Raw genomic sequence first — 72,089 nt, forward strand, 5'->3', positions numbered from 1 at the left:
GCACCGTCTTATTGACGATGAAACACAGATATTGCATCGGAATTAAATTCAAAAGGCACAATGCCGACTTAAGTACAAGAGGACAGACACTCTAACTTTCTAAGATTTGATCCTCTCCTGTGAGTCCAGTTTAAGATTCCGATGCTTCACTTCAGGTTTACTGTATACCTTGGATCATCTTATTGACGATGAAACACAGAAATTGCATCCGAATTTAATACAAAATGCACAATGCCGACTTAAGTACAAGAGGACTGACACTCTAACTTTCTATGATTTGACCTCTCCTGCCAGTCCCGTTTTAGATTCCGATGCTTCACTTCAGGTTTACTGTATCCCTTGGACCTTCTTATTGACGATCAAACAAAGAAATTGCATCCGAATTTAATACAAAAGGCACAAGGCCGACTTAAGTACATGAGGACTGACACTCTCAATTTCTATGATTTGAACCTCTCCTGTGAGTCCAGTTTTAGATTCCGATGTTTCACTTCAGGTTTACTGTATACCTTGGACTTCTTATTGACGATGAGACACAGAAATTGCATCCGAATTTAATACAAAAGGCACAATGCCGACTTAAGTACAAGAGGACTGACACACTAACTGTCTATGTTTTGAACCTCTCCTGTGAGTCCAGTTTTAGATTCCGATGCTTCACTTCAGGTTTACTGTATCCCTTGGACCTTCTCATTGACGATGAAACACAGAGTTTGCATCCGAATTTAATACAAAAGACACAATGACGACGTAAGTACAAGAGGACTGACACTCTAACTTTCTATGCCTTGAACTCCTCCTGTGAGTCCAGTTTTAGATTCCGATGCTTCACTTCAGGTTTACTGTATCCCTTGGACCTTCTTATTGACGATGAAACACAGAAATTGCATCCGAACTTAATACGAAAGGCATAATGCCGACTTAAGTACAAGAGGACTGACACTCTCACTTTCTATGATTTGAACCTCTCCTGTAATCCAGTATTAGATTCCGATGCTTCACTTTAGGTTTAGTGTATACCTTGGACCTTCTTATCGACGATGAAACACAGAAATTGCATCCGAATATAATGCAAAAGGCAAATAGCCGACTTAAGTAAAAGCGGACTGACACTCTCACTTTCTGTGGTTTGAACCTCTCCTGTGAGTCCAGTTTTAGATTCCGATGCTTCACTTCAGGTTTACTGTATACCTTGCACCTTCTTATTGACGATGAAACACAGAAATTGCATCGGAATTAAATTCAAAAGACTTAATGCCGACTTAAGTACAAGAGGAGTGACACTCTAACTTTCTAAGATTTGAACCTCTACTGGGAGTCCAGTTTTAGATTCCGATGCTTCACTTCAGGTTTACTGTATACCTTGGACCTTCTTATTGACGATGAAACACAGAAATTGCATCCGAATTTAATACAAAATTCACAATGACTACTTAAGTACAAGAGGACTGACACTGTAACTTTCTATGGTTTGAACCTCTCCTGTGAGTCCAGTTTTAGATTCCGATGCTTCACTACAGGTTTACTGTATCTTTTGGACCCTCTTATTGACGATGAAACACAGAAATTGCATCCGAATTTAATACAAATGGCACAATGCCGACTTAAGAACTAGAGGACTGGCACTCTCACTTTCTATGATTTGAACCTCTCCTGTGAGTCCAGTTTTGGATTCCGATAATTCATTTCAGGGTTACTGTATAACTTGCACCGTCTTATTGACGATGAAACACAGATATTGCATCGGAATTAAATTCAAAAGGCACAATGCCGACTTAAGTACAAGAGGACTGATACTCTAACTTTCTATGATTTGAACCTCTCCTGTGAGTCCAGATTTAGATTCCGATGCTTCACTTCAGGTTTACTGTATCCCTTGGACCTTCTTATTGACGATGAAACACAGAAATTGCATCGGAATAATATTCAAAAGCCACAATGCCGACTTAAGTACAAGAGGACTGACACTCTAACTTTCTATGATTTGAACCTCTGCTGTGAGTCCAGTTTTAGATTCCGATGATTCACTTCAAGTTTACTGTATCCCTTTGACCTTCTTATTGACAATGAAACACAGAAATTGCATCCGAATATAATACAAAAGGCTCAATGACGACTTAAGTTCAAGAGGACTGACACTCAAACTTTCTGTGCTTCTACCTCTCCTGTGAGTCCAGTTTTAGATTCCGATGCTTCTCTTCAGGTTTACTGTATCCCTTGGACCTTCTTATTGACGATGAAACACAAAAATAGCATCCGAAATTAATACAAAAGGCACAATGCCGACTTCAGTACAAGAGGACTGACACTCTCACTTTCTATGATTTGAACCTCTCCTGTGAGTCCAGTTTTAGATTCCGATGCTTCACTTCAGGTTTACTGTATCCCTTGGACCTTCTTATTGACGATGAAACACAGATATAGTATCCGAATTTAATACAAAATGCACAATGCCGACTTAAGTAAAAGAAGACTGACACTCTCATTTTCTATGATTTGAGCCCGTCCTGTGAGTCCAGTTTTAGATTCCGACGCGTCATTTCAGGTTTACTGTATACCTTGCACGTTCTTATTGACGATGAAACACAGAAATTGCATCGGAATGTAATACATAAGGGACAATGCCGACATAAGTACAAGAGGACTGACACTCTCACTTTCTATGATGTTTACCTCTCCTGTGAGTCCAGTTTTAGATTCCGATGATTCACTTCAGGTTTAATGTATCCCTTGGACCTTCTTATTGACGATGAAATACAGAAATTGCATCCAAATTTAATACAAAAGGCACAATGCCGATTTAAGTAAAAGAGGATTGACACTCTCTCTTTCTATGATTTGAACCTCTCCTGTGAGACCAGTTTTATATTCCGATGCTTCACTTCTGGTTTACTGTATACCTTGCTCCTTCTTATTGACGATGAAACACAGAAATTGTATCCGAATTTAATACAAAAGGCACAATGCCGACTAAAGTACAAGAGGACTGACAATCTCCCTTTCTATGATTTGAACCTCTCCTGTGAGTCAAGTTTTAGATTCCGATGGTTCAGTTCAGGTTTACTGTATACCTTGCACCTTCTTATTGAAGATGAAACACAGAAATAGCATCCGAATTTAATAGAAAAGGCACAATGGAGACTTAAGTAAAAGCGGACTGACACTCTCTCTTTCTATGATTTGAACCTCTCCTGTGAGTCCAGTTTTAGATTCCGATGCTTCACTTCAGATTTACTGTATCCCTTGGACCATCTTACTGACGATGAAACACAGAAATTGTATCCGAATTTAATACAAAAGGCACAATGCCGACTTAAGTACAAGAGGACTGACACTCTCGTTTTCTATGATTTGAACCTGTCCTTTGAGTCCAGTTTTAAATTCCGATGCTTCACTTCAGGTTTACTGTATACCTTGCACCATCTCATTGACGATTAAACACAGAAATTGCTTCGGAATTTAATACAAGAGTCACAATGTTAATTTAAGTAAGAGCGGACTGACACTCTCACTTTCTATGATTTGAACCTCTCCTGTGAGTCCAGTTTTAGATTCCGATGCTTCGCTTCAGGTTTACTGTATCCCTTGGACTCTCTTATTGACGATGAAACACAGAGTTTGCATCCGAATTTAATACAAAAGGCACAATGCCGACTAAAGTACAATAGGACTGACACTCATTCTCTGTTTTGAACCTCTCCTGTGAGTCCAGTTACAGATTCCGATGCTTCTATTCAGGTTTACTGTATCCCTTGGTCCTCCTTATTGACGATGAAACACAGAAATTGCATCCGAATATAATACAAAAGGGACAATGCCGACTTAAGTAAAAGAGGACTCACACTCTCACTTTCTGTGATTTGAACCTCTCCTGTGAGTCCAGTTTTAGATTCCGATGCTTCACTTCAGGTTTACTGTATCCCTTTGACCTTCTTATTGACGATGAAACACAGAAATTGCATCCGAATTTGATACAAAAGGCACACTGCCGACTTAAGTAAAAGAGGATTGACACTCTACCTTTCTATGATTTGAACCTCTCTTGTGAGTCCAGTTTTGGATTCCGATGCTTCACTTCAGGTTAACTGTATACCTTGCACCTTCTTATTGACGATGAAACACAGAAATTGCATCGGAATTAAATTCAAAAGGCACAATGCCGACTTAAGTACAAGAGGGCTGACACTCTAACTCTCTATGATTTGAACCTCTGCTGTGAGTTCAGTTTTAGGTTCCGATGCTTCACTTCAGGTTTACAGTATACCTTGCACCTTCTTATTGACGATGAAACACAGAAATAGCATCCGAATTTAATACAAAAGGCACAATGCCGACTTAAGTACAAGAGGACTGACACTCTCACTTTCTATGATTTGAACCTCTCCTGTGAGTCCAGTTTTAGATTCCGATGCTTCACTTCAGGTTTACTGTATCCCTTGGACCTTCTAATTGCCGATGAAACACAGAAATTGCATCCGAATTTTATACAAACGGCACAATGCCAACTTAAGTACAAGAGGACTGACACTCTCACTCTCTATGATTTGAACATCTCCTGTGAGTCCAGTTTTAGTCTCCGATGCTTCACTTCAGGTTTACTGTATACCTTGCACCTTCTTATTGACGATGAAACACAGAAATTGCATCCGAATTTAATACAAAAGGCACAATGCCGACTTAAGTAGAAGAGGACTGACAATCTTCCTTTCTATGATTTGAACCTCTCCTGCGAGTCCATTTTTAGATTCCGATGCTTCACTTCAGGTTTACTGTATCCCTTGGACCTTCTTATTGACGATGAAAGACCGAAATTGCATCCGAACTTAATACGAAAGGCACAATGCCGACTTAAGTACAAGAGGACTGACACTCTCACTTTCTATGATTTGAACCTCTCCTGTAAGTCCAGTTTTAGATTTCGATGCTTCACTTCAGGTTAAGTGTATACCGTGGACATTTTTATTGACGATGAAACACAGAAATTGCATTCGAATTTAATACAAAAGGCACAATGCCGACTTAAGTAAAAGCGGACTGACACCTTCACTTTCTGTGATTTGAACCTCTCCTGTGAGTCCAGTTTTAGATTCCGATGCTTCACTTCAGGTTTACTGTATACCTTGCACCTTGTTATTGACGATGAAACACAGAAAAATCATCGGAATTAAATTCAAAAGGCACAATGCCGACTTAAGTGCAAGAGGAGTGACACTCTAACTTTCTAAGATTTGAACCTCCACTGGGAGTCCAGTTTCAGATTCCGATGCTCACTTCAGGTTTACTGTATACCTTGGACCTTCTTATTGACGATGTAACACAGAAATTGCATCCGAATTTAATACAAAAGGCACAATGCCGACTTAAGAACAAGGGGACTGACACTCTAACTTTCTATGATTTGAACCTCTCCTGCGAGTCCATTTTTAGATTCCGATGCTTCACTTCAGGTTTATTGTATCCCTTGGGCCTTCTTATTGACGATGAAAGACAGAAATTGCATTCGAACTTAATACGAAAGGCACAATGCCGACTTAAGTACAAGAGGACTGACACTCTCACTTTCTATGATTTGAACCTCTCCTGTAAGTCCAGTTTTAAATTCCGATGCTTCACTTCAGGTTTACTGTATACCTTGCACCATCTTATTGACGATTAAACACAGAAATTGCATCGGAATTTAATACAAAAGTCACAATGTTAACTTAAGTAAAAGCAGACTGACACTCTCACTTTCTATGATTTGAACCTCTCCTGTGAGTCCAGTTTTAGATTCCGATGCTTCCCTTCAGGTTTACTGTATCCCTTGGACCTTCTTATTGACGATGAAACACAGAGTTTGCATCCGAATTTAATACAAAAGGCACAATGCCGACTAAAGTACAATAGGACTGACACTCATTCTCTGTTATGAACCTCTCCTGTGAGTCCAGTTTTAGATTCCGATGCTTCACTTCAGGTTTACTGTATCCCTTTGACCTTCTTATTGACCATGAAACACAGAAATTGCATCCGAATTTAATACAAAAGGCACAATGCCGAGTTAAGTAAAAGAGGATTGACACTCTATCTTTCTATGATTTGAACCTCTCTTGTGAGTCCAGTTTTGGATTCCGATGCTTCACTTCAGGTTAACTGTATACCTTGCACCTTCTTATTGACGATGAAACACAGAAATTACATCGGAATTAAATTCAAAAGGCACAATGCCGACTTAAGTACAAGAGGACTGACACTCTAACTCTCTATGATTTGAACCTCTGCTATGATTTCAGTTTTAGATTCCGATGCTTCACTTCAGGTTTACTGTATCCCTTGGACCTTCTAATTGACGATGAATCACAGAAATTGCATCCGAATTTAATACAAAAGGCACAATGCCGAGTTAAGTAAAAGAGGATTGACACTCTATCTTTCTATGATTTGAACCTCTCTTGTGAGTCCAGTTTTGGATTCCGATGCTTCACTTCAGGTTTACTGTATACCTTGCACCATCTTATTGACGATTAAACACAGAAATTGCATCGGAATTTAATACAAATGTCACAATGTTAACTTAAGTAAAAGCGGACTGACACTCACACTTTCTATGATTTGAACCTCTCCAGTGAGTCCAGTTTTAGATTCAGATGCTTCACTTCAGGTTTACAGTATACCTTGCACCTTCTTATTGACGATGAAACACAGAAATAGCATCCGAATTTATACAAAAAGCACAATGCCGACTTAAGTACAAGAGAACTGACACTCTCACTTTCTATGATTTGAACATCTCCTGTGAGTCCAGTTTTAGATTCCGATGCTTCACTTCAGGTTTACTGTATCCCTTGGACCTTCTAATTGACGATGAAACACAGAAATTGCATCCGAATTTAATACAAACGGCACAATGCCAACTTAAGTACAAGAGAACTGACACTCTCACTTTCTATGATTTGAATCTCTCCTGTGAGTCCAGTTTTAGTTTCCGGTGCTTCACTTCAGGTTAACTGTATACGTTGCACCTTCTTATTGACGATGAAACACAGAAATTGCATCCGAATTTAATACAAAAGGCACAATGCCGACTTAAGTAGAAGAGGACTGACAATCTTCCTTTCTATGATTTGAACCTCTCCTGCGAGTCCATTTTTAGATTCCGATGCTTCACTTCAGGTTTACTGTATACCATGCACCGTCTTATTGACGATAAAACTCAGATATTGCATCGGAATTAAATTCAAAAGGCACATTGCCGACTTAAGTACAAGAGGACTGACACACTAACTGTCTATGTTTTGAACCTCTCCTGTGAGTCCAGTTTTAGATTCCGATGCTTCACTTCAGGTTTACTGTATCCCTTGGACCTTCTTGTTGACGATGAAACACAGAGTTTGCATCCGAATTTAATACAAATGGCACAATGCCGACTTAAGAACTAGAGGACTAACACTCTCACTTTCTATGATTTGAACCTCTCCTGTGAGTCCAGTTTTGGATTCCAATGCTTCACTTCAGGTTTACTGTATTCCATGCACCGTCTTATTGACGATAAAACTCAGATATTGCATCTTAATTAAATTCAAAAGGCACAATGCCGACTTAAGTACAAGAGGACTGACACACTAACTGTCTATGTTTTGAACCTCTCCTGTGAGTCCAGTTTTAGATTCCGATGCTTCACTTCAGGTTTACTGTATCCCTTGGACCTTCTTATTGACGATGAAACACAGAGTTTGCATCCGAATTTAATACAAAAGGCACAATGACGGCTTAAGTACAAGAGGACTGACACTCTAACTTTCTATGTTTTTGAACCTCTCCTGTGAGTCCAGTTTTAGATTCCGATGCTTCACTTCAGGTTTACTGTATCCCTTGGACCTTCTTATTGACGATGAAACACATAAATTGCATCCGAACTTAATACAAAAGGCACAATGCCGACTTAAGTACAAGAGGACTGACACTCTCACTTCCTATGATTTGAACCTCTCCTGCGAGTCTTGTTTTAGATTCCGATGCTTCACTTCAGGTTTACTGTATCCCTTGGACCTTCTTATTGACGATGAAACACAGAAAAATCATCGGAATTAAATTCAAAAGGCACAATGCCGACTTAAGTGCAAGAGGAGTGACACTCTAACTTTCTAAGTTTTGAACCTCCACTGGGAGTCCAGTTTCAGATTCCGATGCTCACTTCAGGTTTACTGTATACCTTGGACCTTCTTATTGACGATGTAACACAGAAATTGCATCCGAATTTAATACAAAAGGCACAATGCCGACTTAAGAACAAGGGGACTGACACTCTAACTTTCTATGATTTGAACCTCTCCTGCGAGTCCATTTTTAGATTCCGATGCTTCACTTCAGGTTAAGTGTATACCGTGGACATTTTTATTGACGATGAAACACAGAAATTGCATTCGAATTTAATACAAAAGGCACAATGCCGACTTAAGTAAAAGCGGACTGACACCTTCACTTTCTGTGATTTGAACCTCTCCTGTGAGTCCAGTTTTAGATTCCGATGCTTCACTTCAGGTTTACTGTATACCTTGCACCTTGTTATTGACGATGAAACACAGAAAAATCATCGGAATTAAATTCAAAAGGCACAATGCCGACTTAAGTGCAAGAGGAGTGACACTCTAACTTTCTAAGATTTGAACCTCCACTGGGAGTCCAGTTTCAGATTCCGATGCTCACTTCAGGTTTACTGTATACCTTGGACCTTCTTATTGACGATGTAACACAGAAATTGCATCCGAATTTAATACAAAAGGCACAATGCCGACTTAAGAACAAGGGGACTGACACTCTAACTTTCTATGATTTGAACCTCTCCTGCGAGTCCATTTTTAGATTCCGATGCTTCACTTCAGGTTTATTGTATCCCTTGGGCCTTCTTATTGACGATGAAAGACAGAAATTGCATTCGAACTTAATACGAAAGGCACAATGCCGACTTAAGTACAAGAGGACTGACACTCTCACTTTCTATGATTTGAACCTCTCCTGTAAGTCCAGTTTTAAATTCCGATGCTTCACTTCAGGTTTACTGTATACCTTGCACCATCTTATTGACGATTAAACACAGAAATTGCATCGGAATTTAATACAAAAGTCACAATGTTAACTTAAGTAAAAGCAGACTGACACTCTCACTTTCTATGATTTGAACCTCTCCTGTGAGTCCAGTTTTAGATTCCGATGCTTCCCTTCAGGTTTACTGTATCCCTTGGACCTTCTTATTGACGATGAAACACAGAGTTTGCATCCGAATTTAATACAAAAGGCACAATGCCGACTAAAGTACAATAGGACTGACACTCATTCTCTGTTATGAACCTCTCCTGTGAGTCCAGTTTTAGATTCCGATGCTTCACTTCAGGTTTACTGTATCCCTTTGACCTTCTTATTGACCATGAAACACAGAAATTGCATCCGAATTTAATACAAAAGGCACAATGCCGAGTTAAGTAAAAGAGGATTGACACTCTATCTTTCTATGATTAGAACCTCTCTTGTGAGTCCAGTTTTGGATTCCGATGCTTCACTTCAGGTTAACTGTATACCTTGCACCTTCTTATTGACGATGAAACACAGAAATTGCATCGGAATTAAATTCAAAAGGCACAATGCCGACTTAAGTACAAGAGGACTGACACTCTAACTCTCTATGATTTGAACCTCTGCTATGAGTTCAGTTTTAGATTCCGATGCTTCACTTCAGGTTTACTGTATCCCTTGGACCTTCTAATTGACGATGAATCACAGAAATTGCATCCGAATTTAATACAAAAGGCACAATGCCGAGTTAAGTAAAAGAGGATTGACACTCTATCTTTCTATGATTTGAACCTCTCTTGTGAGTCCAGTTTTGGATTCCGATGCTTCACTTCAGGTTTACTGTATACCTTGCACCATCTTATTGACGATTAAACACAGAAATTGCATCGGAATTTAATACAAATGTCACAATGTTAACTTAAGTAAAAGCGGACTGACACTCACACTTTCTATGATTTGAACCTCTCCAGTGAGTCCAGTTTTAGATTCAGATGCTTCACTTCAGGTTTACAGTATACCTTGCACCTTCTTATTGACGATGAAACACAGAAATAGCATCCGAATTTATACAAAAAGCACAATGCCGACTTAAGTACAAGAGAACTGACACTCTCACTTTCTATGATTTGAACATCTCCTGTGAGTCCAGTTTTAGATTCCGATGCTTCACTTCAGGTTTACTGTATCCCTTGGACCTTCTAATTGACGATGAAACACAGAAATTGCATCCGAATTTAATACAAACGGCACAATGCCAACTTAAGTACAAGAGAACTGACACTCTCACTTTCTATGATTTGAATCTCTCCTGTGAGTCCAGTTTTAGTTTCCGATGCTTCACTTCAGGTTAACTGTATACGTTGCACCTTCTTATTGACGATGAAACACAGAAATTGCATCCGAATTTAATACAAAAGGCACAATGCCGACTTAAGTAGAAGAGGACTGACAATCTTCCTTTCTATGATTTGAACCTCTCCTGCGAGTCCATTTTTAGATTCCGATGCTTCACTTCAGGTTTACTGTATACCATGCACCGTCTTATTGACGATAAAACTCAGATATTGCATCGGAATTAAATTCAAAAGGCACATTGCCGACTTAAGTACAAGAGGACTGACACACTAACTGTCTATGTTTTGAACCTCTCCTGTGAGTCCAGTTTTAGATTCCGATGCTTCACTTCAGGTTTACTGTATCCCTTGGACCTTCTTGTTGACGATGAAACACAGAGTTTGCATCCGAATTTAATACAAATGGCACAATGCCGACTTAAGAACTAGAGGACTAACACTCTCACTTTCTATGATTTGAACCTCTCCTGTGAGTCCAGTTTTGGATTCCAATGCTTCACTTCAGGTTTACTGTATTCCATGCACCGTCTTATTGACGATAAAACTCAGATATTGCATCTTAATTAAATTCAAAAGGCACAATGCCGACTTAAGTACAAGAGGACTGACACACTAACTGTCTATGTTTTGAACCTCTCCTGTGAGTCCAGTTTTAGATTCCGATGCTTCACTTCAGGTTTACTGTATCCCTTGGACCTTCTTATTGACGATGAAACACAGAGTTTGCATCCGAATTTAATACAAAAGGCACAATGACGACTTAAGTACAAGAGGACTGACACTCTAACTTTCTATGTTTTTGAACCTCTCCTGTGAGTCCAGTTTTAGATTCCGATGCTTCACTTCAGGTTTACTGTATCCCTTGGACCTTCTTATTGACGATGAAACACATAAATTGCATCCGAACTTAATACAAAAGGCACAATGCCGACTTAAGTACAAGAGGACTGACACTCTCACTTTCTATGATTTGAACCTCTCCTGTGAGTCTTGTTTTAGATTCCGATGCTTCACTTCAGGTTTACTGTATCCCTTGGACCTTCTTATTGACGATGAAACACAGGAATTGCTTTCGAGTTTAATACAAAAGCCACAATGCCGACTTAAGTAAAAGAAGACAGACAGTCTCATTTTCTATGATTTGAACCTGTCCTGTGAGTCCAGTTTTAGATTCCGACGGGTCACTTCAGGTTTACTGTATACCTTGCACCTTCTTATTGACGATGAACCACAGAAATTGCATCGGAATTTAATACAAAAGGCACAATGCCGACATAAGTACAAGAGGACTGCCACTCTCACTTTCCATGATGTGAACGTCTCCTGTGGGTTCAGTTTTAGATTCCGATGCTTCACTTCATGTTTAATGTATCCCTTGGACCTTCTTATTAACGATGAAATACAGAAATTGCATCAGAATTTAATACGAAAGGCACAATGCCGACTTAAGTAAAAGAGGATTGACACACTCTCTTTCTATGATTTGAACCCCTCCTGTGAGTCCAGTTTTAGATTCCGATGCTTCACTTCAGGTTTACTGTATACCTTGCACCTTCTAATTGACGATGAAACACAGAAATTGCATCGGAATTAAATTCAAAATTCACAATGCCGACTTAAGTACAAGAGGACTGACACTCTAACTCTCTATGATTTGAAACTCTCCTGTGAGTTCAGTTTTAGATTCCGATGCTTCACTTCAGGTTTACTGTATACCTTACACCTTCATATTGACGATGAAACACAGAAATTGCATCGGGATTAAATTGAAAAGGCACAATGCCGACTTAAGAACAAGAGGATTGACACTCTAACTATCTGTGATTTGAACCTCTCCTGTGAGTCCAGATTTAGATTCCGATGCCTCACTTCAGGTTTACTGTATCTCTTGGACCTTCTAAATGACGATGGAACACAGAAATTGCATACGAATTTAATACAAAAGGCGCAATGCCGACCTAAGAACAAGAGGACAGACACTCTAACTTTCTATGCTGTGAACCTCTCCTGTGAGTCCAGTTTTAGATTCCCATGCTTCACTTCAGGTTTACTGTATCCCTTGGACCTTCTTATTGACGATGAAACAGAAAAATTGCATCCGAATTTAATACAAAAGGCATAATGCCGACTTAAGTACAAGAGGACTGACACTCTCACCTTCTATGATTTGAACCTCTCCTGTGAGTCCAGTTTTAGATTCCGATGCTTCACTTCAGGTATACTGTATCCCTTGGACCTTCTTATTGACGATGAAACACAGAATTTGCTTCCGAATTTAATACAAAAGGCACAATGCCGACTTAAGTAAAAGAAGACTGACACTCTCATTTTCTATGATTTGAACCTGTCCTGTGAGTCCAGTTGCAGGTTCCGACGGGTCACTTCAGGTTTACTGTATACCTTGCACCTTCTTATTGACGATGAACCACAGAAATTGCATCGGAATTTAATACAAAAGGCACAATGCCGACATAAGTACAAGAGGACTGACACTCTCACCTTCTATGATGTGAACCTCTCCTGTGAGTCCAGTTTTTGATTCCTATGCTTCACTTCAGGTTTAATGTATCCCTTGGACCTTCTTATTAACTATGAAATACAGAAATTTCATCCGAATTTAATACGAAAGGCACAATGCCGACTTAAGCAAAAGAGGATTGACACTCTCTCTTTCTATGATTTGAACCTCTCCTGTGAGTCCAGTTTTAGATTCCGATGCTTCACTTCAGGTTTACTGTATCCCTTGCACCTTCTTATTGACGATGAAACACAGAGTTTGCATCCGAGTTTAATACAAAAGGCACAATGCCGACTAAAGTACAAGAGGACTGGCACTCATTCTCTGATTTGAACCTCTCCTGTGTGTCCAGTTTCAGATTCCGATGCTTCACTTTAGGTTTACTGTATCCCTTGGACCTTCCTATTGACGATGAAACACAGAAATTGCATCGGGATTGAATTCAAAAGGCACAATGCCGACTTAAGTACAAGAGGAGTGACACTCTAACTTTCTAAGGTTTGAACGTTAACTGGGAGTCCAGTTTTAGATTCCGAAGCTTCACTTAAGGTTTACTGTATACCTTGGACCTTCTTATTGACGATGAAACACAGAAATTGCATCCGAATTTAATACAAGAGGCACAATGCCGACTTAAGTAAAAGAGGACTGACACTCTAACTTTCTATGGTTTGAACCTCTCCTGTGAGTCCAGTTTTGGATTCCGATGCTTTACTACAGGTTTACTGTATCCCTTGGACCTTATTATTGACCATGAAACACAGAAATTGCATCCGAATTTAATACAAATGGCACAATGCCGACTTAAGAACTAGAGGACTGACACTCTCACTTTCTATGATTTGAACCTCTCCTGTGAGTCCAGTTTTGGATTCCGATGCTTCACTACAGGTTTACTGTATACCTTGCACCGTCTTATTGACGATGAAACACAGATATTGCATCGGAATTAAATTCAAAAGGCACAATGCCGACTTAAGTACAAGAGGACTGACACCCTAACGTTCTATGATTTGAACCTCTCCTGTAGTGTCCAGTTTTAGATTCCGATGCTTCACGTCCGGTTTACTGTATCCCTTGGACCTTCTTGTTGACGATGAAACACAGAAATTGCATCGGAATTGAATTCAAAAGGCACAATGCCGACTTAAGTACAAGAGGACTGACACACTAACTGTCTATGTTTTGAACCTCTCCTGTGAGTCCAGTTTTAGATTCCGATGCTTCACTTCAGGTTTACTGTATCCCTTGGACCTTCTGATTGACGATGAAACACAGAGTTTGCATCCGAATTTAATACAAAAGGCACAATGACGACTTAAGTACAAGAGGACTGACACTCTAACTTTCTATGTTTTTGAACCTCTCCTGTGAGTCCAGTTTTAGATTCCGATGCTTCACTTCAGGTTTACTGTATCCCTTGGACCTTCTTATTGACGATGAAACACATAAATTGCATCCGAACTTAATACAAAAGGCACAATGCCGACTTAAGTACAAGAGGACTGACACTCTCACTTTCTATGATTTGAACCTCTCCTGTGAGTCTTGTTTTAGATTCCGATGCTTCACTTCAGGTTTACTGTATCCCTTGGACCTTCTTATTGACGATGAAACACAGGAATTGCTTTCGAGTTTAATACAAAAGCCACAATGCCGACTTAAGTAAAAGAAGACAGACAGTCTCATTTTCTATGATTTGAACCTGTCCTGTGAGTCCAGTTTTAGATTCCGACGGGTCACTTCAGGTTTACTGTATACCTTGCACCTTCTTATTGACGATAAACCACAGAAATTGCATCGGAATTTAATACAAAAGGCACAATGCCGACATAAGTACAAGAGGACTGCCACTCTCACTTTCCATGATGTGAACGTCTCCTGTGGGTTCAGTTTTAGATTCCGATGCTTCACTTCATGTTTAATGTATCCCTTGGACCTTCTTATTAACGATGAAATACAGAAATTGCATCAGAATTTAATACGAAAGGCACAATGCCGACTTAAGTAAAAGAGGATTGACACTCTCTCTTTCTATGATTTGAACCCCTCCTGTGAGTCCAGTTTTAGATTCCGATGCTTCACTTCAGGTTTACTGTATACCTTACACCTTCATATTGACGATGAAACACAGAAATTGCTTCCGAATTTAATACAAAAGGCACAATGCCGACTTAAGTAAAAGAGGACTGACACTCTCTCTTTCTATGATTTGAACCTCTCCTGTGAGTCCAGTTTCAGATTTCGATGCTTCACTTCAGGTTTACTGTATCCCTTGCACCATCTTACTGACGATGAAACACAGATTGTATCCGCATTTAATACAAATGGCACAATGCCGACTTAAGTACAAGAGGACTGACACTCTCGTTTTCTATGATTTGAACCTCTCCTGTGAGTCCAGTTTTAAATTCCGATGCTTCACTTCAGGTTTACTGTATCCCTTGGACCTTCTTATTGACGATGAAACACAGAGTTTGCATCCGAATTTAATACAAAAGGCATATGCCGACTAAAGTACAAGAGGACTGACACTCATTCTCTGATTTGAAACTCTCCTGTGTGTCTAGTTTCAGATTCCGATGCTTCACTTTAGGTTTACTGTATCCCTTGGACCTTCTTATTGACGATGAAACACAGAAATTGCATCGGGATTAAAATCAAAAGGCACAATGACGACTGAAGTACAAGAGGAGTGACACTATAATTTTCTAAGATTTGAACCTCTACTGGGAGTCCAGTTTTAGATTCCGAAGCTTCACTTCAGGTTTACTGTATACCTTGGACCTTCGTATTGACGATGAAGCACAGAAATTGCATCCGAATTTAATACAAAAGGCACAATGCCGACTTAAGTACAAGAGGACTGACACTCTAACTTTCTATGGTTTGAACCTCTCCTGTGAGTCCAGTTTTGGATTCCGATGCTTCACTACAGGTTTACTGTATCCGTTGGACCTTCTTATTGAACATGATACACAGAAATTGCATCCGAATTTAATACAAATGGCACAATGCCGACTTAAGAACTAGAGGACCGACACACTCACTTCCTATGATTTGAGCCTCTCCTGTGAGTCCAGTTTTGGATTCCGATGCATCACTTCAGGTTTACTGTATACCTTGCACCGTCTTATTGACGATGAAACACAGATATTGCATCGGAATTAAATTCAAAAGGCACAATGCCGACTTAAGTACAAGAGGACTGACACTCTAACGTTCTATGATTTGAACCTCTCCTGTGAGTCCAGTTTTAGATTCCGATGCTTCACTTCAGGTTTACTGTATCCCTTGGACCTTCTTATTGACAATGAAACACAGAAACTGCATCCGAATTTAATACAAAAGGCACAATGTCGACTTAAGTAAAAGAGGACTGACACTCTAACTTTCTGTGATTTGAACCTCTCCTGTGAGTCCAGTTTTAGATTCCGATGTTTCACTTCAGGTTTACTGTATACCTTGGACTTCTTATTGACGATGAGACACAGAAATTGCATCCGAATTTAATACAAAAGGCACAATGCCGACTTAAGTACAAGAGGACTGACACACTAACTGTCTATGTTTTGAACCTCTCCTGTGAGTCCAGTTTTAGATTCCGATGCTTCACTTCAGGTTTACTGTATCCCTTGGACCTTCTCATTGACGATGAAACACAGAGTTTGCATCCGAATTTAATACAAAAGACACAATGAGACGTAAGTACAAGAGGACTGACACTCTAACTTTCTATGCTTTGAACTCCTCCTGTGAGTCCAGTTTTAGATTCCGATGCTTCACTTCAGGTTTACTGTATCCCTTGGACCTTCTTATTGACGATGAAACACAGAAATTGCATCCGAACTTAATACGAGATGCATAATGCCGACTTAAGTACAAGAGGACTGACACTCTCACTTTCTATGATTTGAACCTCTCCTGTAATCCAGTATTAGATTCCGATGCTTCACTTCAGGTTTAGTGTATACCTTGGACCTTCTTATTGACGATGAAACACAGAAATTGCATCCGAATATAATGCAAAACGCAAATAGCCGACTTAAGTAAAAGCGGACTGACACTCTCACTTTCTGTGGTTTGAACCTCTCCTGTGAGTCCAGTTTTAGATTCCGATGCTTCACTTCAGGTTTACTGTATACCTTGCACCTTCTTATTGACGATGAAACACAGAAATTGCATCGGAATTAAATTCAAAAGACTTAATGCCGATTTAAGTACAAGAGGAGTGACACTCTAACTTTCTAAGATTTGAACCTCTACTGGGAGTCCAGTTTTAGATTCCGATGGTTCACTTCAGGTTTACTGTATACCTTGGACCTTCTTATTGACGATGAAACACAGAAATTGCATCCGAATTTAATACAAAAAGCACAATGACGACTTAAGTACAAGAGGACTGACACTGTAACTTTCTATGGTTTGAACCTCTCCTGTGAGTCCAGTTTTAGATTCCGATGCTTCACTACAGGTTTACTGTATCTTTTGGACCTTCTTATTGACGATGAAACACAGAAATTGCATCCGAATTTAATACAAATGGCACAATGCCGACTTAAGAACTAGAGGACTGGCACTCTCACTTTCTATGATTTGAACCTCTCCTGTGAGTCCAGTTTTGGATTCCGATAATTCATTTCAGGGTTACTGTATAACTTGCACCGTCTTATTGACGATGAAACACAGATATTGCATCGGAATTAAATTCAAAAGGCACAATGCCGACTTAAGTACAAGAGGACTGATACTCTAACTTTCTATGATTTGAACCTCTCCTGTGAGTCCAGATTTAGATTCTGATACTTCACTTCAGGTTTACTGTATCCCTTGGACCTTCTTATTGACGATGAAACACAGAAATTGCATTGGAATTAAATTCAAAAGCCACAATGCCGACTTAAGTACAAGAGGACTGACACTCTAACTTTCTATGATTTGAACCTCTGCTGTGAGTCCAGTTTTAGATTCCGATGATTCACTTCAAGTTTACTGTATCCCTTTGACCTTCTTATTGACAATGAAACACAGAAATTGCATCCGAATATAATACAAAAGGCTCAATGACGACATAATTTCAAGAGGACTGACACTCTAACTTTCTGTGCTTTCAACCTCTCCTGTGAGTCCAGTTTTAGATTCCGATGCTTCTCTTCAGGTTTACTGTATCCCTTGGACCTTCTTATTGACGATGAAACACAAAAATAGCATCCGAATTTAATACAAAAGGCACAATGCCGACTTCAGTACAAGAGGACTGACACTCTCACTTTCTATGATTTGAACCTCTCCTGTGAGTCCAGTTTTAGATTCCGATGCTTCACTTCAGGTTTACTGTATCCCTTGGACCTTCTTATTGACGATGAAACACAGATATAGTATCCGAATTTAATACAAAATGCACAATGCCGACTTAAGTAAAAGAAGACTGACACTCTCTTTTTCTATGATTTGAGCCCGTCCTGAGAGTCCAGTTTTAGATTCCGACGCGTCATTTCAGGTTTACTGTATACCTTGCACGTTCTTATTGACGATGAAACACAGATATTGCATCGGAATGTAATACATAAGGGACAATGCCGACATAAGTACAAGAGGACTGACACTCTCACTTTCTATGATGTTTACCTCTCCTGTGAGTCCAGTTTTAGATTCCGATGATTCACTTCAGGTTTAATGTATCCCTTGGACCTTCTTATTGACGATGAAATTCAGAAATTGCATCCAAATTTAATACAAAAGGCACAATGCCGATTTAAGTAAAAGAGGATTGACACTCTCTCTTTCTATGATTTGAACCTCTCCTGTGAGACCAGTTTTATATTCCGATGCTTCACTTCTGGTTTACTGTATACCTTGCACCTTCTTATTGACGATGAAACACAGATATTGTATCCGAATTTAATACAAAAGGCACAATGCCGACTAAAGTACAAGAGGACTGACAATCTCCCTTTCTATGATTTGAACCTCTCCTGTGAGTCAAGTTTTAGATTCCGATGGTTCAGTTCAGGTTTACTGTATACCTTGCACCTTCTTATTGAAGATGAAACACAGAAATTGCATCGGAATTAAATTCAAAAGGCACAATGCCGACTTAAGTACAAGAGGACTTACACACTATCTATGATTTGAACCTCACCTGTGAGTCCAGATTTAGATTCCGATGCATCACTTCAGGTTTACTGTATCCCTTGGACCGTCTAATTGACGATGAAACACAGAAATTGCGTCCAAATTTAATACAGAAGGCACAATGACAACTTAAGTACAAGAGGACTGACACTCTCACTTTCTATAATTTGAACCTCTCCTGTGAGCCCAGTTTTAGATTCCGATGCTTCACTTCAGGTTTACTGTATACCTTGCACCTTCTAACTGACGATGAAATACCGAAATTGCATCCGAATTTCATACAAAAGGCACAATGCCGACTTAAGTACAAGAGGACTGACATTATCCCTTTCAACGATTTAAACCTCTCCTGTGAGTTCAGTTTTAGATTCCGATGCATCACTTCAGGTTCACTGTGTCCCTTGGACCTTCTTATTGACGATGAAGCACAGAAATTACAACCGAATTTAATACAAAAGGCACAATGCCGTTTTAAGTACAAGAGGACTGACACTCTAACCCTCTATGATTTGAACCTCTCCTGTGAGTCCAGTTACAGATTCCGATGCTTCTATTCAGGTTTACTGTATCCCTTGGACCTTCTTATTGACGATGAAACACAGAAATTGCATCCGAATATAATACGAAAGGGACAATGCCGACTTAAGTAAAAGAGGACTCACACTCTCACTTTCTGTGATTTGAACCTCTCCTGTGAGTCCAGTTTTAGATTCCGATGCTTCACTTCAGGTTTACTGTATCCCTTTGACCTTCTTATTGACGATGAAACACAGAAATTGCATCCGAATTTAATACAAAAGGCACAATGCCGACTTAAGTAAAAGAGGATTGACACTCTATCTTTCTATGATTTGAACCTCTCTTGTGAGTCCAGTTTTGGATTCCGATGCTTCACTTCAGGTTAACTGTATACCTTGCACCTTCTTATTGACGATGAAACACAGAAATTGCATCGGAATTAAATTCAAAAGGCACAATGCCGACTTAAGTACAAGAGGACTGACACTCTAACTCTCTATGATTTGAACCTCTGCTGTGAGTTCAGTTTTAGGTTCCGATGCTTCACTTCAGGTTTACAGTATACCTTGCACCTTCTTATTGACGATGAAACACAGAAATAGCATCCGAATTTAATACAAAAGGCACAATGCCGACTTAAGTACAAGAGGACTGACACTCTCACTTTCTATGATTTGAACCTCTGTTGTGAGTCCAGTTTTAGATTCCGATGCTTCACTTCAGGTTTACTGTATCCCTTGGACCTTCTAATTGCCGATGAAACACAGAAATTGCATCCGAAGTTTATACAAACGGCACAATGCCAACTTAAGTACAAGAGGACTGACACTCTCACTTTCTATGATTTGAACCTCTCCTGTGAGTCCAGTTTTAGTTTCCGATGCTTCACTTCAGGTTTACTGTATACCTTGGACCTTCTTATTGACGATGAAACACAGAAATTGCATCCGAGTTTAATACAAAAGGCACAATGCCGACTTAAGAACAAGGGGACTGACACTCTAACTTTCTATGGTTTGAACCTCTCCTGCGAGTCCATTTTTAGATTCCGATGCTTCACTTCAGGTTTATTGTATCCCTTGGACCTTCTTATTGACGATGAAAGACAGAAATTGCATCCGAACTTAATACGAAAGGCACAATGCCGACTTAAGTACAAGAGGACTGACACTCTCACTTTCTATGATTTGAACCTCTCCTGTAAGTCCAGTTTGAAATTCCGATGCTTCACTTCAGGTTTACTGTATACCTTGCACCATCTTATTGACGATTAAACACAGAAATTGCATCGGAATTTAATACAAAAGTCACAATGTTAACTTAAGTAAAAGCAGACTGACACTCTCACTTTCTATGATTTGAACCTCTCCTGTGAGTCCAGTTTTAGATTCCGATGCTTCACTTCAGGTTTACTGTATCCCTTGGACCTTCTTATTGACGATGAAACACAGAGTTTGCATCCGAATTTAATACAAAAGGCACAATGCCGACTAAAGTACAATAGGACTGACACTCATTCTCTGTTATGAACCTCTCCTGTGAGTCCAGTTACAGATTCCGATGCTTCTATTCAGGTTTACTGTATCCCTTGGTCCTTCTTATTGACGATGAAACACAGAAATTGCATCCGAATATAATACAAAAGGGACAATGCCGACTTAAGTAAAAGAGGACTCACACTCTCACTTTCTGTGATTTGAACCTCTCCTGTGAGTCCAGTTTTAGATTCCGATGCTTCACTTCAGGTTTACTGTATCCCTTTGACCTTCTTATTGACGATGAAACACAGAAATTGCATCCGAATTTAATACAAAAGGCACAATGCCGAGTTAAGTAAAAGAGGATTGACACTCTATCTTTCTATGATTTGAACCTCTCTTGTGAGTCCAGATTTGGATTCCGATGCTTCACTTCAGGTTAACTGTATACCTTGCACCTTCTTATTGACGATGAAACACAGAAATTGCATCGGAATTAAATTCAAAAGGCACAATGCCGACTTAAGTACAAGAGGACTGACACTCTAACTCTCTATGATTTGAACCTCTGCTATGAGTTCAGTTTTAGATTCCGATGCTTCACTTCAGGTTTACTGTATCCCTTGGACCTTCTAATTGACGATGAAACACAGAAATTGCATCCGAATTTAATACAAAAGGCACAATGCCGAGTTAAGTAAAAGAGGATTGACACTCTATCTTTCTATGATTTGAACCTCTCTTGTGAGTCCAGTTATGGATTCCGATGCTTCACTTCAGGTTTACTGTATACCTTGCACCATCTTATTGACGATTAAACACAGAAATTGCATCGGAATTTAATACAAAAGTCACAATGTTAACTTATGTAAAAGCGGACTGACACTCTCACTTTCTATGATTTGAACCTCTCCTGTGAGTCCAGTTTTAGATTCCGATGCTTCACTTCGGGTTTACAGTATACCTTGCACCTTCTTATTGACGATGAAACACAGAAATAGCATCCGAATTTAATACAAAAGGCACAATGCCGACTTAAGTACAAGAGGACTGACACTCTCACTTTCTATGATTTGAACCTCTCCTGTGAGTCCAGTTTTAGATTCCGATGCTTCACTTCAGGTTTACTGTATCCCTTGGACCTTCTTATTGACGATGAAACACAGAAATTGCATCCGAATTTAATACAAAAGGCACAATGCCGACTTAAGTACAAGAGGACTGACACTCTCACTTTCTATGATTTGAACCTCTCCTGTGAGTCTTGTTTTAGATTCCGATGCTTCACTTCAGGTTTACTGTATCCCTTGGACCTTCTTATTGACGATGAAACACAGGAATTGCTTTCGAATTTAATACAAAAGCCACAATGCCGACTTAAGTAAAAGAAGACAGACACTCTCATTTTCTATGATTTGAACCTCTCCTGTAAGTCCAGTTTTAAATTCCGATGCTTCACTTCAGGTTTACTGTATACCTTGCACCATCTTATTGACGATTAAACACAGAAATTGCATCGGAATTTAATACAAAAGTCACAATGTTAACTTAAGTAAAAGCAGACTGACACTCTCACTTTCTATGATTTGAACCTCTCCTGTGAGTCCAGTTTTAGATTCCGATGCTTCACTTCAGGTTTACTGTATCCCTTGGACCTTCTTATTGACGATGAAACACAGAGTTTGCATCCGAATTTAATACAAAAGGCACAATGCCGACTAAAGTACAATAGGACTGACACTCATTCTCTGTTATGAACCTCTCCTGTGAGTCCAGTTACAGATTCCGATGCTTCTATTCAGGTTTACTGTATCCCTTGGTCCTTCTTATTGACGATGAAACACAGAAATTGCATCCGAATATAATACAAAAGGGACAATGCCGACTTAAGTAAAAGAGGACTCACACTCTCACTTTCTGTGATTTGAACCTCTCCTGTGAGTCCAGTTTTAGATTCCGATGCTTCACTTCAGGTTTACTGTATCCCTTTGACCTTCTTATTGACGATGAAACACAGAAATTGCATCCGAATTTAATACAAAAGGCACAATGCCGAGTTAAGTAAAAGAGGATTGACACTCTATCTTTCTATGATTTGAACCTCTCTTGTGAGTCCAGATTTGGATTCCGATGCTTCACTTCAGGTTAACTGTATACCTTGCACCTTCTTATTGACGATGAAACACAGAAATTGCATCGGAATTAAATTCAAAAGGCACAATGCCGACTTAAGTACAAGAGGACTGACACTCTAACTCCCTATGATTTGAACCTCTGCCATGAGTTCAGTTTTAGATTCCGATGCTTCACTTCAGGTTTACTGTATCCCTTGGACCTTCTAATTGACGATGAAACACAGAAATTGCATCCGAATTTAATACAAAAGGCACAATGCCGAGTTAAGTAAAAGAGGATTGACACTCTATCTTTCTATGATTTGAACCTCTCTTGTGAGTCCAGTTATGGATTCCGATGCTTCACTTCAGGTTTACTGTATACCTTGCACCATCTTATTGACGATTAAACACAGAAATTGCATCGGAATTTAATACAAAAGTCACAATGTTAACTTAAGTAAAAGCGGACTGACACTCTCACTTTCTATGATTTGAACCTCTCCTGTGAGTCCAGTTTTAGATTCCGATGCTTCACTTCAGGTTTACAGTATACCTTGCACCTTCTTATTGACGATGAAACACAGAAATAGCATCCGAATTTAATACAAAAGGCACAATGCCGACTTAAGTACAAGAGGACTGACACTCTCACTTTCTATGATTTGAACCTCTCCCTTGAGTCCAGTTTTAGATTCCGATGCCTCACTTCAGGTTTACTGTATACCTTGCACCTTCTAATTGAGATGAAACACAGAAATTGCATCGGAATTAAATTCAAAATTCACAATGCCGACTTAAGTACAAGAGGACTGACACTCTTACTCTCTATGATTTGAACCTCTCCTGTGAGTTCAGTTTTAGATTCCGATGCTTCACTTCAGGTTTACTGTATACCTTACACCTTCATATTGACGATGAAACACAGAAATTGCATCGGGATTAAATTGAAAAGGCACAAGCCGACTTAAGAACAAGAGGACTGACACTCTAACTATCTGTGATTTGAACCTCTCCTGTGAGTCCAGATTTAGATTCCGATGCCTCACTTCAGGTTTACTGTATCTCTTGGACCTTCTAAATGACGATGGAACACAGAAATTGCATACGAATTTAATACAAAAGGCGCAATGCCGACCTAAGAACAAGAGGACAGACACTCTAACTTTCTATGGTTTGAACCTCTCCTGTGAGTCCAGTTTTGGATTCCGATGCCTCACTACAGGTTTACTGTATCCCATGGACCCTCTTATTGACGTGGAAATACAGAAATTGCATCCGAATTTAATACAAATGGCACAATGCCGACTTAAGAACTAGAGGACTAACACTCTCACTTTCTATGATTTGAACCTCTCCTGTGAGTCCAGTTTTGGATTCCGATGCTTCACTTCAGGTTTACTGTATACCTTGCACCTTCTTATTGACGATGAAACACAGAAATTGCATCGGAATTAAATTCAAAAGGCACAATGCCGACTTAAGTACAAGAGGACTGACACTCTAACTCTCTATGATTTGAACCTCTCCTGTGAGTTCAGTTTTAGATTCCGATGCTTCACTTCAGGTTTACTGTATACCTTGCACCTTCTTATTGACGATGAAACACAGAAATTGCATCCGAATTTAGTACAAAAGGCACACTGCCGACTTAAGTACAAGAGGACTGACACTCTCACTTTCTATGAATTGAACCTCTCCTGTGAGTTCAGTTTTAGATTCCGATGCTTCACTTCAGGTTTACTGTATACCTTGCACCTTCTTATTGACGATGAAACACAGAAACTGCATCGGAATTTAATACAAAAAGCACAATGCCGACTTAAGTAAAAGAGGACTGACACTCTCATTTTCTATGATTTGAACCTCTACTGGGAGTCCAGTTTCAGATTCCGATGCTTCACTTCAGGTTTACTGTATCCATTGGACATTCTTATTTAAGATGAAACACAGAAATTGCTTCCGAATTTAATACAAAAGGCACAATGCCGATTTAAGTAAATGAGGACTGACACTCTCTCTTTCTATGATTTGAACCTCTCCTGTGAGTCCAGTTTTAGATTCCGAAGCTTCACTTCAGGTTTACTGTATCCCTTGGACCTTCTTGTTGACGACGAAACACAGAAATTGTATCGGAATTTAATACAAAAAGCACAATGCCGACTTAAGTAAAAGAGGACTGACACTCTCACTTTCTATGTTTTGAACCCCTCCTGTGAGTCCAGTTTCAGATTCCGATGCTTCACTTCAGGTTTACTGTATCCCTTGGACATTCTTATTGACGATGAAACACAGAGTTTGCATCCAAATTTAATACAAAAGGCACAATACCGACTAAAGTACAAGAGGACTGACACTTTTAATTTCTATGATTTGAACCTCTCCTGTGAGTCCAGTTTCAGATTCCGATGCTTCACTTCAGGTTTACTGTATCCCTTGGACCTTCTTATTGACGATGAAACACAGAAATTGCATCCGAATTCAATACAAAAGGCGCAATGCCGACTTAAGTACAAGCGAACTGACACTCTCTCTTTCTATGATTTGAATCTCTCCTGTGAGCCCAGTTTTAGATTCCGATGCTTCACTTCAGGTTTACTGTATCCCATGGACCTTCTTATTGACGATGAAACACAGAGTTTGCATCCGAATTTAATACAAAAGGCACAATGACGACTTAAGTACAAGAGGACTGACACTCTAACTTTCTATGTTTTTGAACCTCTCCTGTGAGTCCAGTTTTAGATTCCGATGCTTCACTTCAGGTTTACTGTGTCCCTTGGACCTTCTTATTGACGATGAAACACAAAAATTGCATCCGAACTTAATACAAAAGGCACAATGCCGTCTTAAGTACAAGAGGACTGACACTCTCACTTTCTATGATTTGAACCTCTCCTGTGAGTCTTGTTTTAGATTCCGATGCTTCACTTCAGGTTTACTGTATCCCTTGGACCTTCTTATTGACGATGAAACACAGGAATTGCTTTCGAATTTAATACAAAAGGCACAATGCCGACTTAAGTAAAAGAAGACTGACACTCTCATTTTCTATGATTTGAACCTGTCCTGTGAGTCCAGTTTTAGGCTCCGACGGGTCACTTCAGGTTTACTGTATACCTTGCACCTTCTTATTGACGATGAACCACAGAAATTGCATCGGAATTTAATACAAAAGGCACAATGCCGACATAAGTACAAGAGGACTGCCACTCTCACTTTCTATGATGTGAACGTCTCCTGTGGGTCCAGTTTTAGATTCCGATGCTTCACTTCATGTTTAATGTATCCCTTGGACCTTCTTATTAACGATGAAATACAGAAATTGCATCCGAATTTAATACGAAAGGCACAATGCCGACTTAAGTAAAAGAGGATTGACACTCTCTCTTTCTATGATTTGAACCCCTCCTGTGAGTCCAGTTTTAGATTCCGATGCTTCACTTCAGGTTTACTGTATACCTTGCACCTTCTAATTGACGATGAGACACAGAAATTGCATCGGAATTAAATTCAAAATTCACAATGCCGACTTAAGTACAAGAGGACTGACACTCTAACTCTCTATGATTTGAACCTCTCCTGTGAGTTCAGTTTTAGATTCCGATGCTTCACTTCAGGTTTACTGTATACCTTACACCTTCATATTGACGATGAAACACAGAAATTGCATCGGGATTAAATTGAAAAGGCACAATGCAGACTTAAGAACAAGAGGACTGACACTCTAACTATCTATGATTTGAACCTCTCCTGTGAGTCCAGATTTAGATTCCGATGCCTCACTTCAGGTTTACTGTATCACTTGGACCTTCTAAATGACGATGGAACACAGAAATTGCATCCGAATTTAATACAAAAGACACAATGCAGACTTAAGTAAAAGCGGACTGACACTCTCTTTTTTTATGCTTTGAACCTCTCCTGTGAGTCCAGTTTTAGATTCCGATGCTTCACTTCAGGTTTACTGTATACCTTGCACCTTCTTATTGACGATGAAACACAAAAATTGCATCCGAAGTTAATACAAAAGGCACAATGCCGACATTAGTACAAGAGGACTGACACTCTCACTTTCTATGATTTGAACCTCTCCTGTGACTCCAGTTTTAGATTCCGATGCTTCACTTCAGGTTTACTGTATCCCTTGGACCTTCTTATTGACGATGAAACACAGAGTTTGCATCCGAATTGAATACAAAAGGCACAATGACGACTTAAGTACAAGAGGACTGACACTCTAACTTTCTATGCTTTGAACCTCTGCTGTGAGTCCAGTTTTAGATTCCGATGCTTCATTTCAGGTTTACTGTATCCCTTGGACCTTCTTATTGACGATGAAACACAAAAATTGCATCCGAATTTAATACAAAAGGCACAATGCCGACTTAAGTACAAGAGGACTGACTCTCTCACTATCTATGATTTGAACCTCTCCTGTGAGTCCAGTTTTAGATTCTGATGCTTCACTTCAGGTTTACTGTATCCCTTGGACCTTCTTATTGACGATGAAACACAGAAATTGCTTCCGAATTTAATACAAAAGGCACAATGCCGACTTAAGTGAAAGAAGACTGACACTCTCATTTTCTATGATTTGAACCTGTCCTGTGAGTCTAGTTTTAGATTCCGACGGGTCACATCAGGTTAACTGTATACCTTGCACCTTCCTATTGACGATGAACCACAGAAATTGCATCGGAATTTAATACAAAGGCACAATGCCGACATAAGTACAAGAGGTCTGACACTCTCACTTTGTATGATGTGAACCTCTCCTGTGAGTCCAGTTTTAGATTCCAATGCTTCACTTCAGGTTTAATGTATCCCATGGACCTTCTTATTAACGATGAAATACAGAAATTGCATCCGAATTTAATACGAAAGGCACAATGCCGACTTAAGTAAAAGAGGATTGACACTCTCTCTTTCTATGATTTGAACCTCTCCTGTGAGTCCAGTTTTAGATTCCGATGCTTCACTTCAGGTTTACTGTATACCTTGCACCTTCTTATTGACGATGAAACACAGAAATTCATTGGAATTAAATTCAAAATTCACAATGCCGACTTAAGTACAAGAGGACTGACACTCTCACTCTCTATGATTTGAACATCTTTTGTCAGTTCAGTTTTAGATTCCGATGCTTCACTTCAGGTTTACTGCATACCTTACACCTTCATATTGACGATGAAACACAGAAATTGCATCGGGATTAAATTCAAAAGGCACAATGCCGACTTAAGAACAAGAGGACTGACACTCTAACTATCTATGATTTGATCCTCTCCTGTGAGTCCAGTTTTAGATTCCGATGCTTCACTTCAGGTTTACTGTATCCCTTGTACCATCTTACTGACGATGAAACAGAAATTGTATCCGAATTTAATACAAAAGGCACAATGCCGACTTAAGTACAAGAGGACTGACACTCTCGTTTTCTATGATTTGAACCTCTCCTGTGAGTCCAGTTTTAAATTCCGATGCTTCACTTCAGGTTTACTGTATACCTTGCACCTTCGTATTGACGATGAAACACAGAAATTGCATCGGAATTTGATACAATAGTCACAATGCCAACTTAAGTAAAAGCGGACTGACACTCTCACTTTCAATGTTTTGAACCTCTCCTGTGAGTCCAGTTTTAGATTCCGATGCTTCACTTCAGGTTTACTGTATCCCTTGGACCTTCTTATTGACGATGAAACACAGAGTTTGCATCCGAATTTAATACAAAAAAGGAACAATGACGATTTAAGTACAAGAGGACTGACACTCTAACTTTCTATGCTTTGAACCTCTCCTGTGAGTCCAGTTTTAGATTCCGATGCTTCACTTCAGGTTGACTGTATCCCTTGGACCTTCTTATTGACGATGAAACACAGAGTTTGCATCCGAATTTAATACAAAAGGCACAATGACGACTTAAGTACAAGAGGACTGACACTCTAACTTTCTATGCTTTGAACCTCTTCTGTGAGTCCAATTTTAGATTCCGATGGTTCACTTCAGTTTTACTGTATCCCCTGGACCTTCTTATTGACGATGAAACACAGAATTTGCATCCGAATTTAATACTAAAGGCCAATGCCGACTTTTAAAAAAGAGGATTGACACTCTCTCTTTCTATGATTTGAACCTCTCCTGTGAGTCCAGTTTTGGATTCCGATGCTTCACTTCAGGTTTACTGTATACCTTGCACTATCTTATTGACGATGAAACACAGAAATTGCATCGGAATTAAATTGAAAAGGCACAATGCCGACTTAAGTACAAGAGGACTGACACTCTAACTCTCTATGATTTGAACCTCTCCTGTGAGTTCAGTTTTAGATTCCGATGCTTCACTTCAGGTTTACTGTATACCTTGCACCTTCTTATTGACGATGAAGCACAGAAATTGCATCCGAATTTAGTACAAAAGGCACAATGCCGACTTAAGTACAAGAGGACTGACACTCTCACTTTCTATGATTTGAACCTCTCCTGTGAGTTCAGTTTTAGATTCCGATGCTTCACTTCAGGTTTACTGTATACCTTGCACCTTCTTATTGACGATGAAACACAGAAATTGCATCGGAACTTAATACAAAAAGCACAATGCCGACTTAAGTAAAAGAGGACTGACACTCTCACTTTCTATGTTTTGAACCCCTCCTGTGAGTCCAGTTTCAGATTCCGATGCTTCACTTCAGGTTTACTGTATCCCTTGGACATTCTTATTGACGATGAAACACAGAGTTTGCATCCAAATTTAATACAAAAGGCACAATACCGACTAAAGTACAAGAGGACTGACACTTTAAATTTCTATTATTTGAACCTCTCCTGTGAGTCCAGTTTCAGATTCCGATGCTTCACTTCAGGTTTACTGTATCCCTTGGACCTTCTTATTGACGATGAAACACAGAAATTGCATCCGAATTCAATACAAAAGGCACAATGCCGACTTAAGTACAAGCGAACTGACACTCTCTCTTTCTATGATTTGAACCTCTCCTGTGAGTCCAGTTTTAGATTCCGATGCTTCACTTCAGGTTTACTGTATCCCTTGGACCTTCTTATTGAAGATGAAACACAGAAATTGCATCGGAATTTAATACAAAATGCACAATGCCGACTTAAGTAAAAGAGGACTAACACTCTCTCTTTCTATGATTTGAACCTCTCCTGTGAGTCCAGTTTTAGATTCCGATGCGTCATGTGAGGTTTAAAGTGTCCCTTGGACCTTCGTATTGACGATGAAATACAGAAATTGCATCGGAGTTTAATAAAAAATTCACAATGCCGACTTAAGTAAAAGAGGATTGACACTCTCTCTTTCTATGATTTGAACCTCTCCTGTGAGTCCAGTTTTAGATTCCGATGCGTCACTTCAGGTTTACTGTATACCTTGCACCTTCTTATTGACGATGAAACACAGTAATTGCATCGGAATTAAACTCAAAAGAAACAATGCCCACTTAAGTACAAGTGGACTGACACTGTAACTATCTATGATTTGATCCTCTCCTGTGAGTCCAGTTTTAGATTCCGATGCTTTACTTCAGGTTTACTGTATGCTTTGGACCTCCTAATTGACGATGAAACACAGAAATTGCATCCGAATTTAATACAAAAGGCACAATTCCAACTTAAGTACAAGAGGACTGAAACTCTCTCTTTCTATGACTTGAAAGTTTCCTGTGAGTCCAGTTTTAGATTCCGATGCTTCACTTCAGGTTTACTGTAACTTTTGGACCATCTTATTGATGATGAAATACAGAAATTGCATCCGAATTTGATACACAAGGCACAATGCCGACTTAAGTACAAGCGGACTGACACTCTCTCTTTCTATGATTTGATCTTCTCCTGTGAGTCCAGTTTTAGATTCCGATGCTTCACTTCAGGTTTACTGTATCCCTTTGGCCTTCTTATTGATGATGAAACACAGAAATTGCATCCGAATTTAATACAAAAGGCACAATGCCGACTTAAGTAACAGAGGACTGACACTCTCTCTTTCTATGATTTGAACCTCTCCTGTGAGTCCTCTTTTAGATTCCGATGCTTCACTTCAGGTTTACTGTATCCCTTGGACTTTCTTATTGACGATGAAACACAGAAATTGCATCGGAATTTAGTACAAAAGGCACAATGCCGACTTAAGTGAAAGAGGACTGACACTCTCTCTTACTATGATTTGAACCTCTCCTGTGAGTCCAGTTTCAGATTCCGATGCCTCACTTCAGGTTTACTGTATCCCCTGGACCTTCTTATTGACGATGAAATACAGAAATTGCATCCGAATTTGCCGACTCAAGTTCTAGCGGACTGACACTCTCTCATTCTGTGATTTCATCCTCTCCTGTGAGTCCAGTTTTAGATTCCTATGCTTGACTTCAGGTTTACTGTATCCCTTGCACCTTCTTATTGAAGATGAAACACAGAAATTGCATCCGAATTCAATACAAAGGGGACAATGCCGACTTAAGTAAAAGAGGACTGACACTCTCTCTTTCTATGATTTGAACCTCTCCTGTGAGTCCAGTTTTGGATTCCGATGCTTCACTTCAGGTTTACTGTATGCCTTGGACTTTCTTAATGACGATGAAACACAGAAATTGCATCGGAATTTAATACAAAAGGCACAATGCCGACTTAAGTAAAAGAGGACTGACACTCTCACTTTCTATGATTTGAACCTCTCCTGTGAGTCCAGATTTAGATTCCGATGCTTCTCTTCAGGTTTACTGTATCCCTTGGACCTTCTTATTGACGATGAAACACAGAGTTTGCACACAAAGTTAATACAAAAGGCACAATACCGACTAACGTACAAGAGGACTGGCACTCTAACTTTCTATGATTTGAACTTCTCCTGTGAGTCCAGTTTCGGATTCCGTTGCATCACTTCAGGATTACTGTATACCTCGCACCTTCTTATTGACGGTGAAACACAGAAATTTTCAACCGAAATTAATACAAAAGGCACAATGCCGACTTAAGTAAAAGAGGACTGACACTTTCACTTTCTATGATATGAACCTCTCCTGTGAGTCCAGATTCAGATTCCGATGCATCACTTCAGGTTTACTGTATCCCTTGGACCTTCTTACTGACGATGAAACACAGAAATTGCATCCGGATTTAATACAAAAGGCACAATGCCGACTTAAGTAAAAGAGGACTGACTCTCTTTCTATGATTTGAACCTCTCCTGTGAGTCCAGTTTTAGATTCCGATGCTTCACTTTATGTTTACTGTATACCTCGCACCTTCTTATTGACGATGAAACACAGAAACTGCATCCGAATTCAATACAAAAGGCACAATGCCGACTTAAGTACAAGCGAACTGACACTCTCTCTTTCTATGATTTGAACCTCTCCTGTGAGTCCAGTTTTAGATTCCGATGCTTCACTTCAGGCTTACTGTATCCCTTGGACCTTCTCATTGAAGATGAAACACAGAAATTGCATCCGAATTTAATACAAAATGCACAATGCCGACTTATGTAAAAGAGGACTGACACTCTCTCTTTCTCTGATTTGAACCTCTCCTGTGAGTCCAGTTTTAGATTCCGATGCGTCACGTCAGGTTTAAAGTGTCCCTTGGACCTTCGTATTGACGATGAAATACAGAAATTGCATCCGAATTTAATACAAAAGGCACAATGCCGACTTAAGTAAAAGAGGACTGTCACTCTCTCTTTGTATGATTTGAACCTCTCCTGTGAGTCCAGTTTTAGATTCCGATGCGTCACTTCAGGTTTACTGTATACCTTGCACCTTCTTATTGACGATGAAACACAGTAATTGCATCGGAATTAAACTCAAAAGACACAATGCCGACTTAAGTACAAGTGGACTGACACTCTCTCTATGATTTGATCTTCTCCTGTTAGTCCAGTTTTAGATTCCGATGCTTCACCTCAGGTTTACTGTATCCCTTGGACCTTCTTACTGACGATGAAACACAGAAATTGCATCCGGATTTAATACAAAAGGCACAATGCCGACTTAAGTAAAAGAGGACTGACTCTCTTTCTATGATTTGAACCTCTCCTGTGAGTCCAGTTTTAGATTCCGATGCTTCACTTTATGTTTACTGTATACCTCGCACCTTCTTATTGACGATGAAACACAGAAACTGCATCCGAATTCAATACAAAAGGCACAATGCCGACTTAAGTACAAGCGAACTGACACTCTCTCTTTCTATGATTTGAACCTCTCCTGTGAGTCCAGTTTTAGATTCCGATGCTTCACTTCAGGCTTACTGTATCCCTTGGACCTTCTCATTGAAGATGAAACACAGAAATTGCATCCGAATTTAATACAAAATGCACAATGCCGACTTATGTAAAAGAGGACTGACACTCTCTCTTTCTCTGATTTGAACCTCTCCTGTGAGTCCAGTTTTAGATTCCGATGCGTCACGTCAGGTTTAAAGTGTCCCTTGGACCTTCGTATTGACGATGAAATACAGAAATTGCATCCGAATTTAATACAAAAGGCACAATGCCGACTTAAGTAAAAGAGGACTGTCACTCTCTCTTTGTATGATTTGAACCTCTCCTGTGAGTTCAGTTTTAGATTCCGATGCTTCACTTCAGGTTTACTGTATACCTTACACCTTCATATTGACGATGAAACACAGAAATTGCATCGGGATTAAATTGAAAAGGCACAAGCCGACTTAAGAACAAGAGGACTGACACTCTAACTATCTGTGATTTGAACCTCTCCTGTGAGTCCAGATTTAGATTCCGATGCCTCACTTCAGGTTTACTGTATCTCTTGGACCTTCTAAATGACGATGGAACACAGAAATTGCATACGAATTTAATACAAAAGGCGCAATGCCGACCTAAGAACAAGAGGACAGACACTCTAACTTTCTATGGTTTGAACCTCTCCTGTGAGTCCAGTTTTGGATTCCGATGCCTCACTACAGGTTTACTGTATCCCATGGACCCTCTTATTGACGTGGAAATACAGAAATTGCATCCGAATTTAATACAAATGGCACAATGCCGACTTAAGAACTAGAGGACTAACACTCTCACTTTCTATGATTTGAACCTCTCCTGTGAGTCCAGTTTTGGATTCCGATGCTTCACTTCAGGTTTACTGTATACCTTGCACCTTCTTATTGACGATGAAACACAGAAATTGCATCGGAATTAAATTCAAAAGGCACAATGCCGACTTAAGTACAAGAGGACTGACACTCTAACTCTCTATGATTTGAACCTCTCCTGTGAGTTCAGTTTTAGATTCCGATGCTTCACTTCAGGTTTACTGTATACCTTGCACCTTCTTATTGACGATGAAACACAGAAATTGCATCCGAATTTAGTACAAAAGGCACACTGCCGACTTAAGTACAAGAGGACTGACACTCTCACTTTCTATGAATTGAACCTCTCCTGTGAGTTCAGTTTTAGATTCCGATGCTTCACTTCAGGTTTACTGTATACCTTGCACCTTCTTATTGACGATGAAACACAGAAACTGCATCGGAATTTAATACAAAAAGCACAATGCCGACTTAAGTAAAAGAGGACTGACACTCTCATTTTCTATGATTTGAACCTCTACTGGGAGTCCAGTTTCAGATTCCGATGCTTCACTTCAGGTTTACTGTATCCATTGGACATTCTTATTTAAGATGAAACACAGAAATTGCTTCCGAATTTAATACAAAAGGCACAATGCCGATTTAAGTAAATGAGGACTGACACTCTCTCTTTCTATGATTTGAACCTCTCCTGTGAGTCCAGTTTTAGATTCCGAAGCTTCACTTCAGGTTTACTGTATCCCTTGGACCTTCTTGTTGACGACGAAACACAGAAATTGTATCGGAATTTAATACAAAAAGCACAATGCCGACTTAAGTAAAAGAGGACTGACACTCTCACTTTCTATGTTTTGAACCCCTCCTGTGAGTCCAGTTTCAGATTCCGATGCTTCACTTCAGGTTTACTGTATCCCTTGGACATTCTTATTGACGATGAAACACAGAGTTTGCATCCAAATTTAATACAAAAGGCACAATACCGACTAAAGTACAAGAGGACTGACACTTTTAATTTCTATGATTTGAACCTCTCCTGTGAGTCCAGTTTCAGATTCCGATGCTTCACTTCAGGTTTACTGTATCCCTTGGACCTTCTTATTGACGATGAAACACAGAAATTGCATCCGAATTCAATACAAAAGGCGCAATGCCGACTTAAGTACAAGCGAACTGACACTCTCTCTTTCTATGATTTGAATCTCTCCTGTGAGCCCAGTTTTAGATTCCGATGCTTCACTTCAGGTTTACTGTATCCCATGGACCTTCTTATTGACGATGAAACACAGAGTTTGCATCCGAATTTAATACAAAAGGCACAATGACGACTTAAGTACAAGAGGACTGACACTCTAACTTTCTATGTTTTTGAACCTCTCCTGTGAGTCCAGTTTTAGATTCCGATGCTTCACTTCAGGTTTACTGTGTCCCTTGGACCTTCTTATTGACGATGAAACACAAAAATTGCATCCGAACTTAATACAAAAGGCACAATGCCGTCTTAAGTACAAGAGGACTGACACTCTCACTTTCTATGATTTGAACCTCTCCTGTGAGTCTTGTTTTAGATTCCGATGCTTCACTTCAGGTTTACTGTATCCCTTGGACCTTCTTATTGACGATGAAACACAGGAATTGCTTTCGAATTTAATACAAAAGGCACAATGCCGACTTAAGTAAAAGAAGACTGACACTCTCATTTTCTATGATTTGAACCTGTCCTGTGAGTCCAGTTTTAGGCTCCGACGGGTCACTTCAGGTTTACTGTATACCTTGCACCTTCTTATTGACGATGAACCACAGAAATTGCATCGGAATTTAATACAAAAGGCACAATGCCGACATAAGTACAAGAGGACTGCCACTCTCACTTTCTATGATGTGAACGTCTCCTGTGGGTCCAGTTTTAGATTCCGATGCTTCACTTCATGTTTAATGTATCCCTTGGACCTTCTTATTAACGATGAAATACAGAAATTGCATCCGAATTTAATACGAAAGGCACAATGCCGACTTAAGTAAAAGAGGATTGACACTCTCTCTTTCTATGATTTGAACCCCTCCTGTGAGTCCAGTTTTAGATTCCGATGCTTCACTTCAGGTTTACTGTATACCTTGCACCTTCTAATTGACGATGAGACACAGAAATTGCATCGGAATTAAATTCAAAATTCACAATGCCGACTTAAGTACAAGAGGACTGACACTCTAACTCTCTATGATTTGAACCTCTCCTGTGAGTTCAGTTTTAGATTCCGATGCTTCACTTCAGGTTTACTGTATACCTTACACCTTCATATTGACGATGAAACACAGAAATTGCATCGGGATTAAATTGAAAAGGCACAATGCAGACTTAAGAACAAGAGGACTGACACTCTAACTATCTATGATTTGAACCTCTCCTGTGAGTCCAGATTTAGATTCCGATGCCTCACTTCAGGTTTACTGTATCACTTGGACCTTCTAAATGACGATGGAACACAGAAATTGCATCCGAATTTAATACAAAAGACACAATGCAGACTTAAGTAAAAGCGGACTGACACTCTCTTTTTTTATGCTTTGAACCTCTCCTGTGAGTCCAGTTTTAGATTCCGATGCTTCACTTCAGGTTTACTGTATACCTTGCACCTTCTTATTGACGATGAAACACAAAAATTGCATCCGAAGTTAATACAAAAGGCACAATGCCGACATTAGTACAAGAGGACTGACACTCTCACTTTCTATGATTTGAACCTCTCCTGTGACTCCAGTTTTAGATTCCGATGCTTCACTTCAGGTTTACTGTATCCCTTGGACCTTCTTATTGACGATGAAACACAGAGTTTGCATCCGAATTGAATACAAAAGGCACAATGACGACTTAAGTACAAGAGGACTGACACTCTAACTTTCTATGCTTTGAACCTCTGCTGTGAGTCCAGTTTTAGATTCCGATGCTTCATTTCAGGTTTACTGTATCCCTTGGACCTTCTTATTGACGATGAAACACAAAAATTGCATCCGAATTTAATACAAAAGGCACAATGCCGACTTAAGTACAAGAGGACTGACTCTCTCACTATCTATGATTTGAACCTCTCCTGTGAGTCCAGTTTTAGATTCTGATGCTTCACTTCAGGTTTACTGTATCCCTTGGACCTTCTTATTGACGATGAAACACAGAAATTGCTTCCGAATTTAATACAAAAGGCACAATGCCGACTTAAGTGAAAGAAGACTGACACTCTCATTTTCTATGATTTGAACCTGTCCTGTGAGTCTAGTTTTAGATTCCGACGGGTCACATCAGGTTAACTGTATACCTTGCACCTTCCTATTGACGATGAACCACAGAAATTGCATCGGAATTTAATACAAAGGCACAATGCCGACATAAGTACAAGAGGTCTGACACTCTCACTTTGTATGATGTGAACCTCTCCTGTGAGTCCAGTTTTAGATTCCAATGCTTCACTTCAGGTTTAATGTATCCCATGGACCTTCTTATTAACGATGAAATACAGAAATTGCATCCGAATTTAATACGAAAGGCACAATGCCGACTTAAGTAAAAGAGGATTGACACTCTCTCTTTCTATGATTTGAACCTCTCCTGTGAGTCCAGTTTTAGATTCCGATGCTTCACTTCAGGTTTACTGTATACCTTGCACCTTCTTATTGACGATGAAACACAGAAATTCATTGGAATTAAATTCAAAATTCACAATGCCGACTTAAGTACAAGAGGACTGACACTCTCACTCTCTATGATTTGAACATCTTTTGTCAGTTCAGTTTTAGATTCCGATGCTTCACTTCAGGTTTACTGCATACCTTACACCTTCATATTGACGATGAAACACAGAAATTGCATCGGGATTAAATTCAAAAGGCACAATGCCGACTTAAGAACAAGAGGACTGACACTCTAACTATCTATGATTTGATCCTCTCCTGTGAGTCCAGTTTTAGATTCCGATGCTTCACTTCAGGTTTACTGTATCCCTTGTACCATCTTACTGACGATGAAACAGAAATTGTATCCGAATTTAATACAAAAGGCACAATGCCGACTTAAGTACAAGAGGACTGACACTCTCGTTTTCTATGATTTGAACCTCTCCTGTGAGTCCAGTTTTAAATTCCGATGCTTCACTTCAGGTTTACTGTATACCTTGCACCTTCGTATTGACGATGAAACACAGAAATTGCATCGGAATTTGATACAATAGTCACAATGCCAACTTAAGTAAAAGCGGACTGACACTCTCACTTTCAATGTTTTGAACCTCTCCTGTGAGTCCAGTTTTAGATTCCGATGCTTCACTTCAGGTTTACTGTATCCCTTGGACCTTCTTATTGACGATGAAACACAGAGTTTGCATCCGAATTTAATACAAAAAAGGAACAATGACGATTTAAGTACAAGAGGACTGACACTCTAACTTTCTATGCTTTGAACCTCTCCTGTGAGTCCAGTTTTAGATTCCGATGCTTCACTTCAGGTTGACTGTATCCCTTGGACCTTCTTATTGACGATGAAACACAGAGTTTGCATCCGAATTTAATACAAAAGGCACAATGACGACTTAAGTACAAGAGGACTGACACTCTAACTTTCTATGCTTTGAACCTCTTCTGTGAGTCCAATTTTAGATTCCGATGGTTCACTTCAGTTTTACTGTATCCCCTGGACCTTCTTATTGACGATGAAACACAGAATTTGCATCCGAATTTAATACTAAAGGCCAATGCCGACTTTTAAAAAAGAGGATTGACACTCTCTCTTTCTATGATTTGAACCTCTCCTGTGAGTCCAGTTTTGGATTCCGATGCTTCACTTCAGGTTTACTGTATACCTTGCACTATCTTATTGACGATGAAACACAGAAATTGCATCGGAATTAAATTGAAAAGGCACAATGCCGACTTAAGTACAAGAGGACTGACACTCTAACTCTCTATGATTTGAACCTCTCCTGTGAGTTCAGTTTTAGATTCCGATGCTTCACTTCAGGTTTACTGTATACCTTGCACCTTCTTATTGACGATGAAGCACAGAAATTGCATCCGAATTTAGTACAAAAGGCACAATGCCGACTTAAGTACAAGAGGACTGACACTCTCACTTTCTATGATTTGAACCTCTCCTGTGAGTTCAGTTTTAGATTCCGATGCTTCACTTCAGGTTTACTGTATACCTTGCACCTTCTTATTGACGATGAAACACAGAAATTGCATCGGAACTTAATACAAAAAGCACAATGCCGACTTAAGTAAAAGAGGACTGACACTCTCACTTTCTATGTTTTGAACCCCTCCTGTGAGTCCAGTTTCAGATTCCGATGCTTCACTTCAGGTTTACTGTATCCCTTGGACATTCTTATTGACGATGAAACACAGAGTTTGCATCCAAATTTAATACAAAAGGCACAATACCGACTAAAGTACAAGAGGACTGACACTTTAAATTTCTATTATTTGAACCTCTCCTGTGAGTCCAGTTTCAGATTCCGATGCTTCACTTCAGGTTTACTGTATCCCTTGGACCTTCTTATTGACGATGAAACACAGAAATTGCATCCGAATTCAATACAAAAGGCACAATGCCGACTTAAGTACAAGCGAACTGACACTCTCTCTTTCTATGATTTGAACCTCTCCTGTGAGTCCAGTTTTAGATTCCGATGCTTCACTTCAGGTTTACTGTATCCCTTGGACCTTCTTATTGAAGATGAAACACAGAAATTGCATCGGAATTTAATACAAAATGCACAATGCCGACTTAAGTAAAAGAGGACTAACACTCTCTCTTTCTATGATTTGAACCTCTCCTGTGAGTCCAGTTTTAGATTCCGATGCGTCATGTGAGGTTTAAAGTGTCCCTTGGACCTTCGTATTGACGATGAAATACAGAAATTGCATCGGAGTTTAATAAAAAATTCACAATGCCGACTTAAGTAAAAGAGGATTGACACTCTCTCTTTCTATGATTTGAACCTCTCCTGTGAGTCCAGTTTTAGATTCCGATGCGTCACTTCAGGTTTACTGTATACCTTGCACCTTCTTATTGACGATGAAACACAGTAATTGCATCGGAATTAAACTCAAAAGAAACAATGCCCACTTAAGTACAAGTGGACTGACACTGTAACTATCTATGATTTGATCCTCTCCTGTGAGTCCAGTTTTAGATTCCGATGCTTTACTTCAGGTTTACTGTATGCTTTGGACCTCCTAATTGACGATGAAACACAGAAATTGCATCCGAATTTAATACAAAAGGCACAATTCCAACTTAAGTACAAGAGGACTGAAACTCTCTCTTTCTATGACTTGAAAGTTTCCTGTGAGTCCAGTTTTAGATTCCGATGCTTCACTTCAGGTTTACTGTAACTTTTGGACCATCTTATTGATGATGAAATACAGAAATTGCATCCGAATTTGATACACAAGGCACAATGCCGACTTAAGTACAAGCGGACTGACACTCTCTCTTTCTATGATTTGATCTTCTCCTGTGAGTCCAGTTTTAGATTCCGATGCTTCACTTCAGGTTTACTGTATCCCTTTGGCCTTCTTATTGATGATGAAACACAGAAATTGCATCCGAATTTAATACAAAAGGCACAATGCCGACTTAAGTAACAGAGGACTGACACTCTCTCTTTCTATGATTTGAACCTCTCCTGTGAGTCCTCTTTTAGATTCCGATGCTTCACTTCAGGTTTACTGTATCCCTTGGACTTTCTTATTGACGATGAAACACAGAAATTGCATCGGAATTTAGTACAAAAGGCACAATGCCGACTTAAGTGAAAGAGGACTGACACTCTCTCTTACTATGATTTGAACCTCTCCTGTGAGTCCAGTTTCAGATTCCGATGCCTCACTTCAGGTTTACTGTATCCCCTGGACCTTCTTATTGACGATGAAATACAGAAATTGCATCCGAATTTGCCGACTCAAGTTCTAGCGGACTGACACTCTCTCATTCTGTGATTTCATCCTCTCCTGTGAGTCCAGTTTTAGATTCCTATGCTTGACTTCAGGTTTACTGTATCCCTTGCACCTTCTTATTGAAGATGAAACACAGAAATTGCATCCGAATTCAATACAAAGGGGACAATGCCGACTTAAGTAAAAGAGGACTGACACTCTCTCTTTCTATGATTTGAACCTCTCCTGTGAGTCCAGTTTTGGATTCCGATGCTTCACTTCAGGTTTACTGTATGCCTTGGACTTTCTTAATGACGATGAAACACAGAAATTGCATCGGAATTTAATACAAAAGGCACAATGCCGACTTAAGTAAAAGAGGACTGACACTCTCACTTTCTATGATTTGAACCTCTCCTGTGAGTCCAGATTTAGATTCCGATGCTTCTCTTCAGGTTTACTGTATCCCTTGGACCTTCTTATTGACGATGAAACACAGAGTTTGCACACAAAGTTAATACAAAAGGCACAATACCGACTAACGTACAAGAGGACTGGCACTCTAACTTTCTATGATTTGAACTTCTCCTGTGAGTCCAGTTTCGGATTCCGTTGCATCACTTCAGGATTACTGTATACCTCGCACCTTCTTATTGACGGTGAAACACAGAAATTTTCAACCGAAATTAATACAAAAGGCACAATGCCGACTTAAGTAAAAGAGGACTGACACTTTCACTTTCTATGATATGAACCTCTCCTGTGAGTCCAGATTCAGATTCCGATGCATCACTTCAGGTTTACTGTATCCCTTGGACCTTCTTACTGACGATGAAACACAGAAATTGCATCCGGATTTAATACAAAAGGCACAATGCCGACTTAAGTAAAAGAGGACTGACTCTCTTTCTATGATTTGAACCTCTCCTGTGAGTCCAGTTTTAGATTCCGATGCTTCACTTTATGTTTACTGTATACCTCGCACCTTCTTATTGACGATGAAACACAGAAACTGCATCCGAATTCAATACAAAAGGCACAATGCCGACTTAAGTACAAGCGAACTGACACTCTCTCTTTCTATGATTTGAACCTCTCCTGTGAGTCCAGTTTTAGATTCCGATGCTTCACTTCAGGCTTACTGTATCCCTTGGACCTTCTCATTGAAGATGAAACACAGAAATTGCATCCGAATTTAATACAAAATGCACAATGCCGACTTATGTAAAAGAGGACTGACACTCTCTCTTTCTCTGATTTGAACCTCTCCTGTGAGTCCAGTTTTAGATTCCGATGCGTCACGTCAGGTTTAAAGTGTCCCTTGGACCTTCGTATTGACGATGAAATACAGAAATTGCATCCGAATTTAATACAAAAGGCACAATGCCGACTTAAGTAAAAGAGGACTGTCACTCTCTCTTTGTATGATTTGAACCTCTCCTGTGAGTCCAGTTTTAGATTCCGATGCGTCACTTCAGGTTTACTGTATACCTTGCACCTTCTTATTGACGATGAAACACAGTAATTGCATCGGAATTAAACTCAAAAGACACAATGCCGACTTAAGTACAAGTGGACTGACACTCTCTCTATGATTTGATCTTCTCCTGTTAGTCCAGTTTTAGATTCCGATGCTTCACCTCAGGTTTACTGTATCCCTTGCACCTTCTTATTGTTGATGAAACACAGAAATTGCATCCGAATTTAATACAAAAGGCACAATGCCGACTTAAGTAAAAGAGGACTGACACTCTCTCTTTCTATGATTTGAACCTCTCCTGTGAGTCCTCTTTTAGATTCCGATGTTTCACTTCTGGTTTTTCTGTATCCCTTGGACTTTCTTATTGACGATGAAACACAGAAATTGCATCGGAATTTAGTACAAAAGGCACAATGCCGACTTAAGTGAATGAGGACTGACACTCTCTCATACTATGATTTGAACCTCTCCAGTGAGTCCAGTTTTAGATTCCGATGCCTCACTTCAGGTTTACTGTATCCCCTGGACCTTCTTATTGACGATGAAATACAGAAATTGCATCCGAATTTAATACAAAAGACACAATGCCGACTTAAGTACAAGCGAACTGACACTCTCTCTTTCTATGATTTGAACCTGTCCTGTGAGTCCAGTTTTAGATTCCGATGCTTCACTTCATGTTTACTGTATACCTTGCACCTTCTTATTGACGATGAAACATAGAAATTGCATCCGATTTCAATACAAAAGGCACAATGCCGACTTAAGTACAAGCGAACTGACACTCTCTCTTTCTATGATTTGAACCTCTCCTGTGAGTCCAGTTTTAGATTCCGATGCGTCACTTCAGGTTTACTGTATACCTTACACCTTCTTATTGACGATGAAACACAGTAATTGCATCGGAATTAAACTCAAAAGGCACAATGCCGACTTAAGTACAAGTGGACTGACAGTCTCTCTTTCTATGATTTGATCTTCTCCTGTTAGTCCAGTTTTAGATTCCGATGCTTCACTTCAGGTTTACTGTATCCCTTGGACCTTCTTATTGATGATGAAACACAGAAATTGCATCCGAATTTAATACAAAAGGCACAATGCCGACTTAAGTAAAAGAGGACTGACACTCTCTCTTTCTATGATTTGAACCTCTCCTGTGAGTCCTCTTTTAGATTCCGATGCTTCACTTCAGGTTTACTGTATTCCTTGGACTTTCTTATTGACGATGAAACACAGAAATTGCATCGGAATTTAGTACAAAAGGCACAATGCCGACTTAAGTGAATGAGGACTGACACTCTCTCTTACTAAGATTTGAACCTCTCCTGTGAGTCCAGTTTTGGATTCCGATGCTTCACTTCAGGTATACTGTATCCCTTGGACCTTCTCATTGACGATGAAACACAGAAATTGCATCGGAATTTAATACAAAAGGCACAATGCCGACTTAAGTAAAAGAGGAATGACACTCTCACTTTCTATGATTTGAACGCCTCCTGTGAGTCCAGTTTAGATTCCGATGCTACTCTACAGGTTTACTGTATCCCTTGGACCTTCTTATTGACGATGAAACACAGAGTTTGCACACAAATTTAATACAAAAGGCACAATACCGACTAACGTACAAGAGGACTGGCTCTCTAACTTTCTATGATTTGAACTTCTCCTGTGAGTCCAGTTTCGGATTCCGATGCATCACTTTAGGATTACTGTATACCTTGCACCTTCTTATTGACGATGAAACTAGGAAATTGCATCCGAAATTAATACAAAAGGCACAATGCCGACTTAAATAAAAGAGGACTGACACTCTCACTTTCTATCATTTGAACCTCTCCTGTGAGTCCAGTTTCAGATTCCGATGCTTCACTTCAGGTTTACTGTATCCCTTGGACCTTCTTACTGACGATGAAACACAGAAATTGCATCCGGATTTAATACAAAAGGCACAATGCCGACTTAAGTAAAAGAGGACTGACTCTCTTTCTGTGATTTGAACCTCTCCTGTGAGTCCAGTTTTAGATTCCGACGCTTCACTTCATATTTACTGTATACCTTGCACCTTCATATTGACGATGAAACACAGAAATTGCATCCGAATTCAATACAAAAGGCAAAATGCCGACTTTAGTACAAGCGAACTGACACTCTCTCTTTCTATGATTTGAACCTCTCCTGTGAGTCCAGTTTTAGATTCCGATGCTTCACTTCAGGCTTACTGTATCCCTTGGACCTTCTCATTGAAGATGAAACACAGAAATTGCATCCGAATTTAATACAAAATGCACAATGCCGACTTAAGTAAAAGAGGACTGACACTCTCTCTTTCTCTGATTTGAACCTCTCCTGTGAGACCAGTTTTAGATTCTGATGCGTCACGTCAGGTTTAAAGTGTCCCTTGGACCTTCGTATTGACGATGAAATACAGAAATTGCATCCGAATTTAATACAAAAGGCACAATGCCGTCTTAAGTAAAAGAGGACTGACACTCTCTCTTTCTTTGATTTGAACCTCTCCTGTGAGTCCAGTTTTAGATTCCGATGCGTCACTTCAGGTTTACTGTATACCTTGCACCTTCTTATTGACGATGAAACACAGTAATTGCATCGGAATTAAACTCAAAAGGCACAATGCCGACTTAAGTACAAGTGGACTGACAGTATCTCTTTCTATGATTTGATCTTCTATTGTTAGTCCAGTTTTAGATTCCGATGCTACACTTCAGGTTTACTGTATCCCTTGGACCTTCTTATTGATGATGAAACACAGAAATTGCATCCGAATTTAATACAAAAGGCACAATGCCGACTTAAGTAAAAGAGGACTGACACTCTCTCTTTCTATGATTTTAACCTCTCCTGTGAGTCCTCTTTTAGATTCCGATGCTTCACTTCAGGTTTACTGTATTCCTTGGACTTTCTTATTGACGATGAAACACAGAAATTGCATCGGAATTTAGTACAAAAGGCACAATGCCGACTTAAGTGAATGAGGACTGACACTCTCTCTTACTATGATTTGAAACTCTCCAGTGAGTCCAGTTTCAGATTCCGATGCCTCACTTCAGGTTTACTGTATCCCCTGACCTTCTTATTGACGATGAAATACAGAAATTGCATCCGAATTTAATACAAAAGGCACAATGCCGACTTAAGTTCAAGCGGACTGACACTCTCTCTTTCTATGATTTCATCCTCTCCTGTGAGTCCAGTTTTAGATTCCGATGCTTGACTTCAGGTTTACTGTATCCCTTGGACCTTCTTATTGAAGATGAAACACAGAAATTGCATCCGAATTTAATACAAAAGGCACAATGCCGACTTAAGTAAAAGAGGACTGACACTCTCTATTTCTATGATTTGAATCTCTCCTGTGAGTCCAGTTTTGGATTCCGATGCTTCACTTCAGGTTTACTGTATCCGTAGGACCTTCTTATTGACGATGAAACACAGAAATTTCATCGGAATTTAATACAAAAGTCACAATGCCGATCTATGTGAAAGAGGCCTGTCACTCTCTCTTTCTATGATTTGAACCTCTCCTGTGAGTCCAGTATTAGAATCCGATGCTTCACTTCCGGTTTACTGTATACCTTGCACCTTCTTATTGACGATGAAACACAGAAATTGCATCCGAATGTAATACAAAAGGCAAAATGCCGACTTAAGTACGAGAGGACTCACACTCTCACTTTCTATGATTTGAACCTCTCCTGTGAGTCCAGTTTTAGATTTCGATGCTTCACTTCACGTTTACTGTATCCCATGGACCTTCTTATTGACGATGAAATACAGAAATTGCATCCGAATTTAATACAAGAGGCACAATGCCGACTTAAGTACAAGCGGACTGACACTCTGTCTTTCTATGATTTGAACCTCTCCTGTGAGTCCAGTTTTAGATTCCGATGCTTCACTTCAGGTTTACTATATCCCTTGGATCTTAGTATTGAAGATGAAACACAGAAATTGCATCCAAATTTAATACAAAAGCACAATGCCGACTTAAGTAAAAGAGGACTGACACTCTCACTTTCTATGATTTGAACCTCTCCTGTGAGACCAGTTTTAGATTCCGATGCTTCACTTCAGGGTTACAGTATCCCTTGGACCTTCTTGTTGACGACGAAACACAGAAATTGCATCGGAATTTAATACAAAAGGCCCAATGCCGACTTAAGTAAATGAGGTCTGACACTCTCACTTTCTATGATTTGAACCTCTCCTGTGAGTCCAGTTTAAGATTCCGTTGCTTCACTTCCGGTTTACTGTATCCCTTGGACATTCTTATTGACGATGTAACACAGAAATTGCATCGGAATTTAATACAAAAGGCACAATGCCGACTTAAGTAAAAGAGGACAGACACTCTCTTTTTCTATGTTTTGAATCTCTCGTGTTAGTCCAGTTTTAAATTCCGATGCTTCACTTCGGGTTTACTGTATACTATGCACCTTCTTACTGACGATGAAACAAAGAAATTGCATGGGAATTTAATACAAAAATCACAATGCCGACTTAAGTACAAGAGGACTGACACTCGCACTTACTATTATTTGAACCTCTCCTGTGATTCCAGTTTTAGATTCCGATGCTTCACTTCAGGTTTTCTGTATACCTTGCACATTCTTATTGACGATGAAACACAAATATTGCATCGGAATTAAATTCAAAAAGCACAATGCCGACTTAAGTAAAAGAGGACTGACACTCTAACTCTCTATGATATGAACCTCTCCTGTGAGTCCAGTTTTGGATTCCGATGCTTCTCTTCAGGCTTACTGTATACCTTGCACCTTCTTATTGACGATGAAACACATAAATTGCATCGAAATTAAATTCAAAAGGCACAATGCCGACTTAAGTAAAAGAGGACTGACAGTCAAACTTTCTATGATTTGAACCTCTCCTGTGAGTCCAGTTTTAGATTCCGATGCTTCACTTCAGGTTTACTGTATCCCTTGGACCTTCTTATTGACGATGAAATACAGAAATTGCATCCGAATTTAATACAAAAGGCACAATGCCGACTTAAGTACAAGAGGACTAACACTCTCACTTTCTATGATTTGAACCTCTCCTGTGAGTCCAGTTTTAGATTCCGATGCTTCTCTTCAGGTTTACTGTATACCTTGCACCTTCTTATTGACGATGAAACACAGAAATTGCATCGGAATTAAAATCAAAGGGCACAATGCCGATTTAAGTACAAGAGGACTGACACTATAAATATCTATGATTTGAACCTCTCCTGTGAGTCCAGTTTTAGATTACGATGCTTCACTTCAGGTTTACTGTATCCCTTGGACCTTCTTATTGACGATGAAACACAGAAATTGCATCTGAATTTAATACAAAAGGCACAATGCCGACTTCAGTAAAAGAGGACTGACACTCCCTCTTTCTATGATTTAACCTCTCCTGTGAGTCCTGTTTTAGATTCCGATGCTTCTCTTCAGGTTTACTGTATCCCTTGGACCTTCTTATTGACGATGAAACACAGAGTTTGCACACAAATTTAATACAAAAGGCACAATACCGACTAACGTACAAGAGGACTGGCACTCTGACTTTCAATGATTTGAACTTCTCCTGTGAGTCCAGTTTCGGATTCCGATGCTTCACTTCAGGATTACTGTAAACCTTGCACCTTCTTATTGACGATGAAACACAGAAATTGCATCCGGATTTAATACAAAAGGCACAATGCCGACTTAAGTAAAAGAGGACTGACACTCTCTCTTTCTATGATTTGAACCTCTCCTGTGAGTCCCGTTTTAGATTCCGATGCTTCACTTCAGGTTTACTGTATCCCTTGGACCTTCTTACTGACGATGAAACACAGACATTGCATCGGAATTTAATTCAAAAGGCACAATGCCGACTTAAGAAAAAGAGGACTGACACTCTCACTTTCTATGATATGAACCTCTCCTGTGAATCCAGTTTTAGATTCCGATGCTTCACTTCAGGTTTACTGTATCCCTCGGACCTTCTTAATGACGATGACACGCAGAAATTGCATTGGAATTTAATACAAAAGGCACAATGCCGACTAAAGTACAAGAGAACTGACACTCTAACTTTCTATGATTTGAACCTCTCCTGTGAGTTCAGTTTCAGATTGCGATGCTTCTCTTCAGGTTTACTGTATCCCTTGGACCTTCTTATTGACGATGAAACACAGAAATTGCATCCGAAATTAATACAAAAGGCACAATGCAGACTTAAGTAAAAGAGGACTGACACTCTCCCTTTCTGTGATTTGAACCTCTCCTGTGAGTCCAGTTTTAGATTCCGATGCTTCACTTCAGGTTTACTGTATGCCTTGGACCTTCTTATTGACGATGATACACAGAGATTTCTTCGGAATTTAATACAAGATTCACAATGTCGGCTTAAGTAAAAGAGGACTGTCACTCTCTCTTTCTATGATTTGAACCTCTCCTGTGAGTCCAGTATTAGATTCCGATGCTTCACTTCAGGTTTACTGTATATCTTGCACCTTCTTATTGACGATGAAACACGAAATTGCATCGGAATTTAATACAAATGGCGCAATGCCGACTTAAGTACAAGAGGACTGACACTCTCACTTACTATGATTTGAACCTCTCCTGTGCGTCCAGTTTTGGATTCCGATGCTTCACTTCAGGTTTATTGTATACCTTGTACCTTCATAATAACGATGAAACACAGAAATTGCATCGGAATTAAATTCAAAAGGCATAATGCCGACTTAAGTACAAGATGACTGACACTCTAACTATCTATGATTTGAACCTCTCCTGTGAGTCCAGTGTTAGATTCCGTTGCTTCACTTCAGGTTTACTATATCCCCTGGACCTTCTTATTGACGATGGAATACACAAATTGCATCCGAATTTAATACAAAAGGCACAATACCGACTTAAGTACAAGAGGACTGACACTCTCCCTTTCTATGACATGAACCTCTCCTGTGAGTCAAGTTTTAGACTCCGATGCTTCACTTCAGGTTTACTGTATCCGTAGGACCTTCTAATTGACGATGAAACACAGAAATTTCATCGGAATTTAATACAAAAGTCACAATGCCGACCTATGTGAAAGAGGCCTGTTACTCTCTCTTTCTATGATTTGAACCTTTCCTGTGAGTCCAGTTTTAGAATCCGATGCTTCACTTCCGGTTTACTGTATACCTTGCACCTTCTTATTGACGATGAAACACAGAAATTGCATCCGAATGTAATACAAAAGGCAAAATGCCGACTTAAGTACGAGAGGACTCAAACTCTCACTTTCTATGATTTGAACCTCTCCTGTGAGTCCAGTTTTAGATTTCGATGCTTCACTTCAGGTTTACTGTATCCCATGGACCTTCTTATTGACGATGAAATACAGAAATTGCATCCGAATTTAATACAAGAGGCACAATGCCGACTTAAGTACAAGCGGACTGACACTCTGTCTTTCTATGATTTGAACCTCTCCTGTGAGTCCAGTTTTAGATTCCGATGCTTCACTTCAGGTTTACTATATCCCTTGGATCTTCGTATTGAAGATGAAACACAGAAATTGCATCCGAATTTAATACAAAAGCACAATGCCGACTTATGTAAAAGAGGACTGACACTCTCACTTTCTATGATTTGAACCTCTCCTGTGAGTCCAGTTTTAGATTCCGATGCTTCACTTCAGGGTTACAGTATCCCTTGGACCTTCTTGTTGACGACGAAACACAGAAATTGCATCGGAATTTAATACAAAAGGCACAATGCCGACTTAAGTAAAAGAGGACTGACACTCTCACTTTCTATGATTTGAACTTCTCCTGTGAGTCCAGTTTAAGATTCCGTTGCTTCACTTCCGGTTTACTGTATCCCTTGGACATTCTTATTGACGATGTAACACAGAAATTGCATCGGAATTTAATACAAAAGGCACAATGCCGACTTAAGTAAAAGAGGACAGACACTCTCTTTTTTTATGTTTTGAACCTCTCCTGTTAGTCCAGTTTTAAATTCCGATGCTTCACTTCGGGTTTACTGTATACCTTGCACCTTCTTATTGACGATGAAACAAAGAAATTGCATGGGAATTTAATACAAAAATCACAATGCCGACTTAAGTACAAGAGGACTGCCACTCGCACTTACTATTATTTGAACCTCTCCTGTGATTCCAGTTTTAGATTCCGATGCTTCACTTCAGGTTTTCTGTATACCTTGCACATTCTTATTGACGATGAAACACAAATATTGCATCGGAATTAAATTCAAAAAGCACAATGTCGACTTAAGTAAAAGAGGACTGACACTCTAACTCTCTATGATATGAACCTCTCCTGTTAGTCCAGTTTTGGATTCCGATGCTTCTCTTCAGGCTTACTGTATACCTTGCACCTTCTTATTGACGATGAAACACAAAAATTGCATCGGAATTAAATTCAAAAGGCACAATGCCGACTTAAGTAAAAGAGGACTGACAGTCTAACTTTCTATGATTTGAACCTCTCCTGTGAGTCCAGTTTTAGATTCCGATGCTTCACTTTAGGTTTACTGTATCCCTTGGACCTTCTTATTGACGATGAAATACAGAAATTACATCCGAATTTAATACAAAAGGCACAATGCCGACTTAAGTACAATAGGACTAACACTCTCACTTTCTATGATTTGAACCTCTCCTGTGAGTCCAGTTTTAGATTCCGATGCTTCTCTTCAGGTTTACTGTATACCTTGCACCTTCCTATTGACGATGAAACACAGAAATTGCATCGGAATTAAAATCAAAGGGCACAATGCCGATTTAAGTACAAGAGGACTGACACTATAAATATCTATGATTTGAACCTCTCCTGTGAGTCCAGTTTTAGATTACGATGCTTCACTTCAGGTTTACTGTATCCCTTGGACCTTCTTATTGACGATGAAACACAGAAATTGCATCTGAATTTAATACAAAAGGCACAATGCCGACTTCAGTAAAAGAGGACTGACACTCTCTCTTTCTATGATTTAACCCCTCCTGTGAGTCCGGTTTTAGATTCCGATGCTTCACTTCAGGTTTTCTGTATCCCTTGGACCTTCTCATTGACGATGAAATACAGAAATTGCATCCGAAATTAATACAAGAGGCACAATGCTGACTTAAGTACAAGCGGACTGACACTCTCTCTTTCTATGATTTGATCTGTGAGTCCAGTTTTAGATTCCCATGCTTCACTTCAGGTTTACAGTATCCCTTGGACCTTCTTGTTGACGACGAAACACAGAAATTGCATCGGAATTTAATACAAAAGGCACAATGCCGACTTAAGTAAAAGAGGACTGACACTCTCACTTTCTATGATTTGAACCTCTCCTGTGAGTCCAGTTTAAGATTCCGATGCTTCACTTCCGGTTTACTGTATCCCTTGGACCTTCTTATTGACGATGAAACACAGAAATTGCATCGGAATTTAATACAAAAGGCACAATGCCGACTTAAGTAAAAGAGGACTGACACTCTCTTTTTCTATGTTTTGAACCTCTCCTGTTAGTCCAGTTTTAAATTCCGCTGCTTCACTTCGGGTTTACTGTATAGCTTGCACCTTCTTACGGACGATGAAACACAAAAATTGCATTGGAATTTAATACAAAAGGCACAATGCCGACTTAAGTAAAAGAGGACTGACACTCTCACTTTCTATGATTTGAACCTCTCCTGTGAGTCCAGTTTTAGATTCCGATGCTTCACTGCAGGGTTACTGTATCCCTTGGACCTTCTTATTGACGATGAAACAAAGAAATTGCATCCAAATTTAATACAAAAGGCACAAATCCGACTAAAGTACAAGAGAACTGACACTCTAACATTCTATGATTTGAACCTCTCCTGTGAGTATAGTTTTAGATTCCGATGCTTCACTTCAGTTTTACTGTATCCTTAGGACCTTCTTATTGACGTTGGAATACAGAAATTACATCTGAATTTAATACAAATGTTACAATGCCAACCTAAGTATAAGAGGCCTGTCTCTCTCTCTTTCTATGATTTGAACCTCTCCAGTGAGTCCAGTTTTAGATTCCCATGCTTCACTTCGGGTTTACTGTATACCTTGCACCTTCTTATTGACGATGAAACAAAGAAATTGCATGGGAATTTAATACAAAAATAACAATGCCGACTTAAGTACAAGTGGACTGACACTCGCACTTACTATTATTTGAACCTCTCCTGTGATTCCAGTTTTACATTCCGATGCTTCACTTCAGGTTTACTGTATGCTTTGCACTGTCTTAATGACGATGAAACACAAAAATTGCAACGGAATTAAATTCAGAAGGCACAATGCCGACTTAAGTACAAAAGGACTGACAGTCTAACTTTCTATGAATTGAACCTCTCATGTGAGTCCAGTTTTCGATTCCGATGCTTCACTTCAGGTTTACTGTATCCCTTGGACCTTCTTATTGACGATGAAATACAGAAATCGCATACGAATTTAATACAAAAGGCACAATGCCGACTTAAGTAAAAGAGGACTGACACTCTAACTTACTATGATTTGAACCTCTCCTGTTAGTCCGGTTTTAGATTCTGATGCTTCACTTCAGGTTTACTGTATACCTTGCACATTCTTATTGATGGTGAAACACAAATATTGCATCGGAATTAAATTCAAAAAGCACAATGCCGACTTAAGTACATGAGGACTGACACTCTAACTCTCTATGATTTGAACCTCTCCTGTGAGTCCAGTTTTGGATTCCAATACTTCACTTCAGGTTTACTGTATACCTTGTACCTTCATATTGACGATGAAACACAGAAATTGCATCGGAATTAAATTCAAAGAGCACAATACCGACTTAAGTATAAGAGGACTGACACTCACCCTTTCTATGATTTGAACCTCTCCTGTGAGTCCAGTTTAAGATTCCGATGCTTCACTTCCGGTTTACTGTATCCCTTGGACCTTCTTATTGACGATGAAACACAGAAATTGCATCGGAATTTAATACAAAAGGCACAATGCCGACTTAAGTAAAAGAGGACTGACACTCTCTCTTTCTATGATTTGATCTGTGAGTCCAGTTTTAGATTCCCATGCTTCACTTCAGGTTTACAGTATCCCTTGGATCTTCTTGTTGACGACGAAACACAGAAATTGCATCGGAATTTAATACAAAAGGCACAATGCCGACTTAAGTAAAAGAGGACTGACACTCTCTTTTTCTATGTTTTGAACCTCTCCTGTTAGTCCAGTTTTAAATTCCGATGCTTCACTTCGGGTTTACTGTATAGCTTGCACCTTCTTATTGACGATGAAACACAAAAATTGCATTGGAATTTAATACAAAAGGCACAATGCCGACTTAAGTAAAAGAGGACTGACACTCTCACTTTCTATGATTTGAACCTCTCCTGTGAGTCCAGTTTTAGATTCCGATGCTTCACTGCAGGGTTACTGTATCCCTTGGACCTTCTTATTGACGATGAAACAAAGAAATTGCATCCAAATTTAATACAAAAGGCACAATTCCGACTAAAGTACAAGAGAACTGACACTCTAACTTTCTATGATTTGAACCTCTCCTGTGAGTCCAGTTTTAGATTCCGATGCTTCACTTCAGTTTTACTGTATCCTTAGGACCTTCTTATTGACGATGGAATACAGAAATTGCATCTGAATTTAATACAAATGTTACAATGCCAACCTAAGTAAAAGAGGCCTGTCTCTCTCTCTTTCTATGATTTGAACCTCTCCAGTGAGTCCAGTTTTAGATTCCCATGCTTCACTTCGGGTTTACTGTATACCTTGCACCTTCTTATTGACGATGAAACAAAGAAATTTCATGGGAATTTAATACAAAAATCACAATGCCGACTTAAGTACAAGTGGACTGACACACGCACTTACTATTATTTGAACCTCTCCTGTGATTCCAGTTTTAGATTCCGATGCTTCACTTCAGGTTTACTGTATGCTTTGCACTGTCTTAATGACGATGAAACACAAAAATTGCAACGGAATTAAATTCAGAAGGCACAATGCCGACTTAAGTACAAAAGGACTGACAGTCTAACTTTCTATGAATTGAACCTCTCATGTGAGTCCAGTTTTCGATTCCGATGCTTCACTTCAGGTTTACTGTATCCCTTGGACCTTCTTATTGACGATGAAATACAGAAATTGCATCCGAATTTAATACAAAAGGCACAATGCCGACTTAAGTAAAAGAGGACTGAACCTCTAACTTACTATGATTTGAACCTCTCCTGTTAGTCCGGTTTTAGGTTCCGATGCTTCACTTCAGGTTTACTGTATACCTTGCACATACTTATTGATGGTGAAACACAAATATTGCATCGGAATTAAATCCAAAAAGCACAATGCCGACTTAAGTACATGAGGACTGACACTCTAACTCTCTATGATTTGAACCTCTCCTGTGAGTCCAGTTTTGGATTCCAATACTTCACTTCAGGTTTACTGTATACCTTGTGCCTTCATATTGACGATGAAACACAGAAATTGCATCGGAATTAAATTCAAAAGGCACAGTGCCGACTTAAGTACAAGAGGACTGACACTAAAACTTTCTATGATTTGAACCTCTCCTGTGAGTCCAGTTTTAGATTCTGATGCTTCACTTCAGGTTTACTGTATCCCTCGGACCTTCTTATTGACGATGGAATACACAAATTGCATCCGAATTTAATACAAAAAGCACAATACCGACTTAAGTATAAGGGGACTGACACTCACCCTTTCTATGATTTGAACCTCTACTGTGAGTCAAGTTTTAGATTCCGATGCTTCACTTCAGGTTTACAGTATCCCTTGGACCTTCTTATTGACGATGAAACACAGAAATTGCATCGGAATTTAATACTAAAGGCACAATGCCGACTTAAGTACAAGAGGACTGACCTTCTCACTTTCTATGACTTGAACCTCTCCTGTGAGTCCAGTTCTAGAATCCGATGCTTCACTTCAGGTTTACTGTATCCCATGGACCTTCTTATTGACGATGAAATACAGAAATTGCATCGGAATTTAATACAAATGGCACAATGCCGACTTAAGTAAAAGAGGACTGACACTCTCACTTTCTATGATATGAACCTCTCCTGTGAATCCAGTTTTAGATTCCGATGCTTCACTTCAGGTTTACTGTATCCCTTGGACCTTCTTATTGACGATGACACGCAGAAATTGCATTGGAATATAATACAAAAGGCACAATGCCGACTAAAGTACAAGAGAACTGACACTCTAACTTTCTATGATTTGAACCTCTCCTGTGAGTCCAGTTTCAGATTCCGATGCTTCACTTCAGGTTTACTGTATCCCCTGGACGTTCTTATTGACGATGGAATACACAAATTGCATCCGAATTTAATACAAAAAGTACAATACCGACTTAAGTACAAGAGGACTGACACTCTCCCTTTCTATGACTTGAAACTCTCCTGTGAGTCAAGTTTTAGATTCCGATGCTTCACTTCAGGTTTACTGTATCCGTAGGACCTTCTTATTGACGATGAAACACAGAAATTGCATCGGAATTTAATACAAAAGTCACAATGCCGACCTATGTGAAAGAGGCCTGTCACTCTCTCCTTCTATGATTTGAACCTCTCCTGTGAGTCCAGTTTTAGATTCCGATGCTTCACTTCAGGTTTACTGTATACCTTGCACCTTCTTATTGACGATGAAACACAGAAATTGCATCCGAATGTAATACAAAAGGCAAAATGCCGACTTAAGTAAAAGAAGACTGACACTCTCACTTTCTATGATTTGAACCTCTCCTGTTAGTCCAGTTTTAGATTCCGATGCTTCACTTCAGGTTTACTGTATCCCATGGACCTTCTTATTGACGATGAAATACAGAAATTGCATCCGAATTTAATACAAGAGGCACAATGCCGACTTAAGTACAAGCGGACTGACACTCTCTCTTTCTATGATTTGAACCTCTCCTGTGAGTCCAGTTTTAGATTCCGATGCTTCACTTCAGGTTTACTATATCCCTTGGATCTTCGTATTGAAGATGACACACAGAAATTGCATCCGAATTTAATACAAAAGCACAATGCCGACTTAAGTAAAAGAGGACTGACACTCTCATTTTCTACGATTTGAACCTCTCCTGTGAGTCCAGTTTTAGATTCCAATGCTTCACTTCAGGTTTACAGTATCCCTTGGACCTTCTTGTTTACGACGAAACACAGAAATTGCATCGGAATTTAATACAAAAGGCACAATGCCGACTTAAGTAAAAGAAGACTGACACTCTCACTTTCTATGATTTGAACCTCTCCTGTTAGTCCAGTTTTAGATTCCGATGCTTCACTTCAGGTTTACTGTATACCTTGCACATTCTTATTGACGATGAAACACAAATATTGCATCGGAATTAAATTCAAAAAGCGCAATGCCGACATAAGTAAAATAGGACTGACACTCTAACTCTCTATGATATGAACCTCTCCTGTGATTCCAGTTTTGGATTCCGATGCTTGTCTTCAGGTTTAGTGTATACCTTGCACCTTCTTATTGACGATGAAACAAAGAAATTGCATGGGAATTTAATGCAAAAATCACAATGCCGACTCAAGTACAAGAGGACTGCCACTCGCACTTACTATTATTTGAACCTCTCCTGTGATTCCATTTTTAGATTCCGATGCTTCACTTCAGGTTTTCTGTATACCTTGCACATTCTTATTGACGATGAAACACAAATATTGCATCGGAATTAAATTCAAAAAGCACAATGCCGACTTAAGTAAAAGGGGACTGACACTCTAACTCTGTATGATATGAACCTCTCCTGTTAGTCCAGTTTTGGATTCCGATGCTTCTCTTCAGGCTTACTGTATACCTTGCACCTTCTTATTGACGATGAAACACAGAAATTGCATCGGAATTAAATTCAAAAGGCACAATGCCGACTTAAGTAAAAGAGGACTGACAGTCTAACTTTCTATGATTTGAACCTCTCCTGTGAGTCCAGTTTTAGATTCCGATGCTTCACTTTAGGTTTACTGTATCCCTTGGACCTTCTTATTGACGATGAAATACAGAAATTGCATCCGAATTTAATACAAAAGGCACAATGCCGACTTAAGTACAAGAGGACTAACACTCTCACTTTCTATGATTTGAACCTCTCCTGTGAGTCCAGTTTTATATTCCGATGCTTCTCTTCAGGTTTACTGTATACCTTGCACCTTCCTATTGACGATGAAACACAGAAATTGCATCGGAATTAAAATCAAAGGGCACAATGCCGATTTAAGTACAAGAGGACTGACACTATAAATATCTATGATTTGAACCTCTCCTGTGAGTCCAGTTTTAGATTACGATGCTTCACTTCAGGTTTACTGTATCCCTTGGACCTTCTTATTGACGATGAAACACAGAAATTGCATCTGAATTTAATACAAAAGGCACAATGCCGACTTCAGTAAAAGAGGACTGACACTCTCTCTTTCTATGATTTAACCCCTCCTGTGAGTCCGGTTTTAGATTCCGATGCTTCACTTCAGGTTTTCTGTATCCCTTGGACCTTATTATTGACGATGAAATACAGAAATTGCATCCGAATTTAATACAAGAGGCACAATGCTGCCTTAAGTACAAGCGGACTGACACTCTCTCTTTCTATGATTTGATCTGTGAGTCCAGTTTTAGATTTCCATGCTTCACTTCAGGTTTACAGTATCCCTTGGACCTTCTTGTTGACGACGAAACACAGAAATTGCATCGGAATTTAATACAAAAGGCACAATGCCGACTTAAGTAAAAGAGGACTGACACTCTCACTTTCTATGATTTGAACCTCTCCTGTGAGTCCAGTTTAAGATTCCGATGCTTCACTTCCGGTTTACTGTATCCCTTGGACCTTCTTATTGACGATGAAACACAGAAATTGCATCGGAATTTAATACAAAAGGCACAATGCCGACTTAAGTAAAAGAGGACTGACACTCTCTTTTTCTATGTTTTGAACCTCTCCTGTTAGTCCAGTTTTACATTCCGCTGCTTCACTTCGGGTTTACTGTATAGCTTGCACCTTCTTATTGACGATGAAACACAAAAATTGCATTGGAATTTAATACAAAAGGCACAATGCCGACTTAAGTAAAAGAGGACTGACACTCTCACTTTCTATGATTTGAACCTCTCCTGTGAGTCCAGTTTTAGATTCCGATGCTTCACTGCAGGGTTACTGTATCCCTTGGACCTTCTTATTGACGATGAAACAAAGAAATTGCATCCAAATTTAATACAAAAGGCACAAATCCGACTAAAGTACAAGAGAACTGACACTCTAACATTCTATGATTTGAACCTCTCCTGTGAGTCCAGTTTTAGATTCCGATGCTTCACTTCAGTTTTACTGTATTCTTAGGACCTTCTTATTGACGTTGGAATACAGAAATTGCATCTGAATTTAATACAAATGTTACAATGCCAACCTAAGTAAAAGAGGCCTGTCTCTCTCTCTTTCTATGATTTGAACCTCTCCAGTGAGTCCAGTTTTAGATTCCCATGCTTCACTTCGGGTTTACTGTATACCTTGCACCTTCTTATTGACGATGAAACAAAGAAATTGCATGGGAATTTAATACAAAAATAACAATGCCGACTTAAGTACAAGTGGACTGACACTCGCACTTACTATTATTTGAACCTCTCCTGTGATTCCAGTTTTAGATTCCGATGCTTCACTTCAGGTTTACTGTATGCTTTGCACTGTCTTAATGACGATGAAACACAAAAATTGCAACGGAATTAAATTCAGAAGGCACAATGCCGACTTAAGTACAAAAGGACTGACAGTCTAACTTTCTATGAATTGAACCTCTCATGTGAGTCCAGTTTTCGATTCCGATGCTTCACTTCAGGTTTACTGTATCCCTTGGACCTTCTTATTGACGATGAAATACAGAAATCGCATCCGAATTTAATACAAAAGGCACAATGCCGACTTAAGTAAAAGAGGACTGACACTCTAACTTACTATGATTTGAACCTCTCCTGTTAGTCCGGTTTTAGATTCTGATGCGTCACTTCAGGTTTACTGTATACCTTGCACATTCTTATTGATGGTGAAACACAAATATTGCATCGGAATTAAATTCAAAAAGCACAATGCCGACTTAAGTACATGAGGACTGACACTCTAACTCTCTATGATTTGAACCTGTCCTGTGAGTCCAGTTTTGGATTCCAATACTTCACTTCAGGTTTTCTGTATACCTTGTACCTTCATATTGACGATGAAACACAGAAATTGCATCGGAATTAAATTCAAAAAGCACAATACCGACTTAAGTATAAGAGGACTGACACTCACCCTTTCTATGATTTGAACGTCTCCTGTGAGTCCAGTTTAAGATTCCGATGCTTCACTTCCGGTTTACTGTATCCCTTGGACCTTCTTATTGACGATGAAACACAGAAATTGCATCGGAATTTAATACAAAAGGCACAATGCCGACTTAAGTAAAAGAGGACTGACACTCTCTCTTTCTATGATTTGATCTGTGAGTCCAGTTTTAGATTCCCATGCTTCACTTCAGGTTTACAGTATCCCTTGGACCTTCTTGTTGACGACGAAACACAGAAATTGCATCGGAATTTAATACAAAAGGCACAATGCCGACTTAAGTGAAAGAGGACTGACACTCTCACTTTCTATGATTTGAACCTCTCCTGTGAGTCCAGTTTAAGATTCCGATGCTTCACTTCCGGTTTACTGTATCCCTTGGACCTTCTTATTGACGATGAAACACAGAAATTGCATCGGAATTTAATACAAAAGGCACAATGCCGACTTAAGTAAGAGAGGACTGACACTCTCTTTTTCTATGTTTTGAACCTCTCCTGTTAGTCCAGTTTTAAATTCCGATGCTTCACTTCGGGTTTACTGTATAGCTTGCACCTTCTTATTGACGATGAAACACAAAAATTGCATTGGAATTTAATACAAAAGGCACAATGCCGACTCAAGTAAAAGAGGACTGACACTCTCACTTTCTATGATTTGAACCTCTCCTGTGAGTCCAGTTTTAGATTCCGATGCTTCACTGCAGGGTTACTGTATCCCTTGGACCTTCTTATTGACGATGAAACAAAGAAATTGCATCCAAATTTAATACAAAAGGCACAATTCCGACTAAAGTACAAGAGAACTGACACTCTAACTTTCTATGATTTGAACCTCTCCTGTGAGTCCAGTTTTAGATTACGATGCTTCACTTCAGTTTTACTGTATCCTTGGGACCTTCTTATTGACGATGGAATACAGAAATTGCATCTGAATTTAATACAAATGTTACAATGCCAACCTAAGTAAAAGAGGCCTGTCTCTCTCTCTTTCTATGATTTGAACCTCTCCAGTGAGTCCAGTTTTAGATTCCCATGCTTCCCTTCGGGTTTACTGTATACCTTGCACCTTCTTATTGACGATGAAACAAAGAAATTGCATGGGAATTTAATACAAAAATCACAATGCCGACTTAAGTACAAGTGGACTGACACACGCACTTACTATTATTTGAACCTCTCCTGTGATTCCAGTTTTAGATTCCGATGCTTCACTTCAGGTTTACTGTATGCTTTGCACTGTCTTAATGACGATGAAACACAAAAATTGCAACGGAATTAAATTCAGAAGGCACAATGCCGACTTAAGTACAAAAGGACTGACAGTCTAACTTTCTATGAATTGAACCTCTCATGTGAGTCCAGTTTTCGATTCCGATGCTTCACTTCAGGTTTACTGTATCCCTTGGACCTTCTTATTGACGATGAAATACAGAAATTGCATCCGAATTTAATACAAAAGTCACAATGCCGACTTAAGTAAAAGAGGACTGAACCTCTAACTTACTATGATTTGAACCTCTCCTGTTAGTCCGGTTTTAGGTTCCGATGCTTCACTTCAGGTTTACTGTATACCTTGCACATTCTTATTGATGGTGAAACACAAATATTGCATCGGAATTAAATCCAAAAAGCACAATGCCGACTTAAGTACATGAGGACTGACACTCTAACTCTCTATGATTTGAACCTCTCCTGTGAGTCCAGTTTTGGATTCCAATACTTCACTTCAGGTTTACTGTATACCTTGTACCTTCATATTGACGATCAAACACAGAAATTGCATCGGAATTAAATTTAAAAGGCACAGTGCCGACTTAAGTACAAGAGGACTGACACTCAAACTTTCTATGATTTGAACCTCTCCTGTGAGTCCAGTTTTAGATTCCGATGCTTCACTTCAGGTTTACTGTATCCCTCGGACCTTCTTATTGACGATGGAATACACAAATTGCATCCGAATTTAATACAAAAAGCACAATACCGACTTAAGTATAAGAGGACTGACACTCACCCTTTCTATGATTTGAACCTCTACTGTGAGCCAAGTTTTAGATTCCGATGCTTCACTTCAGGTTTACAGTATCCCTTGGACCTTCTTATTGACGATGAAACACAGAAATTGCATCGGAATTTAATACTAAAGGCACAATGCCGACTTAAGTACAAGAGGACTGACCTTCTCACTTTCTATGACTTGAACCTCTCCTGTGAGTCCAGTTCTAGAATCCGATGCTTCACTTCAGGTTTACTGTATCCCATGGACCTTCTTATTGACGATGAAATACAGAAATTGCATCGGAATTTAATACAAATGGCACAATGCCGACTTAAGTAAAAGAGGACTGACACTCTCACTTTCTATGATATGAACCTCTCCTGTGAATCCAGTTTTAGATTCCGATGCTTCACTTCAGGTTTACTGTATCCCTCGGACCTTCTTATTGACGATGACACGCAGAAATTGCATTGGAATTTAATACAAAAGGCACAATGCCGACTAAAGTACAAGAGAACTGACACTCTAACTTTCTATGATTTGAACCTCTCCTGTGAGTCCAGTTTCAGATTCCGATGCTTCACTTCAGGTTTACTGTATCCCCTGGACGTTCTTATTGACGATGGAATACACAAATTGCATCCGAATTTAATACAAAAAGTACAATACCGACTTAAGTACAAGAGGACTGACACTCTCCCTTTCTATGACTTGAAACTCTCCTGTGAGTCAAGTTTTAGATTCCGATGCTTCACTTCAGGTTTACTGTATCCGTAGGACCTTCTTATTGACGATGAAACACTGAAATTGCATCGGAATTTAATACAAATGTCACAATGCCGACCTATGTGAAAGAGGCCTGTCACTCTCTCCTTCTATGATTTTAACCTCTCCTGTGAGTCCAGTTTTAGATTCCGATGCTTCACTTCAGGTTTACTGTATACCTTGCACCTTCTTATTGACGATGAAACACAGAAATTGCATCCGAATGTAATACAAAAGGCAAAATGCCGACTTAAGTAAAAGAAGACTGACACTCTCACTTTCTATGATTTGAACCTCTCCTGTTAGTCCAGTTTTAGATTCCGATGCTACACTTCAGGTTTACTGTATCCCATGGACCTTCTTATTGACGATGAAATACAGAAATTGCATCCGAATTTAATACAAGAGGCACAATGCCGACTTAAGTACAAGCGGACTGACACTCTCTCTTTCTATGATTTGAACCTCTCCTGTGAGTCCAGTTTTAGATTCCGATGCTTCACTTCAGGTTTACTATATCCCTTGGATCTTCGTATTGAAGATGAAACACAGAAATTGCATCCGAATTTAATACAAAAGCACAATGCCGACTTAAGTAAAAGAGGACTGACACTCTCATTTTCTACGATTTGAACCTCTCCTGTGAGTCCAGTTTTAGATTCCGATGTTTCACTTCAGGTTTACAGTATCCCTTGGACCTTCTTGTTTACGACGAAACACAGAAATTGCATCGGAATTTAATACAAAAGGCACAATGCCGACTTAAGGAAAAGAAGACTGACACTCTCACTTTCTATGATTTGAACCTCTCCTGTTAGTCCAGTTTTAGATTCCGATGCTTCACTTCAGGTTTACTGTATACCTTGCACATTCTTATTGACGATGAAACACAAATATTGCATCGGAATTAAATTCAAAAAGCACAATGCCGACATAAGTAAAAGAGGACTGACACTCTAACTCTCTATGATATGAACCTCTCCTGTGATTCCAGTTTTGGATTCCGATGCTTCTCTTCAGGTTTACTGTATACCTTGCACCTTCTTATTGACGATGAAACACAGAAATTGCATCGGAATTAAATTCAAAAGGCACAATGCCGACTTAAGTACAAGAGGACTGACAGTCTAACTTTCTATGTTTTGAACCTCTCCTGTGAGTCCAGTTTTAGATTCCGATGCTTCACTTCAGGTTTACTGTATCCCTTGGACCTTCTTATTGACGATGAAACACAGTAATTGCATCGGAATTTAATACAAAGGGCACAATGCCGACTTAAGTAAAACAGGACTGACACTCTCTCTGTTTAAGATTTGAACCTCTCCTGTGAGTCCAGTTTTACATTCCGATGCTTCACTTCAGGTTTACAGTATACCTTGCACCTTCTTATTGACGATGAAACACAGTAATTGCATCGGAATCAAATTCAAAAGGCACAATGCCGACTCAAGTACATGAGGACTGACACTCTAACTCTCTATGATTTGAACCTCTCCTGTGAGTCCAGTTTTGGATTCCAACGCTTCACTTCAGGTTTACTGTATACCTTGTACCTTCATATTGACGATGAAACACAGAAATTGCATCGGAATTAAATTCAAAAGGCACAATGCCGACTTAAGTACAAGAGGACTGACACTCAAACTTTCTATGATTTGAACCTCTCCTGTGAATCCAGTTTTAGATTCCGATGCTTCACTTCAGGTTTACAGTATTCCTTGGACTTTCTTATTGACGATGAAACACAGAAATTGCATCGGAATTTAATACTAAAGGCACAATGACGACTTAAGTACAAGAGGACTGACCTTCTCACTTTCTATGACTCGAACCTCTCCTGTGAGTCCAGTTCTAGATTCCGATGCTTTACTTCAGGTTTACTGTATCCCACGGACCTTCTTATTGACGATGAAATACAGAAATTGCATCGGAATTTAATACTAAAGGCACAATGACGACTTAAGTACAAGAGGACTGACCTTCTCACTTGCTATGACTCGAACCTCTCCTGTGAGTCCAGTTCTAGATTCCGATGCTTTACTTCAGGTTTACTGTATCCCATGGACCTTCTTATTGACGATGAAATACAGAAATTGCATCGGAATTTAATACAAATGGCACAATGCCGACTTAAGTAAAAGAGGACTGACATTCTCACTTTCTATGATATGAACCTCTCCTGTGAATCCAGTTTTAGATTCCGATGCTTCACTTCAGGTTTACTGTATCCCTTGGCCTTCTTATTGACGATGACACGCAGAAATTGCATTGGAATTTAATACAAAAGGCACAATGCCGACATAAGTAAAAGTGGACTGACACTCTCTTTTTCTGTGTTTTGAACCTCTCCTGTTAGTCCAGTTTTAAATTCCGATGTTTCACTTCGGGTTTACTGTATACCTTGCACCTTCTTATTGACGATGAAACACAACAATTGCATTGGAATTTAATACAAAAGGCACAATGCCGACATGAGTTAAAGAGGACTGACACTCTCACTTTCTATGATTTTAACCTCTCCTGTGAGTCCAGTTTTAGATTCCGATGCTTCACTTCAGGTTTACTGTATCCCTTGGACCTTCTTATAGACGATGGAATACAGAAATTGCATTGGAACTTAATACAAAAGTCACAATGCCAACCTAAGTAAAAGAGTCCTGTCTCTCTCTCTTTCTATGATTTGAACCTCTCCAGTGAGTCCAGTTTTAGATTCCCATGCTTCACTTCGGGTTTACTGTATACCTTGCACCTTCTTATTGACGATGAACCAAAGAAATTGCATGGGAATTTAATACAAAAATCACAATGCCGACTTAAGTACAAGAGGACTGACACTCGCACTTACTATTATTTTAACCTCTCCTGTGATTCCAGTTTTAGATTACGTTGCTTCGCTTCACGTTTACTGTATGCCTTGCACCGTCTTATTGACGATGAAACACAAAAATTGCATCTGAATTAACTTCAGAAGGCACAATGCCGACTTAAGTACAAACGGACTGACAGTCTAACTTTCTATGAATTGAACCTCTCATGTGAGTCCAGTTTTAGATTCCGATGCTTCACTTCAGGTTTACTGTATCCCTTGGACCTTCTTATTGACGATGAAATACAGAAATTGCATCCGAATTTAATACAAAAGGCACAATGCCGACTTAAGTAAAAGAGGACTGACACTCTAACTTTCTATGATTTGAACCTCTCCTGTTAGTCCAGTTTTAGATTCCGATGCTTCACTTCAGGTTTACTGTATACCTTGCACATTCTTATTGACGATGAAACACAAATATTGCATCGGAATTAAATTCAAAAAGCACAATGCCGACTTAAGTAAAAGAGGACTGACACTCTAACTCTCTATGATATGAACCTCTCCTGTGAGTCCAGTTTTGGATTCTGATGCTTCTCTTCAGGTTAACTGTATACCTTGCACCTTGTTATTGACGATGGAACACAGAAATTGCATCGGAATTAAATTCCCAAGGCGCAATGCCGACTTAAGTACAAGAGGACTGACAGTCTAACTTTCTATGATTTGAACCTCTCCTGTGAGTCCAGTTTTAGATTCCGATGCTTCACTTCAGGTTTACTGTATCCCTTGGACATTCTTATTGACGATGAAATACAGAAATGGCATCCGAATTTAATACAAAAGGCACAATGCCGATTTAAGTATAAGAGGACTGACACTCTCCCTTTCTATGATTTGAACCTCTCCTGTGAGTCACGTTTTAGATTCCGATGCTTCACTTTAGGTTTACTGTATCCCTAGGATCTTCTTATTGACGATGAAACACAGAAATTTCATCGGAATTTAATACAAAAGTCACAATGCCGACCTATGTAAAAGAAGCCTATCACTCTCTCTTTCGATGATTTGAACCTCTCCTGTGAGTCCAGTTTTAGATTCCGATGCTTCACTTCAGGTTTACTGTATACCTTGCACCTTCTTATTGACGATGATACACAGAAATTGCATCCGAATGTAATACAAAAGGCACAATGCCGACTTAAGTACGAGAGGGCTGACACTCTCACTTTCTATGATATGAACCTCTCCTGTGAGTCCACATTTAGATTCCGATGCTTCTCTTCAGGTTTACTGTATCCCATGGACCTTCTTATTGACGATGAAATACAGAAATTGCATCCGAATTTAATACAAGAGGCACAATGCCGACTTAAGTACAAGCGGACTGACACTTTCTCTTTCTATGATTTGAACCTCTCCTGTGAGTCCAGTTTTACATTCAAATGCTTCACTTCAGGTTTACTGTATCCCTTGGACCTTCTTATTGACGATGAGACACAGAAATTGCATCGGAATTTAAAACAAAAGGCATAATGCCGACTTAAGTAAAAGAGGACTGACACTCCCTCTTTCTATGTTTTGAACCTCTCCTGTGAGTCCAGTTTTAAATTCCGATGATTCACTTCGGGTTTACTGTATACCTTGCACCTTCTTATTGACGATGAAACACATAAATTGCATTGAAATTTAATACAAAAGGCACAATGCCGACTTAAGTAAAAGAGGACTGACACTCTCACATTCTATGATTTGAACCTCTCCTGTGAGTCCAGTTTTAGATTCCGATGCTTCACTGCAGGGTTACTGTATCCCTTGGACCTTCTTATTGACGATGAAACACAGAGTTTGCATCCAAATTTAATACAAAAGGCACAATGCCGACTAAAGTACAAGAGAACTGACACTCTAACTTTCTATGATTTGAACCTCTCCTATGAGTCCAGTTTTAGATTCCGATGCTTCACTTCAGTTTTACTGTATCCCTGTGGACCTTCTTATTGACGATGGAATACAGAAATTGCATCGGAATTTAATACAAAAGTCACAATGCCGACCTAAGTAAAAGAGGCTTGTCTCTCTCTCTTTCTATGATTTGAACCTCTCCAGTGAGTCCAGTTTTAGATTATGATGCTTCACTTCAGGTTTACTGTATACCTTGCACCTTCTTATTGACAATGAAACACAGAAATTGCATCGGAATTTAATGTAAAAATCACAATGCCGACTTAACTACAAGAGGACTGACACTCGCACTTACTATGATTTGAACCGCTCCTGTGATTCCAGTTTTAGATTCCGATGCTTCACTTCAGGTTTACTGTATGCCCTGCACCGTCTTATTGACGATGAAACACAAAAATTGCATCGGAATTAAAATCAAAAGGCACAATGCCGACTTAAGTACAAGAGGACTGACAGTCTAACTTTCTACGATTTGAACCTCTCCTGTGAGTCCAGTTTTAGATTCCGATGCTTCACTTCAGGTTTACTGTATCCCTTGGACCATCTTATTGACGGTGAAATACAGAAATTGCATCCGAATTTAATACAAAAGGCACAATGCCGACTTCCGTAAAAGAGGACTGACACTCTCCCTTTCTATGATTTGAACCTCTCCAGTGAGTCCAGTTTTAGATTATGATGCTTCACTTCTCGTTTACTGTATACCTTGCACCTTCTTATTGACGATGGAACACAGAAATTGCATCGGAATTTAATATAAAAATCACAATGCCGACTTAACTACAAGAGGACTGACACTCTCTCTGTCTAAGATTTGAACCTCTCCTGTGAGTCCAGTTTTACATTCCGATGCTTCACTTCAGGTTTACTGTATATCTTGCACCTTCTTATTGACGATGAAACACAGTAATTGCATCGGAATCAAATTCAAAAGGCACAATGCCGACTTAAGTACATGATTACTGACACTCTAACTCTCTATAATGTGAACCTCTCCCGTGAGTCCTGTTTTGGATTCCAATGCTTCACTTCAGGTTTACTGTATACCTTGTACCTTCATATTGACGATGAAACACAGAAATTGCATCGGAATTAAATTCAAAAGGCACAATGCCGACTTCAGTACACGAGGACTGACACTCTAACTTTCTGTGATTTGAACCTCTCCTGTGAGTACAGTTTTAGATTCCGATGCTTCACTTCAGGTTTACTGTATCCCTCGGACCTTCTTATTGACGATGGAATACACAAATTGCATCCGAATTTAATACAAAAGGCACAATACCGACTTAAGTAAAAGAGGACTGACACTCTCACTTTCTATGATTTGAACCTCTCCTGTGAGTCCAGTTTTAGATTCCGATGCTTCACTTCAGGTTTACTGTATCCCTTGGACCTTCTTATTGACGATGAAACACAGAAATTGCATCGGAATTTAATACAAAAGGCACAATGCCGACCTAAGTAAAAGATGGTTGTCTCTCTCTTTCTATGATTTGAACCTCTCCAGTGGGTCCAGTTTTAGATTCCGATGCTTCACTTCAGGTTTACTGTATACCTTGCACCTTCTTATTGACGATGAAACACAGAAATTGCATCGGAATTTAATATAAAAATCACAATGCCGACTTAACTACAAGAGGACTGACACTCTCTCTGTCTAAGATTTGAACCTCTCCTGTGAGTCCAGTTTTACATTCCGATGCTTCACTTCAGGTTTACTGTATGCCCTGCACCGTCTTATTGACGATGAAACACAACAATTGCATCGGAATTAAATTCAAAAATCACAATGCCGACTTAAGTACAAGAGTACTGACAGTCTAACTTTCTATGATTTGAACCTCTCCTGTGAGTCCAGTTTTAGATTCCGATGCTTCACTTCAGGTTTACTGTATCCCTTGGACCTTCTTATTGACGATGAAATACAGAAATTGCATCCGAATTTAATACAAAGGGCACAATGCCGACTTAAGTAAAAGAGGACTGACACTCTAACTTTCTATGATTTGAACCTCTCCTGTTAGTCCAGTATTAGATTCCGGTGCTTCACTTCAGGTTTACTGTATACCTTGCACATTCTTATTGACGATGAAACACAAATATTGCATCGGAATTAAATTCAAAAGGCAAAATGCCGACTTAAGTAAAAGACACTCTAACTCTCTATGATTTGAACCTCTCCTGTGAGTCCAGTTTTGGATTCAGATGCTTTTTTCAGGTTTACTGTATACCTTGCACCTTCTTATTGACGATGAAACACAGAAATTGCATCGGAATTAAATTCAAAAGGCACAATGCCGACTTAAGTACAAGAGGACTGACAGTCTAACTTTCTATGATTTGAACCTCTCCTGTGAGTCCAGTTTTTGATTCCGATGCTTCACTTTAGGTTTACTGTATCCCTTGGACCTTCTTATTGACGATGAAATACAGAAATTGCATCCGAATTTAATACAAAAGGCACAATGCCGACTTAAGTACAAGAGGACTAACACTCTCACTTTCTATGATTTGAAACTCTCCTGTGAGTCCAGTTTTAGATTCCGATGCTTCTCTTCAGGTTTACTGTATACCTTGCACCTTCTTATTGACGATGAAACACAGAAATTGCATCGGAATTAAATTCAAAGGGCACAATGCCGATTTAAGTACAAGAGGACTGACACTCTAACTATCTATGATTTGAACCTCTCCTGTGAGTCCAGTTTTAGATTACGATGCTTCACTTCAGGTTTACTGTATCCCTTGGACCTTCTTATTGACGATGAAACACAGAAATTGCATCCGAATTTAATACAAAAGGCACAATGCCGACTTCAGTAAAAGAGGACTGACACTCTCACTTTCTATGATTTAAACTCTCCTGTGAGTCCGGTTTTATATTCCGATGCTTCACTTCAGGTTTACTGTATCCCTTGGACCTTCTTATTGACGATGAAACACAGAAATTGCATCGGAATTTAATACAAAGGGCACAATGCCGCCTTAAGTAAAAGAGGACTGACACTCTCTCTGTCTAAGATTTGAACCTCTCGTGTGAGTCCAGTTTTCGATTCCGATGCTTCACTTCAGGTTTACTGTATACCTTGCACCTTCTTATTGACGATGAAACACTGAAATTGCATCTGAATACAATACAAAAGGCACAATGCCGACTAAAGTACAAGAGGAGTAACACTCACACTCTCTATGATTTGAACCTCTCTTGTGATTCCAGTTTTAAATTCTGATGCTTCACTTCAGGTTTACTGTATCCCTTGGACCTTCTTATTGACGTTGAAACACAGAAATTGCATCGGAATTTAATACAAAAGGTACAATGCCGACTTAAGTACAAGAGGACTGACACTCTATCTTTCTTTGATTTGAACATCTCTTGTGAGTCCAGTTTTAGATTCCGGTGCTTCACTTCAGGTTTACTGTATCCCTTGGACCTTCTTATTGACGATGGAATACACAAATTGCATCCAAATTTAATACAAAAAGCTCAATACCGACATAAGTACAAGAATACTGACACTCTCCCTTTCTATGATTTGAACCTCTCCTGTGAGTCAAGTTTTAGATTCCGATGCTTCACTTCACGTTTACTGTATCCCTAGGACCTTCTTGTTGACGATGAAACACAGAAATTTCATCGGAATTTAATACAAAAGTCACAATGCCGACCTAAGTAAAAGGGGCCTGTCACTCTCTCTTTCTATGATTTGAACCTCTCCTGTGAGTCCAGTTTTAGATTCCGATGCTTCACTTCAGGTTTACTGTATACCTTGCACCTTCTTATTGACGATGAAACACAGAAATTGCATCCGAATGTAACACAAAAGGCAGAATGCCGACATAAGTACGAGAGGACTGACACTCTCACTTTTTATGATTTGAACCTGTCCTGTGAGTCCAGTTTTAGATTCCGATGCTTCACTTCAGGTTTACTGAATCCCATGGACCTTCTTATTGACGATGAAATACAGAAATTGCATCCGAATTTAATACAAGAGGCACAATGCCACTTAAGTCCAAGCGGACTGACACTCTCTCTTCCTATGATTTGAACATCTCTTGTGAGTCCAGTTTTAGATTCCGATGCTTCACTTCAGGTTTACAGTATCCCTTGGACCTTCTTATTGACGTTGAAACACAGAAATTGCATCGGAATTTAATACAAAAGGCACAATGCCGACATAAGTAAAAGAGGACTGACAATCTCTCTTCCTATGTTTTGAACCTCTCCTGTGAGTCCAGTTTTAAATTCCGATGCTTCACTTCAGGTTTTTTGTATACCCTGCACCTTCTTATTGACGATGAAACACAAAAATTGCATTGGAATTTTATACAAAAGGCACAATGTCGACTTAAGTAAAAGAGGACTGACACTTTCTCTGTCTAAGATTTGAACCTCTCCTGTGAGTCCTGTTTTAGATTCCGGTGCTTCACTTCCGATTTACTGTATACCTTGCACCTTCTTATTGACGATGAAACAACGAAATTGCATCGGAATTCAGTGCAAAAAGCACAATGCCGACTTAAGTAAAA

This window comes from Schistocerca americana, chromosome 10 (assembly GCF_021461395.2).
Source record: "Schistocerca americana isolate TAMUIC-IGC-003095 chromosome 10, iqSchAmer2.1, whole genome shotgun sequence".
Taxonomy (NCBI): Eukaryota; Metazoa; Arthropoda; class Insecta; order Orthoptera; family Acrididae; genus Schistocerca; species Schistocerca americana.